The following is a 72,089-nucleotide window of genomic DNA, read 5'->3' as shown; positions in this document are numbered from 1 at the left end:
TGCGTGCACGTAGAAAGGTCTTTCCAGCGAACAGCTGGGGAGTGAGCCCCGACATGTGCTGATGTGGTCACGTGATCACGTGATTGTACATGATGTATGTAATCACATGATTATGCACGAGAGTGCTGCAACGACGGTAAATGTTTGTGTGGTACAGCTTTTGCCGACATAGCATCAAACACATAAAAAACTAAGACGTGTAGTGGAATGACTAATTGCCCTCATTGTCATTTCCAATGACACTTGCAACTCATGTTTCATTTCTCACACTCATGGTGAGTTAGAGCTAGTCATGTCGATGGATCATGAATACTATGCATGGCATAAAATTTTGGGTGAACCGAATCGCTCTTTATTTCAAATTTCGTGGCTACCCCTAATAACATAAACATGTCACTGATGCAAATTGATAGACACACATTTACAACTTTGAATTAAAGGGATAGTGTAGCAGGTTGGAGATGAGGAATGGGCTTTTAACTTTTGTGCAAGATACCAAGAAACCACTTTTGAAATAGTTCAGAGCATATAAGAGAAATTCAAAGTTTATTTGATAAAATTCGGTTTTGGAATGGCTGAGACATGCGAAAACAAAGTAGAACCAAGCGATCGTAATAAAAGGTTGGTCCTACCTTTCATTAAGATCGATCTTTTTGGATATCTCAGACATTTCAAAACCAATTTTCATCAAATAAAAGTTGAATTCCTCTTGGAATATCATGCTCTTTCACATTTGATAAGAGGTTTTTCATATCTTACCAAGAAATGTTAGAAACCTGAAGTTAGGTCTCGACCAAAACTACATGTTCCCTTTAAGCATGCCATGCTAACAGAAATGACTTTCTGTAGTTATGCTGTAATAGGACACCAGCTTCAACGTTTCCTCGTGTTTATCATGTATAGTGATTTCTTCTGTTTTAATGTCAGGCGACCAGTTCTATCCGTCTTACGATGGCTCCCAAAACGGAACGAAGAGCCAACTCCCGTGCCAAGATGGATGGCTGTACGACAAGAGTGAAATCAAGTCATCAATCGTGATGGATGTAAAGTGTAAACCTTGCTATGATCATTCAGATTTCTGTCTGCGGATGGTCACAAACACATGCACCTGTTTTGTACTCACTGTCAAATTTCACGATCAAGTTTTATTTTCTAGAAATATAAATGGGTTCATGAATATGACTATTGTGTCATAGAAAACAAAATCTAGCTTATGCCCCAATTGAATATAGTGAATTTAGCCACAGTAGGCCTAGGCGCCTACTTGGTAATGAAGCCCTTTATGATACCTGCCAATTTCCACTTAATTCTCAAAATTCACTATTGTTATGAAGTTTCATAAAGTTGTTGTACTTTATTTCTTTCCATATTTTTCGGTTCAAACAAAATATGAAATTTGATGATTTTGGTAAAAGTTAGTGGTAAACGTTGCGGTTTGCTCCGTGTTCGTCAAGAAATAACATTTCGTAATGAACTAACATTTAGATTTAGAAATATCACAAAAGACAAGATTTAATTGTGACAATCACAAACGACAGAGTAAGAGAGTGAGAGAGAGAGAGAGAGAGAGAGAGAGCAAACAATTTAAGTGAGGGTATCAGATTTTCTTGTTTATGTTGACCTCAATAAAACCGATTGTAATGATGACTTTGTAAAGTATGTTATGTACATACAAGCAAGGTCTTGAGATCAATAGAGTAAAGTTTAGAGAAGTCATGCTTGTTATCTTTACACCCTCATCCCGCGTGGGGAATTACACTACAATTTGCCATCTATAAGATATATATATATATATATATATATATATATATATATATAATATAGTATACAAATAGTGAATGGTCACGAGTGCAATGGTACGAGATTTCGCACGAGGTGAAAGATAGAGGCGAATAGTGCGAAATCTCGTTCCATTGCACGATTAAAGACCATACACTATTTGTTTTATACAACGTCCAAGTAGATCTTTGTTATTTGGTTGGAGGATTGTTGGGTAGGTCTAAGTAGGCCTAGAAGTAAATATAGCCATACTTACATGTAGCCATACTTACATGTGGATCCACTGCACTTACATGTAGCCATACTTACATGTAGCCATACTTACATGTGGATCCACTGCGATTCTCTGTCTGGCTTGTGCAATCGGTGTAGATACAGGTCACAGCTAGCGCTCGTACACTAGCACTACGTAGGCCTACCCTACGCGCATGCATGTACCGCACACGTGCACTGCGCTAGCTGCATGCGATCCTCAATATGCAACACACAGTACATGCAGTACCGTACAATTTCTCGAACCGTGGAATAGAACGAAAAAATCGAACCAAGTTGCACGCAAAAATAGAACAAAAATTGCACGGCGCGTTGAATGGAGTACTTATTGAATATCACGTCACCAACAATCCTCCAATCAAATTACAAGGATCTACTTGGTTCGATTTTTTCGTTCTATTCCACGGTTCGAGAAATTGTACGGTACTGCATGTACTGTGTGTTGCATATTGAGGATCGCATGCAGCTAGCGCAGTGTACGTGTGCGGTACATGCATGCGCGTATGTGTCTACGTAGTGCTAGTGTACGTGTATATGAGCGCTAGCTGTGACCTGTATCTACACTGATTGCACAAGCCAGAAAGAGAATCGCAGTGGATCCAAATGTAAGTATGTCTATATTTTTCATACATATGTAGACTTCTAGGCCTACTTAGACCTACCCAACAATCCTCCAACCAAATAACAAAGATCTACTTGGACGTTGTATAAAACAAATAGTGTATGGTCTTTACTCGTGCAATGGAACGAGATTTCGCACTCGGTGAAAGATGAGGCGCACTATTCAACTCTTCTTCTTCTTCTTCTTCTTCTTCTTCTTCTGATTAAGTCTGCCTCCTTCAATAGACTGAAGATTCTTGCCTAGTTGAATAGAGCGCCTCTATCTTTCACCTCGTGCGAAATCTCGTACCATTGCACTCGTGACCATTCACTATTTGTATATTATTAGTTATATAAATATATACAACTCTGTATCCAGCTTCAGGGAGACACAGTATGGAAATGTGTACCGGTAATAAAAATTGCCAGCAGTAAAGTATGCATTGAATTGGATAAAATAATAGTTGAAAACGTTAATGAGATAATGAGATAATAAGCATGCAGTGTCCCCCTAAAGCTTGATTCAAAGTTATATTTATAGAGGCCTCGATAAAAGCGGTGCCGGGATACTATATTTATCTTTAGGTGGCCCCATTGGGCAAATAAGATTCAAAATGGATTGTTACTTTTGCTTTTATTTATTCAATACATATCTTTGTCGGGCTACCAAAGTTTCAGACTTAAACATTTCCCGAACGGGCTACCAGACAAAAGAGAAGTTAGTGTGGAACCCTGTTTATACCGACGTTATCTTAACTTAGTTGCAGATGCCAAAGATGAGTAAAATTTAAGATGTTAATGTGGTTTACAGTTCAGACGAAGTTGGCAATAGGTTGAAATCGAAAGTTTATCATCTTAACTACCCCCTGCCTGTAATGTCGAGGTCTAAGAATGCCGTGATATTTTATGGATTTATGACCTAGTGTTCGGAAAATGTTCATCTCTCAATCTTTCATTAATCCTTGATTGCAGTGGGATCTTGTTTGTGATAAGAAGAACTACCCAGACTACGCTCAGTCTGTCTTGTACGGCGGCTACTTGTTTGGATCAATGTTCTTCGGATATCTTGCAGATAGGTATGCAGTTTAGATCACTTAGATGTAAAAATTGCTACTAGTGGCACTGATAAAGTGCAAAATACAATCATGATACAGCTATATATATATATAAAGATGAGTAAACAATATCTCTAACTTCAGTTCAATTTCTTTTTTAATTCAGTTATATTTTATTTCAGTCAAACAAAAAGTGATACAATATCAGGGCCGTGGTACGTTTTTCAAAGTGAGGGGACCGGCTTATTTGGAACAGGGTGGAGCGGACGTTTTGCCGCCACTTCTCTACCAAAAGCCAAAAAACAAAACAAAAACAAAACAAAACAAAATAGAAATAAAAAAAAAACAAAGCGAAAAAAAACCCAGACACACACACAAAGTCAGGACCCAATATTTCCTGAATAAAAAAGTGAGAGCCCCAAAAAGTCAGACCGTATATTTTCTTCAAAAAAGGCCCCCCCCCCCCATTGGCACGGCCCTGTATTATAATAAGCATACATTTCTCAATTCAAATTGTTCAACAACTTGAAAGCGGTACGAGTGATGATAAGTATGATACAAAGTGTATGTACGGATAATCATATAACGAGAAAACAGTACTGACTTTGCAATGACAACAAAGTAAAGATACTTCAACAAACAGGATGGGACAGTTACGGACTTACCATTTAAGTGGGACCTTTTTAGTGCACTAAAAATACATGTCAATGAAATATAGCATAGCATGGCTAAAATATATTTCAAACGGACAATTCCTGGTGAGTTAAAAGTTAGTCTGAAAAGAATGATCAAATTTACAGGCACAACAGTGAAAATTTGATTAAAATCGAGTGAAAAATAGAGGAGCATGAACGTGGATTTATGCATCTATGAATAACAATATCCTTATCTTAATGCTTTTAAAGTAGAAGAATTGAAAAGTTTTTGATTTTCTTTTTACACATGATCAATGGAGATTTAAATTTGATAACGTCGCTACCTAACTCATTTGCACATTTATATCACCTATTTGAGAACTGTTGGGCAAAAACTTCTTTATCTTATTGTGATTTAGACAGAATTTGTCATTGGTTTGGCAGTATATTGTTTGTATCTTTTTATCGTTTGTATCTTTTCACAACAATTATTTTTGATACAGAATTCTGTACCAAAAATAACTGTTGTAAAAAAAAAATATACAAACCCAATAGAAATAGAAAACATTTTTTTTTTCTCGAGCAGATACATTCCGTGCGTGACTCTCGTCTGTTTGTAAGTTTACCAACATGAAGATTTATTCAGTGATATTCTAAGCTTGACAACATCATTTTCAACTCGTTTTTTATATCTTAATATTTTTAATCGATTCAAATATCATTGTTATATTAGAGGCTAATCAAAAGTTGTTTCTGACATGAGAAATAAACCGTCGTGCTTGCTAAAATCCTACACTGATTTTCGTTTAAACTATACCTAGAGGTCTTCTTGGGTATGATAACATAAGTTAAAGGGATCGTATAATTTTGGTTGAGACTTAACTTCAGGTTTTTATCATTTTTTGGTGAGATAGTGAGAAACCTCTTATGAAATATGAAAAAGCATGTAATTCCATGAGGATTTCAACTTTTATTTGATGAAAATTGATTTTGAAATGACTGAGATATCCAAAACAGAGTGATCCTAATAAAGTGTGGGACCCACATTTTATTACGACCGTTTTGTCTTACGTTGTATTTGGATGTGTTAGCTATTCCAAACCCAATTTTCATCAAATAAACTTTGAAATCCTCTTAAAACGATATGCTCTGCACTATTTCATAAATGTGTTTTCTTGATATCTCGCAAAAAAGAAGAAGTTAAAGCCCAATTTTCATCTCCACCATTACTGTACAATCCCTTTATGTACATTATATTTACATACATTTAATGTTTCATGATGAATAAAGTATGCTGATTAGACTGAAATATACAAATGAAGACGTAAAATATACGTAGTTGTGTGAAAAAAAAAATGTTTACCAATTAATTTTGAATACAGAATTGGGCGCCGTCCGTCGTTGTTCATTGCCATCTTTATCCAGGCAACTTTTGGAGTACTCGTTGCCTTTTCTCCAAATTATTGGGTCTACTTGGTCTTCAAATTCGTCCAAGCGGCTGGAAACAGGGCTGTGCTACTAATTGGCTTTATCATAGGTATGCACGAAAAGTTATATACGACGATGCTACCACGCTTTCGGGAATCCCTCCCAGTGAGCGTTTATTAGATAGCAAACACAAAAAACTGTAAGCTCCGCCTCCCCCCCCCCCTCCACCACCTCACTTAGTGGGTTTATCCACAACCAATCTGTGAAGACAACGCATTGCTTTATGTTTTCTAGCTTTTTTTTTTTCAAGAAAAGTTAATCTCTCTCTCAATTCTAAAATGTATCAAGTCCAATTTTATTTCCTTTTTTTTTCTGGTCAACTCCGTTCCCGACAATTTTTATGTTATTACTTAAGTTGAAAAGTCAGACTGAAGAAAAATTTACATGATACGAAACACATCTCCAGTTCTATTTCCGAACGTAAACGTCTACCGTTTGGAAAACTGTGAAGAAGAAAACATATTTTCTAGAGAAACGCCGATCAAAGCATCCACTACCGTTATAAAAAGCTAATAGATGAACAGGCATTCTATAATGTTTCTGAGTACCTTTCTCACCCTCATCCTTTACCTTTACCTTTTTAATAGGAAAATCAATAGATACACTCTATAAACAAAGTCTATGTTGAAGAAAGAACGAAATCAAACCAAATGAAACGTTGTTGTGGGTTGTTGTTTGTTTGATTTTTTTCGTCAAAGTTGTAGAATTCGTAGGACCAAAATGGCGGACGGTGACCGGAATTTCCATCCGAATTTTCTACGCTTTCGGGTTCATGATTCTTGCTCTCCTGGCCTTTTTTCTGCGGTATTGGAAAACACTGCAGATTGTCGTCTCTGCACCTCTCTACACATTCTTTATATTCGTCCCGTAAGTCGAAGATATCCAAGGCATCATTTACAACTTGCAGATGAAACAAATACCCAGGTTTAGTGCTTCAAAATAGTTCTAAAATGTATTATATTAAAGGCATTATTTACTATTTGCAGATGAAACAAATACCCCGGTTTAGTGCTTCAAATAGTTCTAAAATGTATTATATTAAAGGGATCGTATAGTTCTGGTTGAGACCTAATTTCAGGTTTCTAACCATTTTTGGTGAGATAATGAGAAACCTCTTATGAAATATGAAAGAGCATGTAATTCTATGAGGAATTCAACATTTATTTGATGAAAATTGGTTTTGAAATGGCTGAGATATCCAAAAAAGAGCGATTCAAATAAAGTGTGGGACCCACACTTTATTACGGTCGCTTTGTTTTACTTTGTTTTTGGATGTTTCAGTCATTCCAAACCCGATTTTCATCAAATAAACTTTGTATTCCTCTTAAAATGATATGCCCTGTACTATATCATAAGTGTTTTCTTGATATCTCGCAACAGGTTAAAAGCCCTATTCTCATCTCCACCAATACTGTACAATCCCTTTAAAGGCATTATTAACCATTTGCAAATGAAACAAAAACCCAGGTTACGTGCTTCAAAATAGTTCTAAAATGTGAGTTACGGACAAAAACCAACCAATGTAAAAAAAAAAAATGATAATCAGTATAATCAATGTTAAGTATTGTTAAAGGACCAGTTCACCTTTATTAACATAAGGATTGAGATAATGTAGTAATATTAGTAGAACACATCATTGAAAGTTTGAGGAAAATCGGACAATCCGTTCAAAAGTTATGAATTTTTGAAGTTTTTGTGCAGTCACCGATGGATGAGAAGACTACTGCAGTGTATGATGTCACATGCGTACAACAATTGATTTAAGGAAAATATAAATAGAATTTCACAAAATTTCATCTTTTGAAAAAAGTACACATTCCCTTGACTCGTTACTGACATGTTATGGGTAATATTATCCCCATTGCCTTTAGAAAGAGGCAAGTCAAGTGCTCTTTTATTATGCGAAAAAAAGTGAAAATATGTTGAATTTTCTTTACATTTTCTTTATACTGTTGTACTCATATGACATCACAAGCCTTAGTAGTCTCCTCCTATGATCCAGCGGTTCCAACACAAAAGTTTTAAAAATTCATGTCTTTTGCACCGATTGTCCAGTTTTCCTCAAACTTTCACTGATGTGTTAATGAAGGTGAACTTGTCCTTCAAATATACGAAATGTGAACAATAGTTGTAATAACTTTTGTTATTTCTATTCATGCTTCAAAAATAAAAATAGTTCTAAAATGTGAGTTAGGGATAGAAACAACGAATGTAAAAGTGTTAATCAGTATAATCAATGTTAAGTATTGTTAAATATACGAAATGTGAACAATAGTTATAATAACTTTTTTCATTCCTATTTATGCTTCAAAAATAAAAAATAGTTCTAAAATGTGAGTTAGGGATAGAAACAACGAATGTAAAAGTGTTAATCAGTATAATCAATGTTAAGTATTGTTAAATATACGAAATGTGAACAATAGTTATAATAACTTTTTTCATTTCTATTTATGCTTCAAAAATAGAAATACATGTAGTTCTAAAATATGAGTTAGGGAAAGAAACAACCAATGTAAAAGTGTTAATCAGTATAATCAATATGAAGTGTTGTTAAATAAATGGAATGTGAACAATAGTTACAATAAAATTGTTTCTAGAATAAACCGTCTACAGCTATGGTTTATTGAGAAAAATAGTGATATATTCTCCTTACATATTTTCGGCTTTATTGCGAATTTTTTATATGGTAGGATGTTCTGTAATACAACTGATCTACACATATGCATCAATGTGATAACTCGACATTTTAAATCACTAAATCACATTAAATCACTGCTCCCAATGGTAAACGATACCTTTAATCCTAATATGGCAATGTCATTATGAATAATTATGGATGCACAACAGATGGAAACAATGGTAATAAAAAGTTGTAACGGTCATGAATAATAATTGAATTGATAATAATCATTGATCGTCATTTATTTGCATGATATTCGGAAGACTCATTTTTGTAGGTTGTTTCTTTTTTTCATTTTGTATTCAAACGTTATACCTAATGCACTAATATCAGGAAAAAATATCAGGAAATGCTGCATTCCTTAGGTGAAGTAATACAAGACGATTTGGTTATCCAATTGAAGAAACTGTAAAATCCTTACCTCCACATATTCTTCTGTTTCTACAGATGTCTGCATCTTATACTAGTAATCATATTATCTAATTCAGTCGATATCCTCTACCTATACTCGTCTACCCATGCTTGCATGTATGTGTGTGTGTGTGTGTGTGTGTGTGTGTGTGTGTGTGTGCGTACTTATCATTATATCTTTCTATATCTCTACCTATCTTCTATGAAGGTCTGTACATTACATGTCCTTTATGTATATTTGGAACGTTCTTTACTGTAGATTCATCCCTGAATCAGCAAGATGGCTAGTTTCACAGGGAAAGTCAGAAAAGGCGACAAAAGTTATACAGCACGTGGCAAAAATTAACAGGACCAAACTACCAGATCCGGTGTTCACCGAAGCGGAGCTGAAGGAACACGTAATGATGTTGCACAATGGTTGCTATAGTAACCAGAACATAGTAGATTTCCTAGCCGCCTCATACTACCGCAGTATGTTGCACCACTATTGAATAAAATCGTCTTCCTGCTTTTCTTCATCCTTTCTTATATACCTCTTCTCTATTCGTTCTTTTTTCTTCCCCTCCACCTTATTTAGAGTGCTTTGTTGTATCGCTGATAAACAAGATTACTGAGATGACTTGGGGTATTGGCAATGAGTGCAAAAAAAAAAAAAATCATTCATATGTAATTCGTGTATTTTTATGGTTCTATGTTTGAGACAAATTGAACTGAATTGAACTGAGTGCACCTCTGAGTGTGAGTTCCAGAACGCAGCGTGCATTTACACGTGAAAAACAAAACGAGAGAGAGAAAAAAAAACCGACCTGTTCTCGGGCTTTACCCAAATCTTAGTCCACCAGTCAGTGAATGGGTGCTTCCAGCGTCTATTTGTGTGGAACTTCCCAGAGTATAGGTCTTCCACAGACCTTGAGCTTCTCCAGCAGACCAGAGTGCATCACCCTAAAATATCAATCGAATCCCGCTATGAAGAAGTTTTGAGAACCGGCGAAATATGTCGGCATGCTATTAATAATTTTTACATAATAATTGTGTCATGATCAGAGTTCTGCTCTGTTGCTTCAACAGGAGGAGCTTCCTCACGAGAGATAATTTCAGAGTATGCCTTTTTGATATAAAAAGTATCATACACTTTAAGAAAAAGCAACAACAACACAGAAATATGACGAAAGGGTGATAATCTTCAGTATCGAGCAAATGAAATTTTACTTTTACGTAAGAATTTGTCAAGTTAAGGGAATTATAATGAACATATGGTATGGTGATCGATTATAGTACCTATGCAAACTCGGACAAAAAGCAAAACAAAAACGAAAACAGAAATGAAAACAAGCTACGGCGAAGTGCCTTGGTCATCTGACTAATCGTTGTTCTTGTTGTTGCTATTGTTGTTCAGGAGGCCACAAGGGCAGACTCCAAACCGTCCGTCCTGGACTTGTTCCGGACACCGGTCCTGCGCCGCCGGACCATCAACTTCGTCTACAACTGGTCAGTATCATCGCTGACCTCGGTCAGTGCATTGAATAACTGCATGAGATTAGAAATGCATTCATCTATCAAATGTCAATTATTTTTTTCTTTTTTTGTCTCCAAACATGTCTCTGAAATTACAAAGTTTGGATTTCACTTTTGCCACCTACTACGACGTTGTAATTGAATTTTTGCATCAAGTTTTTTTTTTTTTTTTTTCACTGTATCTGATAGACAAATTAACCTATACATCGACGTATGAAATAAGCACCGTGTGAATCACTGATTTCTTTCGTGCGTATTCGCATCGTTGATGTTTTGTTTATATCTTTCATAGTTATCAAAATGAAAGTTACTTAAACTTTTTTTGTTGATTTCTGCAAATGTAAATTGTCTGTGTTAAAGGACAAGTTCATTTTAAGTCATATAGGACCTAGGTGTGAATTGAGTGAATGCAGCAATATTAGAAGAACACAATACACATACACATACAGTGAAATTTTTAGGAAAATCGGACAATCCGTTCAAAAGTTATAAATTTTTAAAGTGCCTGCGCAGTCACTAGCTGCCGGATGAGAAGACTTCTACAGTTTACTGATGTCACGTACAACTATATAAAAGACAATATCGTATTTTTTTCTTTTTTTATAAAGCACACATTTCCTTGACTTGTTATTGACGTATATTAAAGGTAATATTATTCCTCCTGTGTTTTGAAAGAGGCAGGTCATGTGCTCCTTTATTATGCGAGCAAAGTTAAAGATATGTTAAATTTTCTTCATGTTTTCTTTGCATCGTTCTACACATGTGACTGTGTGACATCACAAGCTGTAGTAATCTTTTTTATCCAGCGATAGCAGCACTAGACTGAAACTTCAAAAATGCATAACTTCTGACCGGAAGGTCCGATGTTTCTCAAACTTTCACTGATGTGTTCTATCAATATTGCTGCACTCGCTGAACTTGTCCTTCAATGCCGAGGAGACGAACATGTTCACCCATTTGATGACGAGTTGTTGCTTGTTGCCACTAAAGTGCAGCATGAAAGGTATCTGACGTGTATTGTTCACCTTACCTCAGATTTTGAATAAAAATATAAACAATGAATGTCGATACCATGCAATGTATCAGCGTAGGGGGCAAGGTATGCTAAACCACCATATCCCTTTTGTGTGGTACAAAGCATACAAATCGATAATGCGATGATGTCCTTATGATAACACGGAGGAAGCAAGATATTAAACAGCAATCAGTGTTAGTGAGATAACCCATGTGATAAACAATTTTATCAATTCATAGCCATGTGGTGTGCAGGTCTGAGAAATTTAATGCACATGATGGGAATCGTGAACAAGTAACAAAGTTTGTCTGGGGTGGTAATAATCGAGGAGTAATTCTCACATGTTGCGGAACAGGATGGTAGTGACTATGGTGTACTACGGATTGACGTACGGCAGCAGTGACCTGGGTGTGAATGCTTACATAAGCTTATTTGTTTCTGGCGCGGCGGAAGTTCCCGGCTACGTGTTGGCCATCATCGCTATCAAGATCTTCGGCCGGCGACCCAGTCTGGCTTCCTTCGTCCTTATTGGCGGCACCGCCTGTCTCGTCAATATCTTTATACGTACGTAACTGGGCCTACGCGCAGCTTGCACACGTGTAAGCTTGTTCGTTTGTTTTATTTGTTTGTTTGTTTGTTTTTTGTTTTTTGTTTTTTGGTTGATTTGCTGTACGTTCATGATTCCTTGGAGGTTTATTTTAGTGGTGTCATGGTGGTAATACAATAAGATAACCCATTTGTGTCTATAAAGCACCCCCTGGGATATTTATTATTCTACAAACATATACTGTATTCATCTAAACACATAATGAATCATGATATTTCAAACAAAGCACTTTGAAAAGCAGGCAATGAAATATCGTGACTCAGACCATCATAGCATTATCATAATATATCAATAAAAAAGGGTCTCTAAACACACTTTTTTTGTTATCTCAAGTTAATCGTTTGCAATAATGTGAGACAAACTTGTTCGCACATCCTAACTCTTTCCCACTGTTTTTTTTTCCCTCTTCTTCCTGTTTCATCCCTTCTGCTCCTTCTCCTCCTCCTCCTCCTCCTGATAATCGTTAATAAATTCGTTTTGTTCTCGTCGCTCTTGTTCATTGTTTTCCAGCTCATGGAGTATGGAACGTAGTTGTTGTAATGGTCGGCAAGTGCGCCGTGTCAGGGGCGGTAGGGATTGTATACGTGTACTCTGCAGAATGCTTTCCAACTCCTGTGAGGTAAGACAACGTGATTGCTTTGATCGATTTTGCCTTTGTACTAGCCTTCTTTAACTTCCCGTTTGTACCCTTAGTTACTTTTGTGTGATGCCGACTTACAACTCAATCTCGTAGAAAAAGGAGTATAACTCTATTGTACACAGGGGTACAAGTGCATCCAGTAGATTCGAGTAGACTTACCATCTGATGAAACCACACTTTATGTATACATTGTACTGCCACTTTCTGCGCTCTAGCTACGAACTTACCACTTTTTGAGCAAATTGAACTAAAACGAAAAGGCGTATCGAAATATACAAATAAAACAAAATCAAAACGAACACGATATCTCGCATAACTTTAAATTCAATGCTGTTATTCTTCGATGGGAGCACTGTGATGAAGGGCTTGTCACCCCTCCAAAAGAACATACCGACTTCCAATCCAGGCGCGCCAGAAGCAGTTTTGGATTGGGGGGGCAAATATTGGAGGGGGCTCACGATAGACCATACATATGTTACACAATATACACATACACAATATACACACATATATATACATATATATATATATATATATACATATATATATATATATATATATATATATAGATACATAATATCTATCTATCTATATATATATATATATATATATATATATATATATATATATATAATATATACATATATATGTGTGTGTATATATATACATATATATATATATATATATATATATATATATATATATATATATATGTAAAGTGGCGTACGGTGGGTCGAAACATTGGGGGTGGGCACCTTGTGGAAAAGTAATTTTGACGGTGTGTATGCATGTGCGTGTGTGCGTGCGCAATAATGGGACTACAATACATTACGGAATGTGATACATTCAACAACGCAGTCATTGAGCAACATTGTAAGTTTTCCTTACATGGATTATGGAATGACGGTGTGAAACGACAAATTATATACTGCCAGCAACATCAGGAGAATTGCATAACAATAAAATGTGAGCGAGCGGAGCGAGAGAGCTTGAAAATTTTGACATTTTACAGTCCCAAAACTACCGTTTGTAGCTATATCTTTCGCTCTGGAAATTAACTGGGGGGCATCAGGCGCAACTGCTGGCAATTACTGGCGGCAACATTAGGAGAATGGCATAACCATTCAATGCGAGCGAGCGAAGCGAGCGAGCTTGAAAATTTTGACATTCTACAGTCCCAAAACTGGCGTTTGTAGCTATATCTTTCGCTTTGGAAATTAATGGGGGCGCATCGGGCGCAACTGCTGGCAATCACTGGCTGCAACATTAGGAGAATGGCATAATGATTCAATACGAGCAAGCGAAGCGAGCGAGCTTGAAAATTTTGACATTCTACAGTCCAAAAACTGCCGTTGTAGCTATGTTTTTCGCTTTGGAAATTAAGGGGGAGGCGCACCGGGCTCAACTGCTGTTACTGGCTGCAACGTTAGGAAAATGGCATAACGAATAAATTTGACGATTAATTTTGACATTTTACAGTCCCCAAACTGCCGTTTGTAGCTATATATTTCTTTTTTTTTTCTTTAGCTTTGGAAATTAAGGGGGGCGGCCCAGGCGCAACTGCTGGCAATTACTGGCTGCAACATTAGGAGAATGGCATATAGCGATTGAATGCGAGCGAGCTTGGAAATTTTGACATTTTACAGTCCAAAAACTGACGTTTGTAGCTATGTTTTTTCGCGTTTATTCATTTATATACATATCTATCTTATTTTATCTATTTTTATTTATTTGTTTATTTATTTATTTATTCATTTATTTATTTCATTTCTTTCTTCTTTTTTTTTTTTTTGGGGGGGGGGGCAAAAATGCGTTTTGCCCCCCCCCCCCTGCCCCCCCCCCCACTTCCGGCGCCTATGTTCCAATCTTACTTGGTGCTCGTATTCGAGGACAAGCTGTACCACCCATGCTGTCCCTCCATATCCAAGTTTGTTTGCTCTCTCTCTCTCTCTCTCTCTCTCTCTCCTTTTTTAAACAAAAATGTCTTATAATACTGGAGTAATAACGACGTGTGTTAGGGCAAGCCGTCACTGGAGATGTTGACAACACACATTCGTCACCATCATTGCAATTTATTCGGTTATGATTTGTTTCATCTTCTTCCGGGACAGGAGCGTTGGCATGGGCTTATGTTCCATGATGGCTCGCGTGGGGGCTATCTTGTCCCCCCTGATCCTCATCCTAGGGGATTACTACAGCCCCGCCCCTCAGATTGTCTTTGGTGTCTCCACTGTCATAGCGGGCTTCCTGTCCTTGCTTTTACCCGAGACCAAGGGCAAGGAACTACCGGAGACCATCGAGGAGGGCGAGCTATTCGGAACGTAAGTCGCTGACAACCATCGAGGAATTTTTATGCAAAGTTGTAACCATCAAGTCAAGAGAGAAATTCTGCTGCAGAAATTATCACCTTCTTATCTTTAAATAGGCAACTTTGAACCTCACTGCACAAATCATATTGGGAAAACATTAGATGCAACTGAATATATGCAGAAAATCGCCACAATATCAGTAAATGATTTACAAAAGTTGTTAAGTTTGAGAGAGAGGGGAAAAAACAACACTTTAATCTTCGAGCATGTGTTGCCAATGTAAATCTGAATTATTGACAAATCTAGGAATTAATATCCTTTTAAAAATTCCGCGACTTGAACAAACAACAATAACAATCTTAGATAATGATACTGACGGGTTGTGTTGTACATGAGTAACGTATTGTCTGGCTGCTGTACACTAGTCCTTAGCGTATTGGCCTAATTACAAACATCAATTCCTTGTTATTTTGTGTCATTTCAAGGAGGGAATACGATGAGAAGTTTACAGCTTCCGAATCACGTGACAAAGAGGAAGCGGCAGTGACTGAGATACCAATGGAAGAATTCCACAGCGGAATCGACAACGAAGCCTTCCAGAGCGATCCGCCGAGTCGTGCGTAAACCATGCTGCTTGAAAATTCATCTTCATTGCGTCACGTTCGCTTGGCGACGTCGACAAAGTGGTAGGAGGGGCTTGAAGGTTTATGGGCGTGGCGGAAATTTGAAGAGCTTAGCCCCGCCATCTGTCATGGTAGCAAGCTGGACACAAAAATAATGCATGCCTTCTTGCACGGTTCAATTGTAACCAAGGACTATCGAACTCTTTGCTTATAGTATTGTTATCCATGTGACTGTTGATATTGAAAGAGACTTTTGCGGTGGATCGGTAAGTCGGCCAATCACTGCATTCCTACTAACTGGGCACACTTTCAATTCCGATGTTGTTGTTTTTTTATCATACCCAGCAGTTTTGTATTTTGAAGTTGATTGATTGATTAATTGAATTTATTGCCACTTCATGGGATGGAACACCCTGATCAGCAGAGCTTGTTTCCATAGGGGTCCACAAGTTCATTTTCAATCAGTCACGTAAGTAATAATAAACGTAAAAATATTGTCATTCATATTCTCAAAATATTCGGCAAGATCGAAAAGTTGACATCCAATTCAGCGAGAGACGGTTATAAATGATTGGGCAATTATACCGTTATCAAAGCATTCAAGTTCGTTTCGGAGCATTCAGTGTAACATGCTAACTGTTGAATTAGCACCATAAACATGCATTCTCTGTAATTGTATATGTATCTGTAGGCAGGATAGGTCTTAATATTAAAGTGTTTGTGAAGTATTTTCCATCCGTTGCTGAAGGGTTTTGGTGGGCGTATGCGAATGTCTATTCTATATTCTTTGATTTCGAAAAGGCATGCAATTTACGTAGTGATATTGCATGCCCGTTTAACCTATCATCACAAGGGAGGTTTTGATGGCAGAAAAATGATCTTTAACTGTCATACATCCTTTCTCAATTGATTTTAGTTTCGCAATGAATATGTTACCGCACATACAATGCAATACGAGTACAAGAAGACTAAACACTTTCGATTGTTGCAGTGGAAAAGATGCGTAGATGAAAATGCAAAATATCTTTCCTTAGTTCTCTGGGGCGAAGGGCCTCATATACTTCTCATTTTCATATTTATGTACCTTGTCAAATTATGTTCTGCAAGTATTACAAATATCCTGTACATGTGCAATGTATATAATTTCTTTGTTTATTTGATGGAAGTGAAAATAAAGTTGAATATTGAATATTGAATATACCAGCTAAAACTAAAGAATTCAGCGCCGTTGAATGACAAGATACGTTACCCTCGATTCTCATTTCAATCATGTATGTTTCAGAGTTGGGGAAGTACCACAGATGTATGATATCAATGCGAAATTGAACAACAGATGCCTGATATACACCATTAATTGAGAGCTCGAAAAGGCGCTCTCCGAGACTTTAATCTTTTCGCCGGACATTCGATTTTGAATGGTATGAATGCTTCGTTGTTTGTTTGTTTGTTTGTTTTTACAGAAGTACGGCATTATATCATCAGAACAGCACAATGAATGTACAGCTTTATGCTGCTGACATGCTTTGTATATTTGACTGACAACCCGATATCAAGTTGTATTCAAACTTACAAAAATGACCGCCAAACCCATGCTATAGACATTAAAGTTATTTTGTTGTATTAATGTGGGGGTATCCCTGTTTTTTTGTTTCTACAACTATCGCTAGTATATTTATTGTTATCAATATTATTTCCATTATCTACATTAACAGTAACATTATCTTAGTCACCCGAGGTTGTATGTCTTTCTATATTTTAGGTAAGATTTTGGTAGAACAAAAGTTCAAGGTGAAACTTTGTTATAAAATTGATATGGATGAAATCATTACCAATGGTAATCATTCTACTTACGAAGATGAAACTATAGACCCCCAGGGTCAAAGCGTGGCCTACCAACAAAGCATCATTATAGAAATTGTGTACACTTGTGTCTCTGACAATATATATATATATATATATATATATATATATATATATATATATATATATATATACACACACACACACATATATATATATATATATATATATATATATATATATATATATATATATACACACACATATATATATATATATATATATATATATATATATATATATATATATATTGAGGGTAGTTAAATGCATTATCACAAATATGCTGGCCATATTTCCCTTTTAAATGAATTCACTTATCAGTTCGAAGGCGTTCATATTGCTTGTTTTTCAACAGTCATTATCTTATTACATGGATTGCAAGAGTGATTTTTTTTTCTTGATCTGTCACAAAGAGAACTTCATCACCTTTTTTCAGTGAAATGTGCAAAGGGAAAAGTAGACGCTCACTCAGTGGTTATATATCACCTATGTCCCTTCTGCAATATAAGTTTATGATTGCCTTGTGTGTTCTTCTAGCTCATCTCGTACCCGTTATAAAGAAAATAAAAAGGAGATTTTCACAAACTTCTTTTTTTTTTTGTGGAAAAGTAAATATTCCCCTAGCTCCCCTTGATACTGACATATGTTTAGGATAATACAATTCCCCATGTTTTCTGGAAGAGGTAAGTCGAGTGTTTTTTCATTATGCTAGAAAAATGAAAAAAAATGTTGAATTACTTTAGGCCTACATTTTCTTTATATTGTCTATGCGTGGCAACACAAGCAGACAAAACGTTGTACTCTTCTAATCCAGCAATGGCGGCACCGGAATTTTAAAAACTCATAAATTTTGAAAGGATTGTCCGATTTTCAAACTTCATTGATTTGTTCTACTGATACTGCTGCATTTACTCAAGCAGGAATTTGGGAATCATTCTCATTTGAAAGCAAGTCGTCTTTGTTCGACAGCACTGTCGTTACATGGATTGATCAATATTTGTATTATTGTAAGCACACGGCGCACACACGGACACCAAACACAATGTAAAGTTGGATACAGAAGGGCATGTTAGCATCTCACGGGTTCACAGCTATCTTTGACGGGGTCAGATTTTAAGAGCTTCCTTTAATCTGGTTCACACAGATAGGTTCTAATCAATGCGTGTGTGTGCGCGTTCTTCCATAAATTGCAAAATGATGATCGGTGTTTACTTGACCGGTATTCCTTTGGCTATAAAAGGCGGCTTTGCTATTTTTATCAATTCATCACGGAGAGTTGAAGACAGGTACTAATAAAAGTCACGCCGTACTTGTGATTGTCGTTCCATATAGCTTATGACTGTGTGTCTTCCAATGACATTCAGACCGTGTTGACACGTACGCATCATTGCGTGAATTCTTGATAAATAAAATAATGCTGATGTGTGCTTGAATCGCGTGTAGGTGCGTACAGCCGCTTTGGACAATAATATTTGGTCGAGACTTTCTGTTGCCAAAATGAGATTTTGGCAGATGTAGGTAAATTTCTGTCATCTAAATGTACACATCAATATAAGTCTGTGAATAGAAATCTAGTATTGTTTGAGTGGGTTTTCCATTTATTTTAACATTGTGCGCATTTGTAAAATCATTTCTATTCTCGATAATAGTTATCACGATCGTCACACTCATGTACGTGTATGATATAGAATATAGGGACCACAGAATTGTTTTAATTTGGTTGTTTTTCATAAGGAGAGGACAAAGGGCCGGGGGGGGGGGGGGGCTCAGTGTAACTGTTTTTTGTTTTTTTTTTTTTGTTTTTTTAGTCAAGGGGAAACCCTCCCAAGGAGACGGAACCCCCGGTAATTTTTTTCTTTTTGTTATAACGACTACACGACAAAGGTGCCCGTACGTTAGTGTGTGCGTGTGTTTGCCTTTTCTTTATCCCTTTTTATATACAAAATTCTTTCTTTTTCATTTGTAATATTTCAAAATGTGGAATCTATGTTGCCATAATAAAATTTGTATTATTTTGCAATTAATTAATTTGTATTTTATTGTTCATATGAAAACGAAAGAAAAATAAGATTGAAAAAAAAAAGTGTGTGTATGTGTGTGTATGTGCGTGTGTGTGTGTGTAAGGGTGTGAGTGTGTGGAAGAGCTTGGAGGCCGGAGACTGGGGATGGGGGCTGCCTCCCTTCCCCGCTCGCGATATTTTTTTTTTCCCAGGATGGGAAAGGCATTTATTTGTCTTGGTGACTTGGATAGAGAATAGCTATCAAGTCTTTGACTTTATTACTCTCTCTTATGTTTCAGACCTTTTTTGTCAGTAGACTGCCGTAGACTTTACACACACTAGTGACTTTCCCATCCTGGGAAAAAAAAATATTGCTCCCCGCTCCGGTTCCGCAGCCATTGGAATACGCGCGTACATGTAGCCGAACTAAAGGGATATTAGGTTGGCGAGGAAGAAGAACTCAATAATGAATGACGCTGAAGCTCTTTATCAAGTTGAGTTGGCAGATCCAAGGCAGCTTTTATTTCAGCCAAACATTATCTACACAACCATCGAGACACATTGTGACGTAAAAACTTAATGGATGACAGCACAATACATGAACCACAACGACAACAACAACCATCTTTGTTCCAAAGAATCCCGCCCACGTGATCCCGCTGTGTTTGCTTTAATAATGCGTGGGATTTCGTCACTCGAAATACAGGTGTGTGAATGATTAGCGACTTTACAAGAATTCAACACAAAACACACGAACACCTTGGTCAAACATTTGAATAGCTCACTAAATTTCCATGTTATACAAAACTGTTACAGCTTTTAGAAAAACAAAAACATACAAGTATTAATACATTTTCACCCTACACCTTGGCACGATAAATGAGTTTGATGATGTTTTATCTGAATAAAGAAAAAAAAAACACAGAAAAAGTCAGGTAAAGGTTTAAGATCTCCATGACTGTACAATTCGGGCATTCAGAATGTGATTGCTTTAATAGTAAATGTGCGATTCTCTCTCCCTCTCTCTCTCTCTCGCTTTCTCTCTCTGGTTGTCTATGAGCTACTTTTGTGACCGGCTGTATTGTACAAAGGACAATAAGAAAGCTTTATTGAATATGGTCATATCATGTACCTGGGTAAAATGTGAATTTGGCCGTGAATTCAAAACACATGTACACATGTACAAGAATCTATCGTGTGGCATAGACTGGTTCTACACTACGGCAACACATAAAGTTAAACAAAACAAAACAAAATAGATACTAGTATCCTACTTCAAATTTCACAGAACTCCCAATTTCAAATGATATTTACACAAATACTATTCAGAGAGAATGATTAGGCCATTCGAATGAAATACAAGCTACTGAAAAGCGCAATCATATTTACTACATTCCAAATACACCATACTGTAAATTCACAGTAATACATACAGAAAGAAAACCCTACTCAAAACCATTATATGACCCAGAAAAAAGAAGGAAAAAAAAAAAAGCAGAATCAACATGCTTTTAACGAGTAATACCTCTGATGTGGGATTCACTGAATTTTTGGAATAGCAGATTACTCCTGTCCAAGCTATGTCTTCATATTGCACCATTATCAAAGTCGGCCATAACAGGTTTTGGTGAATGAACAAAGAAAAGAATTGGAGTACGTTTATCAACATGTACGGATAATACTTTGGCAACATTAATTCCGTTTTGGTATCGAACGATATGATAGTTCTTATTCAAACTCAGAGTCATTGTATGAGTTTGGTCTACTTCCATTTGTGTATTGTGTACACGAGTTGCTGTAGCAGTAACTTCCCATGAAGCTTATGGATTGTCTCCTACGTGTTTCCCGCCATCATTTGTAGAGGGTCTAAGTGCAAAGGATGACGTATTTCAAGCACACCACTTTAAAATCAGCCACATGAACCGACTGCCCATAAATGCATGCAGTACATCAATTTGGCCGAATGCAAATCATTTGCTATCGAATGTGGCACCAATGTAATCGTAAAGATGATGGACAATTCCTATACATGCGGAGAAACTGTCATGGGAAAAATTACAAAGGAGTGAGGTAATTTAGGTGTCAGTACTACATCGGCAACAACATGATGTACATCTCCTTGTAGTCATAGTTATGGTAGCATTAAACATTACAGCTGTATCGCTATTCATGGATAATACGTATTATCAACATAAAAAAAGGGGGTGGCACGATACACGTTGGTCTCCCGAGGTGACATGATGACGGTCTAAAAATAATCATTCATTATTCTTCAATAACATGATCACAAGTACACAGAAATTATACAAAACCACTAACAAAACCAATGGTACTACCATATACATATGTATAAATATAAACATGGCAATTTTTAGAGAGTTGTGCACCTCCTACGTGTATTGACTCACTTACAAATTGTTCACCTGTCATTATCGAGCAAATGACTTTGAAATATACACACGGTCTACTAAACATGATATTGATGACATCACATATTATGTCATGATGCAGGCATTTTCTTTTTTTTTTCTAATCCCTTGCTGCCATAGCAACTGATCACAAACATTCACTATGTACATCATATCAACGTGCATTTACACTTTACATATTTCGTTTTGCTTACATGTTTATCTTTCTCAAACAAGTGGATGGAGAGATGTGCATTTTTCTTTTACAAAACACCCCGGCTGGCTTCTGCAAACCACCTAAACTGGAGCCTCAAAGCCTTTTAAGAGCACACACAATTTGATTCAGAGATAATACCACTGGTTTCACTACTCAACATTCAAACACATTTCTCTCTGAACAACTGCTACACACTTACAAACCCAGAGAGAGACTCCAAACAAAGCCCCATTAACACCAAAAACAAAAACAAAAACATCACTACCAATACCATTTTTAAAGTAGAGTATGTCCATACTGTATGTGGTTGGGAGTAACAGATTGTTTCAAAAATGTGCATATGTGGTTGGGAGTAACAGACTGTGAATAAAAAATGTAACATTTGTGACCCGCTACATACAACAAAAGGATCCTAAAGTCGCTGATGGGTGAGCCAAGAAAATCGAGTTTGAAGTCAGATCACCAAAATCTGTCAAAACGTTCGGATTTCTGTTTTTAACATAATTTTGTAGTCTAATGTATCTTCTATCATCTGCCGAAATTTTGAAGCTAAATGGTCACAGGAAAGGCCTGAAAATAGCGTTTTTTTCTAGGCCATGCTCGGCTCACCCGTCAGCGACTTTAGGATCCTTTTGTTGTAGCGGGTCACATTTGGTCAACTTTTCACTTTCAGTACAGACATCATCATCTACAACATGTTGACCTTGTATTGTTGTCTCCATGGGCACATAGCTAACACTCTATCAAGTGACAAGTGTCCTCACATGCTGAATACAGTGCTGTGACCATTAACCCTCAAACTCCCAAGAAGCCAGGGCACGGGGCTAAGGGGGGGGGGGGGGGGGAGGCTAAAGGAGGTACGCATGATCAGAATTGAGTGCGCTGATTTTATCAAAGTGTCGCCTCATCACTCTCTGAAATCCTTTCCATCCTCTTCAAATTGGCAATAATGCTTCTTGTGGCGCTTCTACCATTCAACAACATGGAAAAATATATTTTACATATTTACATCTCCGCATCCGAATGTCATGATACAGAATTTTTTATGTTCGGTCTGCTCATAATACGTAACAATATTGTTTGTTGGTTTTTCTGTGATAAAATTCACAGGCCTAATTTGTCTCACAAAAGTTGTTGCATAAACACCAGTAACAACAACAACAACAACAACAACAACAACAAAATAATAATAAAGTCTGCATAGACTTAAACAAAAACAAATCTGGGGTCCTTTCTTTGTATACAGACAGTCCATGAATGGAAAGAGTTCACAGAAAACAACAACAACAACAATGAAACATCATCAAACATGATCCCTGGGAGGAGTGTTTACACTGTGTAGTCCCACACATAAGACTAGGGACAGACACAAAATTGCTCAGTCTGCCCTGTCTTGCACACAGCATTGGACAAGTTACGCCATAGTGCAGTGACACTGAATATACACACATAAAAATGGTACTGCATATTTCTCAATGGCGGCAGAAGGAGGTACCTACACTTAATGTCATCTAGGAATGATAACCTCAAAGAATGATGAACAGAACTCCACAACACCAGGACATTTGAACGGGTGACTGGTGCAAAACCTTACACCAACATGGATAGATGGAGCAAATGTATGCATGCACAACAGCAACATATATTCCCCACATTGCATCAGTAACACACAAGAAATGGTAGTGACTCTCGCATATGCCACTAACCCAGAATGGAAGGGTATTTCTATGTGGTAATTGGCATTGTTATAGGCACAGAAAAAAAAAGAGACTAAAATAAACAACTTTGCAAGACAGAAGTGACATCACGGAAGAATCAATCCAAAACAGAACGTAGACTTCAACAGGAAGAGAAAAATACTAAAAAAAGTAAATGAAAAAACAAACAAACAAAAAATCAAAACTTTCGAACTACAAGAAAATATCTGAGAGACACACAATACTCACTACAGTTTTGCTGATTTTGGCAAGAGTGTATTTTTTCTTTGCTATCCATGCATTTTGAAATGAAAGCAACCTTGAAAAGAGTGCATGGAAAAGAGTTTATTGCTGCAACGTCAAGGATTTAATATCCTTCTTAAATCTACAGGTCCACACTTTGTGTACTCTTTCTTTTCTGAGAAATAACGAAGAAATGAAGAAGCGCTCTGATCATGAAAGAATAGGCAGAAAATAAAAAACAAACAAACCAATGGAACACAAATGAAATCAAGGAAGAAGTGCTTATCAGTTATTTTGCATTGTGTGGAGGGGACGGCTGCTCTTTTCCCATCTCCAGATACTGTGTGCTCTGCTATCATTTTGCGACAGTCAGTCTATAACTTTGACAAGAGATTTATGGTATGATAAATCATGTTGATTCTTCCCTTCCTTTACTATAAACCCTCAAACCCATCACAGAACCAACAGGTATGCTGTTTCTAGAACACAAATTGTATAAAGACAACAAAATGAAAAAACACCAATAAAGTTCAGTTTCTTTCTTGCACATGAATGAAACAGCAATACCAACTAGTAATCACTTTACTCTCTAAATGATCTCATGATGTAAGAATTCAACTTGCAATCCAGTTAACATTTTCTAAAAAGGCTCTCATTGAGAAAGAATTCACCAGTCTCTAAGATGTGAAAACTTGATCTAATACCCACCTTCCCTTTTTCAACTATTGAATAATTTCTTAATGATGTCAATTCATTTTAGCATGATTTCCAGTAAACAATCCAACCGAATATCAACTACAGTAAAAAGATTATCACATTTATCTGCCATATGGCATTCAGCATTAAATATTGTGCTGCAAAATACTGGCATTCTATATCTGCGTATTTACCAGACAAAAATATGAATGAACATGTCAGCACTGCAAAGACAATTTCTCTCAGGAATATTTCTGCTAGGAACAGCATCTTTTTTCTTTTCTTTTTTTTCACGGTTTATGATATCAAAATATAACATACAAGCACCCATTTGTACAAACAGAAAAGTATCCTGTCGGAGCAGTGGAAATTATATCATATGAAAATGAACAATGCAGCATTATGCACACTGATAGCAGCATGCATATTCTTTCGGAAGGTGATGTTTGACAATCAATACAATGCGAGGTGAAACACAATGGCAGTAAATGCAGTGCCTACTAATCTCAGGAATATTTCTGCTAATAATTCATGTATTACAGAATTCGTGTATTGCAAAGTAATGAATTCACAATAAGATATTGTATAAATGCATTTTATCCACAACAATTTTTTTGGCAACTTGGCACATAAACCTGAAGTATTTAGCCACATCAAACGTACTCCGTGACCTTCAGTACAACTCCGCTACTCACTTGAACAAACATTTCATACCAGGATGGAGAGAACTTCTCTTGTGAATATTCAATTTCAAAATAGGTGTGAGAGCTATTGCTGTGAAAAGCTGTGAGGTAATTCCGGCCACTCCCCATTATCGGGGACAGACCCGGATAAAAACTGGTATGATGATGATGATGATGATGATGAATCACATTATCATCTCCATGGTAACTGGATGAAGATATCAGAACACATACTGATGTGTATGCTGTGGTTTGATGAGCTAAGGTATCCTACATTGTATGCCATTCGCTCTTGTGATTCTGATTATAGCACAATATATATGTGTATCATGCTGTGACCATCAAATGGAAGAACGGAACCGCACGTCTCCACCGCAACAACATTTTTCTTGGCAAAAGATGAGTTGATCTGCTCTTCAACATCATCACAATACTTTGTCTACTGTCTTTTGAGAAAGAAAAAAACAACAACAATCACACCATTGGTGGCAAGCAGCTGTATGAACTACAGTCTCCATTCAGAGCAATACACAAGAAATCAAATAAATCAAAAGAAAACAGAACACACAATGAGTTGTCCAGTATGGAGTAACACAACGCCGCCAATCGCCTCCTGATTTTTCATTTTTTGTTTTCATTTGCAAGCGAGATGTATAATCAGGTGCTTTTGTTTCCGACATGTATCACTTTTCATACAGAGTTTTCAACCCATTATTTGATATTACATGGAAAGGGATTACTGTTTGCTTTATCTCGGGGGAGAAAAAAACCCAAAACTTTGATGAATGCCGTGGAAATTTCTCTGACATGAAAACAGAAAAAAAAAGAAGAAAGCAGCCAATCACTGTCTTATTGGCAAGCAAATTATTCAGTCAGGCAAGACAAGTTACAGCTCTTATCATGGTTACACATTCAGCCTGAAAGCAAAATTCAGGCAGCTACAAACTCTTACACCATTCATTTTTACTGCAAAGCCATGGCCTCCTTTCTGTTGCAGTCAATGTGACCATGATTGACTAAACTTGATACCTAAGGAATACTGCAACCACCACATGGTGCACACATACCCATCGTAACACCTGCACAAATGCACAAAGGCTTACCACTGATTTGAGTATTAAAAGTAGATACCACTTCTTCTATCTCAACGTTTTCATTCTGGCTGAAACTGTTACGGGCTGACAGCCATATTTTGATACATTCCCACATGGATTATCAAAACTCTCCACCAACGCAAACACAAACATACTCTTTACACAAGCATACTATATTCAAATGTGCTCGAGCATTACAAAAACTATTTACAGTTTAAAAAAAACAATCAGACAAGATTCATGTTACTTGAATTTCCACATGAAAATCACATGAACCACTCTGTACAAAAAATGTTACATCGACTGTGCAATTCTTTAATACAAAAATTTACACTGCATTGCTAAAATTTCTGTATCATTAATGCCTGACATCAAATTCACACTGTCAAGACTCAGGAACACAAACAGCACTAACGCTGTTGTTGAAGAACTTGAATGCTTTCCAAGCTGTGTTGTCATCCACAAGCATCACAGAAGATTATGAAATCTTATAGACTCTGCACAGATCTCACATTTTCCGCAAGAGTCCTGCATGTGACAAGAATAACGAGCTTTAAATCTCCGACACTATTAGACATAACAATGGTGTTCTGCACATGCGCACGGCAGCTGTTTCATTATCCAACCCGGGAGGAGGCATTGTCTTAGCATTCACGTCGGAGATCTAAAGCTCACTAATACTTGGAATAATCTTTGAGATGTGAGGGAGAAACATGGGAGGACTCATCTGAATTTGCCACACCAAAGATGATGGTGTTGCCATGACGATGGCACGGATGATGGTGATGGTGAAGATGCCTACGTAGCCGCCTGGGCCGTCATGGACTGGACCAGGGAGATGAAGTGCTCCACCCGGTCCATCTTGCGCTCGGCCTTGACGAGCTCGAACCTGACGGGGCAGTCCATGGTGGCACAGTGCTGCTTGGTGTCTCGGAAACCGCAACAGGAAGAGCACACCTATGAAAGGGGAATTGATAGTGAGATACAAAATGACGATAACAATTCTGACAGTAAAGTATAGATATTAGACAAAAATTACTCAACTGTATTCACCTTAACCCATTGAGGATGTGCTGGTTTTGCTACAACATGCATTTCCCCTAGAGACCTGCCCAAGAATACTCAGTACTAATCGTCAACAGGTTATGGTGATAGCTTTTTCAAATTCATTGTCACTACTTAAAATTCTAAATGCTTGAACATTATGACTATTCATATCATATCTGTCACAGTCTTACACCATCAGTAGCATCATCCTTGTCATACATATTTTTGTGACACTCGTCAAGATGAGAAATATATATACATTAAAAGCAGCCTTATGCCAATCCTTGAATTCATCACTTTCATCGCAAAGTATCATCACATTCCTCCCCCCTCCTCCTCTTCTGCCTCTTCATCACCATTGTCAGCATTGCCATCATCATCATCGTCATCATTGTCATCATCATCTTCACCAAGATGGCAGCAGGGTCACTAAAACCATCCAACTAAGCATCTGTGTCCTCATCATCATGGTAATCATTCTTCTTGCATGCCTCTTCCATTTACTCATCATCAAACTAGTTCCCATCATCACAATCGGGAGGTCATGGGTTCAAACCCCGGCCGCGTCATACCAAAAGACGTTAAAAGATGGGAGTTGCTGCTACCTTGTTTGCCGTTCAACAGTTGAAAAGGTTAGAGCAACGTCGATCTAGCGCTGCTCAGTGGCTGCCGGGCCCACGATCAATTGGGCAAAATGAATTTCCATTCTTGGACAATAAAATTTGGAGTTTATATCCAAAACAATTATTATTAAAAAATTATTAATTATTACATTCATCATTGTTGAAGTAAGCATTAAATGAATCCCTACCATCGTCACCATAGCAACCACCGTCATTATATTCTTTGATAGAGCCACCAGAGGCAATACCAATGTTAACCAACCCACTGCTTTAAACTCCTCCGAGGACAAGAGGACACCACACCCACCTTGTTGATCTGCACCCTGGCCCGGTCCCACTCCTGGACTCTCCTCATCAGTGAGGTCACTGTGGTCTGGGGACTGGCCTTGCAGGACTCACACAGACCGGACTTTGTCAGACGATCACAGCCAGCGCAGTTCAGACTGGAGAAATACTGGGATATGGTTCCCTGACAACATAAAACAAAGATAAAATAAATATGAGCCTTAAAGGGAAGGAACAGTTTTGGTTGAGATGGGGCTTCAGGTATCCAATTTTTTTTTTTTTTGCAATGATTTTTTTGAGATAATGAGAAACCTCTTATGAAATATGGAAGAGCGTATAATTCTAGGAGGAATTCAATGTTAATTTGATAAAAATCAGTTTTGAAATGGCTGAGATATCAAAAACAAAGCGACCCTAATGAAAGGTGTCCCACCTTTTATCAGTATTGTTTTGTTTTACTTTTTTTTAATATCTCAGCCATTTACCGATTTTCATCAAATAGACTTTGAATTCCTCTTAGAATTGTATGCTCTTTAACATTTCATGAAGTGGTTTCTACAAAGTATCTCACAAAAACTTAAAGGCTGCATCCTCACCTCTACAAATACTATACTATCCCTTTGATTAACAAAATTAATTCTATCTTATCCCTTTTATAAAATTCTATATCGATACTTAAATAATCAAAACACAAGGAAAATGAAATCTAAATGAAATTTCTGTCAAAATGAAATCGCTGTCAAATCTTTTAAGTCTGGTAATGCAAGGAATGTGCAAATCACATTCAAGGAACTGTGGTCTCTTCAAATGCAGAGAGCTCCACTGCCTTTGTCAGTGATGGATGAGAACAGGACCACAACATCATGAAATATGTTTATGAAATAACAATGAATGGGTGAAGGAAATTCTGTGTCTCACGCAAGAGGGATGTGGAGGGGTGGAAGCACAACGGGGGGTGTGGCACAGAGAGGGGTGTAGCACAGGGCTTTCTCACCTTCCTGGTATTGCCGGAGGACTTGGCCTTCGTGGGGGCAGTGTTGACGTGCATCACCCTGGGCAGCTCCTGGTACCATCCAAGAGTGTCCACACCCATCATCCCAAACACTCGGTTGAGGGCCGGGACAATCTGCCTTGTGATGTAGTAGGGGGTGTTGAGGTTGTAGGAGGGGTCCCGCAGGTACTCCTGAGGGGTGCGGACCAGCTGGATGAGGGGAAGGCCGGGGCTGCCATGCACCACGACGTAGGGGACACGCTCACTGACACGGGGCTCAGAACGCCGATCCACTGATAGCTTTCGCCTGAATTTGAAAGGGATGAAGAGATGTTGGTTTTAGCAAGCCTGTCCCCTCTCCAAAAGTTTAAATTTCAGGGCAATCAAGCAGTACATCTATTTTTATACATGGAAATGTCACATCAAATTCTGTATTCTTTGTGAATTGTGAATAGACCAGTTCCGTAATGTATTCAGATTTTATGCATGCTTTCTTCACAAAAGTTGCCCTTAACGACAACATAGCTTGCCGGAGGCTTGCCCTACCTATGGCACCAACTAAGTGAATTCCTGCCTATGGAACTGAATGGGAGGGAGCAGGTGAATGAAATGTTTTGTTACTAGGATGTACGAAAAGAAATATCCATAAATGTTCATACATAACAGAAACAATCTATTGTATGAAAACATAAGAGTAAGCAATATTGTGCAAGGTGAACAAATTTAAGCGCCTGTTAATGTTTATAAGCTGCTGAGTGCACATATCTAATTGCGGGAAAATTAAGAAGTTTACAGTAAGTTTTGGCATCACTCACTTGGCTATCTCCAGGGCAGGCACACAGGCACCGGGTCGGTAGTACTGACGGCCCCTATACTCCTTGGCAAACATCAGATCCTGGAGACCGATACGACCCTCGCTCAGCTTCTGGAACTGCTGCTGAACGTATCGCTTGACCTTTGACACGTCCTTGGTCTCAAAGAGGATCTTAAGGGAGCGCTCCAACATCTGTAGAGTGGAGAATGTCACAACCTCCCATTATCTTTTAAATCCTTTTCGTACAGGACAAAAGCTTATCTAGTCTAAGCATATTTGGCCTATCCTTTTCCGTTTGTTCTTTTTTATCCCAAAATGTTCATATCGTCTGTTGAGAATGAGAAGGGCGTTTAAGTTGTCTCGAACACTATGGGTTTTGTGACAACTTAACGCCCTTATCATTCTCAACCGACGATATATACATCACTCGTAACCCCAGGCCTCCACAAGTTTCATGAGACAAGCTATCATGACTAAAAGCAATACATATCCAATAAATTGTCTCCAGAGGAATATCCACTATTATATATTCAGCTCACGAACCCAACAAATCCGTCACCATCCAAACTCATTTGACATGCATATGTCCGAGAGCCTTTCAGAATTCATCTATCAGAAATGTATTTCCTTGAATCACGTATGGACTGAATGGACTAAAAATTTTCTACTAATTTGGCTAGGATCATTTTAATGATTTTACATGATATTCAATATCTTCTGTGAGCGATTCAAGAAAAAAAAAAAGAAAAGAGATAAAACAGTGACATGCATTCAGCAATAGCAAACATCTCAAAACAGCAAGAGAGGGCATTTATCCTGTTACCTTGGCAACTGCTGGGCAGGAGTCTCTCCGGACAGTCTCAATGCCCTTGGCGTCAAAGTCTGGCTCTGCCTGGTCAGGTGACTCGTACTTGTAGCCAACGTACCTCTTCTTGGCCTGGAGTACACATGGTTTGTACACCTTGATACGGATGGAAAAAAGAGCAGGACGGGGGTTAAAGCTTTGTGATGCATCCACGAAGGAAGGGGGAGTCTTTATATCATGTCAATCTAGTAAGAAATCTCCGTCAAGTCACTCTTAACTGACAACAGTGACAGCCAAAGAATTAGGGAAGAATCGAGTCACAGCATTATTTCATCAAACAAGGTTATTAATTCAATGAAAACTAAACTACCTGCAGCAAATTTTGAATCTTAGATTTATATGACTTCTAGCAAATCCTTCTACACGTTGAAAAAAAAAATGGAAAAGGAACAGGGAAGGTCCAGGCATGTGTAAAGAATCTTATGCTGGCATTCATATTCTATCTATATCTTAGGTAAAAACATGGAAACTTTAGTTACCTTCTCCAGTTTGAGCTTCACTGGTTTGGGATTCTCGGCTGTCACTGCAGCAACAATCTCCCGGCCTATCTCAAAGGCTCTTGACTTGGTGACACCTTTCACTAAAACAAACAGGCTGGAAGGAGGACAAGAGTGAAATAAGATGATAAAGTACTGAGCATCAGGATCCTGCACGAATGATTTTAACAGAACAGGCAATTTGTCTTTCCAAGTATCCACAGAATAGCATTCAGTTCTGAGAGAGTGAATTCCATTATATTTCTAACTGTGCTCTGTTCTTATTCATGTTCTTTCTTTTTCGTCATGGGTATTTACCATTTGCTCGCATAAACACAGTGAATCTTGTGCTCATATATTCTATTGTTTTAAAAATATGCCTATGTCACCTTACCCATACCTGTATCAGAAAACACCTTTTTCTCTACTATCAATTGCCTTATTCACCAATCTTTCAGTTTATCAATCATCCACCTAACTATCTATGTATATCTAACTACCTACCTACCTACAGGATACATCATAATAAAGAACTAACCTGTCTGTGTCGCCATAGACCACTCTAGCCCCCCACTTTGGGGTGGTGTTTACCATCTTGATGGCTCTTTCCAGTGTCTCCCGGCCCTTTCTCACCACACTGTCACCAACCTGGGAGGGGAGAGGTTAATAGATCACAAATACACATTAAATCATTCCTTTTTCAATCAGAAGAACATTACATCTCTTTAGCCCGTTGAGGACGGGCTGAATTTGCTACAACACATATTTCCCATACACACTTGCCCACGTATACTTGGGACTCCTCCTCAACGGGTAAAGTGTCAATATTAGTGTAAATTTGCTCTTAGTCAATGACATCAAACTTTTTTGCATCCAGCCCATCAAAATTGGAGACTTGCTACTATATCAGGCTCTGGTCTTTTGGTATGATTGTCTGATGATATTTTCAGAATTCTATTTTTTGTTCAGATGCATGTGTTGATGATAAGCACAAAAAAGAAGAAACGATTACAAGAACAAATTCATAAATCAATGATATTGACAGCATCATCATTCAACCAACAGCATGAAACGATCAGAAGCACAGACCTTAACGGCCCAACACAGCCTCACATCCCAAGACTCACCTCGATGCAGGGCATCCTGCCAGAGAAGTTTGCCGATGTGTAGCCGTAGGTCACATTAGCAATCAGCTTCAGTCCAAGCTGCCTGTTGTCCAACATCCTTTCCAGCACCTGGCAAGACATCACCGGCAGAAACAAACACCACGAGATGATGACATCTTTACCAAATTTGTCAAAGCACCACAATGGACATCAGAGGGGCATTTCATGGAGCATTTTGTCCGACAAAGTTGTCGGACAAATTTGCTCTCAGCCAATCAGATGCAAGGATTTCAGTAGCTTGTAACAGTTTGTTAGAAAAATATCCGAACAAAACGCTTCATGAAATGCCCCCAGAGGTCTACTCCCTTTACTATATGGCCACAGATTTCCACTCTCATAGGCGTGTGAATAGATTACTCAGTATACATTGTGGGTGATAAGATTTATCTATTGAAGGATTGTTTTCTAAAATATATGAAGAGGATTATGTTATCAGAAGGGGCATTATTTGTATCAAAAACATTTCAAGTAAAATACTACCATATAAGCACATTGTTGGGAGATAGGTAGAGAGAAAAGAGAAAGCGAGTGTGTGTCTATGTGTGGTTTTGGGTCTTTTTGTGTTTTTTTGTTTTGGTATGTACATATGCATGGAGGTAGAACAAGTGGAATCAATCAAAACACTGGGTAAAGATAAGCAGACTATTGTGGGTTCAATTGTGGGTTTATGATATCACCTCCGGACCAGACAAAGATTGTGATAAAACAACAGTAATGACGATACGAAAGAAATGAAACAAAAAGCAGCATAAACAGCAAAACAATAGAAAAGACACACATGTTTGAATCAATTGTACATGAGAAAGGACAGAATGCCATCCAAAATGAGGATAAAATAAGGAAAGAGTGAGATAAGGTTAAAAGGAGACGTAGAGGATGGCTGGTTACCTTGTCTCCCTTGTGATCTTTGAGAGCTTTCTTCACCATGATGCGAGTGTTCAAAATCTGATCCAACATCCTGTAAAATCATGCGAGCACACACAAGGAATGACACAAAACAAGCAGACTGTTACTTCAACATATTATTATAATATTATAAATTGATGTTAGTTGGATTAAAAATTAAACAGTTTATGTCAAAATCATATTAAATCCATTTGAGACAAAATGGAGAAAAAGAATGATTTTTTACTTCTCATATATTTGCAAATTCTCTAATGCAGAGTTAAAGAGATGGCATAGTTTTGGGTTGAGATGGGGCTACAGGTTTCCAACTTTTTGTGAGATAAGGAGAAACCTCTTATGAAAAAGCACACAATTCTAAGAGGAGTTCAAAGTTTATTTGGTTTTGAAATGGCGGAGATGTCCAAAAACAAAGAGGTCCTTAAAAAGGCGGGACTCTCCTTTTATTATGACCACTTTGTTTAACTTTGTTTTTTGATATCTTAGCCATTTCAAAACCGATTTTCATCAAATAAACTTTGAATTTCAATTAGAATTGTATGCTCTTTCGTATATCATAAGTGGTTTCTTATTATTTCACAGTCAAAATCTGAATCCTGTTCTCAACCAAAACTATACCATCCCTTTTAAAGGCAGCACAAAATACATCTACATCATAGGATCACAAAACGACTTTTCGAAAGAGATCTAGATTCCTTAACTTTTTTTTAAATATTGATTTGAATTTTCGTATTTTGTACATAATCTAATTTTGAAAATGAATATGGATTCATCACAGTCTGGAAAGTAAAAATAAAAATAGATTCATCACATTTTGGACATAAACTCTTTTCTTTTAATGCCCTTAAATTTTCATGTTCTAATTTGAAATTCATTCAACAGGAATAAAATCAATGTGTGCATGGTGACAAAGCATAGCTCTGTGGGGGAAGAGAAAAGTGAAAAATGATGAAAAGTGGATTATCACATTTGGAAATGAGCACTTCAGTTACTCAGCTAAAAGGTCCAGATTACCTTTGGGAGCAGTGATTTAAAAACTTTTGATGCATATGTGTAGGTCAATTGTATCACAAAACATCCTACCATATAAAATTTTTGCAATAAAGCCTAAAATATAAGGAGATATTACTATTTTTCTCAACAAACCATAACTGTAGACAGTTAAGTCTGGAAACATTTTTATTATAACTATTGATCACATTTTGTATATTTTACAATAATTTAAATAGCATTGACCATACTGGTTCAATTTTTTACATTGGTTGTTTCAATCCCTAACTTACATTCTAGAACTATTTTGAAGCACTAATGCTGGGTTTTTGTTTCATCTGCAAATGGTACATTATGCCTTTAACATGATGTCAACTAAAAAAAGAAAAAAAAAAAAAGGATCAAAATCTTCTCCATCTTTGCGAGTCACTTATCCTGGCTCCTCTCACCTTGGCAGGACTCCATGCCTGACGCTGTGCTTGACAAAGACGATACCGTTGGGGGAGATGTGGAGACCGTCGGAGGCGAGAAGATGCTCCAGCTGCTTGGGAGGAGAGGAGAGGCTGGTGCAGCCCAGGGTGTACTCCCCTCCCCTGAGTGGGTTAAGAGTCACAGAGATGAGGAAAATTATTCAAGTTGCAGGGTTAATGTGTAATTATATCATATATCATATCATATTACATCATACTATATTTTATCATAATTGGATTAGATTTCTGCACTTCAAAAATTAAACAGAACATTAAATGGAATCCATCCAAGTATTATACAATGTACACTGGAAAACAAAACGTATACAAATCACACAACATGCATAAGCACAGTGATAGATATACTGTAAACAATCATATTCATTATCAATCAATTAAATACCACGCAATTAATGCACAAATATCCACCATCCAACCCCAGCCTACCAAAGATCACTTTCTCAAAATGCTAGTGACTTTGTACACAAAGCAGGTGGCCCATGGTATCACAGATGAGGTTAAAGCCCTTCACTGCCAACTCACTGGGCTATGTGCTCCACCCGTCCTAGGCAGGTCGAGAAGCAGTAGTTGTAGGCGATCATCATGGACGGGTAGAGGGACTGGAAGTCGAGCACGATGACGGGATCCTCGTAGAAGCGCGACTCAGGCTCCATGACCAGGGGGATGCACTCGGGGGCCTTGGACCGCGAGCGCTGGTGGACGCTGGGTGAGACGGCGATGTAGTTGGCGCACTTGGCTTGCCGCAGCATCATCGACTCAACTCGGTACTGTCGCAGAGAGAGACAGCCAGAACAAAAACCTCATGGCAAATGAAACTACTACAGTGTCAATAGGCAAACTGTCCAGGGAAAGTAGTCTATTTCAAAGTTCTTTGTTGAAAGAAGCAAAAAAGAACATCAACAACAAAGAAAAGAATCTATCAGAGTGGCATTTCATGAAGAGTTCTGCCCAACAAATTTGTCTGACAAATCTGCTCTCAGCCAAACAGGTGCAAGGATTTCAGTAGCATATAACAATTTGACAGAAAGTATATCTGACAAAACACTCAATGAAATGCCCCCAGTTCTGTTTACGTACAAAAGTGAAGTAAACTGGCTTTAATACTTAGAGCATTTCTGAAAAGGAAATTTGGGATAAATTTGTCATTGTGTACAAATTTGCAATATTCATAACAAACTGGACCTCATGGTAAGGGGGAAACGTTATATATACTTCACAAGGTTTTACATGTTTGCTTTCAAAATACAACAATTAGAGCTTTACATTTGGCAGATGGTAAAAGACTGCAGAAGTTTGCCACACAGGGCACAAACTGGACCTTAGGTCTGGTGAAAACTTTGGACATACCTGAGAACCCCTGGAGAGTACTGAATAGAATTCGATTCCAAAGAGCCTGGCCAGCTCACTGGTCCTTCCGATCAGGTCAAGCTGTTGAATCAGTCTCATGTTCCCCCGGACCCTAGTTGCATAGTACTCAATTGTTCTCCACCTGTTGTTGGGTGGAGATGCATTTCACACAGACCAAAGTTTAAGCTTTTACACTGGTTTTGGTTATGGGACAGTGTTGTGAGAAGAAATTATCTCAGTTTTGTTCTGAGATGCACATTAACTTGACTGTTATATAAGTTTGGATTGTGTTCATCAGCACAAAGCAACGGCACTGACAAAATTTGTCATATAACATTAATCATTCCTTTTCTAATGTACATACATGTAGCATTAACACATATGGAAGACGTATATACAAGGTACTGTATCAGCTGAAGGTTGAACATCGAACATGTGGATAGGGGCAGGTTTCAGTATTGTTTTTATTTCAAACAAGAAATGAAAAGTGAAAACAAAAAGCATAACAGATCATGATGTCCACAGCACTGCAAACACACAAGAAAATTGTAGCAGATACCTGTAGCAAGCCGTGATGTGGTCGAACCAGTCCGTCAGGGTGCGGAATGTGTAGAGGGGAAGTCTTTGGTGCAGTACGTGGTAGGCCACATTCTCAAATGTGTAGATGTTGAGATTCACCTGTAAGTGGTGTAGAAATGCTTGAGAGCATTACTCAAAAAGAAAGGGAAAAAAAATGACAGAGGCACACACAAACAAGAACACATTTCTGGCATAAGACACCCTAAAACAAGAAAACGTTAAAGATTCACCTACAGTATTGCAGAGATGCTTGACTATTACTTGAAACAAAAACACAGTACACATACACATCATATTTAAATTCATAACTGTGTACAATGTAGTTCCAGTAGTTCCCATCTAGTACAACCAACCGTTGGGAAACCAATCCCCTGCACCTGTTCATTGAACGAATCTCTGGTCTTTCTACTGCATAGCTGCAAACATTAACCCTTTCCTTATGAGAACTGGATATTCCCTAAGACTTTGTACAGAGCTTACTGGGTTCCAGCAGAAAAGGGGTTAATAAGTTGATCAATTCCTCTCCACATCAATTCACTCAACTTTGACCCATGTCATCCTTTGTGTTTAATTTCCTGTTTCTCTCTCCCTGACTGATAAAGATTCTCAGTAAAACCAAAGAACTGCCCCAGTGAATCCTACTGTCACAATCGACCTAGTCTGACCAAAAAATCCTTGCTCCTTGTAAGTACAGTGAATGAACAAATCTTACTGTATGTCATGATCCTGACCATCATCATCATCATCACCGACACTGCCATCATCATCGCCCCCATCATCATCATCATCATCACCATGTTCCTCATTATCACCATTATCATCATCACCACCATCATCATCAGCAGCAGCAGCATCATTATCATCATCACCACCATCATCATCGTCATCACCATCATCATCAAGACTATCATCAGCAGCAGCAACAGCAGCATCATTGTCATTATCATCATCATCATCACCACCATCATCATCATCGTCATCACCATCATCATCAAGACTATCATCAGCAGCAGCAACAGCAGCATCATTGTCATTATCATCATCATCATCATCGTCATCACATCATCATCGTCATCATCACCACATCATCATCGTCATCATCACCACATCATCATCGTCATCATCACCACATCATCATCGTCATCATCGTCATCATCATCACCACATCATCATCGTCATCATCATCAAGATTATCATCAGTAGCAGCAGCATCATTGTCATTATCATTATCATCATCATCATCATCACCATATCATCATCGTCATCGTCATCATCACCATCATTACCATCATCATCATCATCATCACTATCAACATCATGATTCATCTGCTTTGAACAGAGAAGCGTCCATGCTCTGAATGGCTACCTCGTGTCTGATAATCCTCCACAGGTTCAGGACAATCCTCCCAGCGATAGTTATCTCAGACATGTGATCGGCACCGTACGCATCCTTGTCAGCAGAAAAATGGCTCTCCCTGGGATCATCTGCAATGAGAACCAAAGAAATTTGTGAGTTCGCATGATCAAAATGAAAAGTTTGCTATCTCTCGTTAGGTGTAGTACTTCCGAGTACCAAGACCATCCTTCATCAGCACAAGGCTGTTGTAGATGGTGGTGCAATGGCCCTTGGAGAGAACAGGGGTTGGGTGCAGTTGAGATTGATGGATTCTAGTCCTTTCCATTGTGTTGTCCACATAACTTACCAGGTAATCTTAGGTAAACACATCCCCCCAAGCCTGTGAAATTCCCATAGACTTTCCACATGACCCACCCAGTTACCATGACCAATGGGTTAATCATCACATGGAAGGTTTATAGAATGGAAACACAGCATCAAACGAAGACTGGCTTTAAGACCTTACAGACAATTGATCCCACTCTTGAACTTATGGCTGATTTAAATTCATAATTGATAATAATAACAGTTGATACATTGTATTTTCATAGCTCCTCTTCCACTAGATACAAAGCGCTATAAGATGTCATCCCTGGTCGCTATAGGAGATGAAATATATACCAGGCAGTGACAGCACAAGTCCAGTGCATGCATAGGGATTAATCAGTAATTCAAGTTCTAATGCAACATCACAACAATTGGACCAATCTGGATGGAACAAGCAGATGAATTGCTTTGCCGAGACTGTGCTTGCAATTACTGATATGAAACTCCTGTGTTTCAGGTGTAAATCAGAAAATAGTGGCATCAGTTTGGGGGTGGACAGGACACTCTCATTGCAATCTCTGAGGTGAAGAAAGCAGTGATGTCATACCTGGTAATCTTGATATCTGCTGACAGAGCTGGACCTCCAGGAAAGCAGCTCGCTGGAAGAGGTAACCCCAGGACAGCTGCTGGATTTCAAATCCTGCCAAAATGTCAGGATCATGCCTACAAAAAAAGAAAAAAGAAAAGATCAAAATCCTCCACAAAAGAAACAGCATAAACATTGCTCCATACTCTTTCTCTCCAACTCAGTTCCTCTTCTTGATTCATTATCTCTTTAATAAACACTGCTGGGTCATTGGAGGAGACTTACAGCCATCGGTCCTGTGCGTAGAAGAGTCAGACCCCATATATACGTAAATGAACTCACTGCACTTCTCTTCTAAATAGTAGGGAGAAGCTCCGGTGAAGCAGTCACACACACACACACACACACAAAGATTGATATACTCAGGTTGTGAGGTATACAGATTTACACAGTATCTATACATCAATCAACTTTTTGCTGCTTTGACACTTCACAAAAAAAAAAAGAAATAATTATAGCAATGGAGAAAAAATTGCACATGAAGTTAAGTATGGAACAACAGACACATTTCAAAACAGTAAAAGCAATTTCAAGACTTTGTAAAAAGTGGTTCACTTTCGCATCTACCTTGTAATCAAATTCTGAAGGGAGATTCAAATTAAACTGTGTCTGATTTTGCCTGACTGATCAGGATATCCATTTTACCAATGTACTTCTCTTGTAAATAGTAGGGAGAAGCTTTCAGCATTCATATTTTGTTGCAACTAACCTTCTGACTAGCTTGACAAACTCCTCAAACATGGTCTTCTCATCTTGAACGTAGGTGACTTCCATCCCGCTGACCCCTGACCTTGCCAGCCAGTCCCGCTGGGTCACGATGGTCGAGTCCGTCGGGTTTCCCGCCGCCGCTGCGTTTGGTTGGTTGACCTTTGACCCCGGTCTGGATAGATCCACCATAATCATGCCAACGTGGTGGCGTCCCTGTCCCTTTCCATCTTCCCCGGCTCCTTGGTCTCCGTTTTGGTCACCCCCTTGATGGTTGCCGTGGTGATGACCCTTGGCCGGGCTGTGGGGGCTCCCACCACTGGGGTCATCCTTGTGGATGCAGTAGAAGATGGCACGGATGGGATCAAAGTCTGGGTCTGGGTGGTAGTCCCTCCTGGTGCGGGTGTGGATCTCAAGACTCATGGTGGTCACGTGTTGTACCTTATGGAAGATTTAGGAAACAAAAAAAAAAAAAGGGTGTGGTCCTGGTGGTTAATCAAGTCTATGTTAAAACAGATACTGGCTACTAAAACGCTGTTGAAATACAACTCAACCTGTACTATTTAAAGACAAACAATGATATTCAAGCAATATACACATAAATGTGACACTTCATCACTGGAATGTACAGGTGTATGCTGAACATGCTTTCATTATCACATGCATTTCATTGTAGCATTACTTTTGACCATTTTCAGTGCCAAAGTCAGAGTGTCCCCGAACTTGCAGCTGACAAATTAATTCCAATTAGAATATTCACACTGCCAAAAGACTACATGAGTAACATGACGCAAATCTCTCGTTTGAAGAGGCTACACCCCAGTAAATAATGCCAGTGTATACCTTGGCAATCAATGACTTAAAAACCAAAGATATAAAACACCTGTTTCTTGACCCTGGCCTAATCTAAGCATCAGTCATCGCCACAGCGCCACAGGGGAGGGGGGGGGGGGGGGGGGGGGGCACCGCGAGAGGAGGAGATTGTTTTGGTTTTGGCATGGGCTATGTAGCTCCATGGTGCGTGTGTGTGTACGTGTATGTGTGTGAGTGTAGACATTCAGCGTATGCAGACAGAGCATGCCTGTACTGCAGTGACCGGAACTATTTTCATTCCATTTTGTCTCTCCCCTTCTCCCTCCCCCATCTCTCTCCCTCTCTCTCTCTCTCTCCCTCCCTCTCTTTCTCAGACAGCAGGCTGATTGAAACCAGGGAGGTAGTCTCACCTCCCTGTTGTAACTCACTGCCAAATAGCCGTACACGAACCTCAGTCTGGTTGTGTTTCAGGAAATAAAATTTGAACAAATTGAGGTACTTTTTATTGAAATCAAGGTATTTAGTGGCAAAGAAGTTCTTTCACAAATTTTGTAGTTGTGTTGATTTTGGGCCTTTTTGTATATAATATCGATAGCTTTTATATCTCTTAGCATGATTGTCACAGAATCCTCATACTTTTTAAACTGTACATCAACATAAAAACTATTGCCGATCGCAATGATTATCATATCAATGCGCGAGTAAGGGCATACTGAGTATTGCGCATGTAGAGATGCATGCAGCTAGCTGGTGGTCGATTGTGTGCGTGTGTGTACGCATACATTACACATTGTCAGCACCGGCAAACTGGCAATGCTCTCCTTCTTATTCCTGTATTTTCGTTATTTACGGGTCAATTTTTTTCGTTCGAAATGTAAAATGGATGACCATAGAATTTCTCAATAGAATATAAAATTGAAAACTTTAAAAATGATAGAGAAAATTGAGTTCACTTTGAATGGTCTGCCACAGGCAGATATCCTTATCATGCTCTTACGTAATACGACAGCTGCTGGAGTCATCAAACCCTGGCTTGGCCTCCAGGTTTGTCACGCCGAGCAGAAAGTTTATTTGCAATGGACAAGTACTTCGACTCCCAACTCTCAAACGACAAATATACGCACCCCACTTTGGAAAAACCCAGCTGGGGTCTCGCCTCAAACGAGGGATTGACGGCATGACATGTTATTTCCTTTATACACGTAGGCATTTAAAGAGAATAGAAAAAAAAAAAAAAAAACTTGATGCAAGTCAGTCATGCCATCACACTCATTGGTGTGTTGCTTTTTTTTTATCAATGAGACGAAAGAGAAGTGCTGAAGTTCATGGTCATCATATCACTTTAAAATCAAATCAAATCAGTGCGATTTTCATAATACCATACATTATGGTCAGACATGGACATGTTCAAGGAGATATGGCAGAGCATACTCAGTTCCACACATATCATCTAGTGCTGGTCTACTGGAGCAATGCTACCATGGTGCCAACTACTCTACCTTGGATATCTTCTACTCACCACATGAAGGGCCTTTGCATCTTGGACGTTGCCTTGGCTGACCTTGAAGCCGTACACGTTCTTTGGTGTTGGTCCCACTATCTGAGAGGTGAGTGACTTCCTCTTCTGAAGAGGGGTGATGGGTGAAGACTGAGGGAGATGAAAATATGGGAGCCACATAAATGAACTTGAGCAACTTTTGATATGAATTTCAACATAAAATTGTGTTCCCTGCATGCTTCTTTAAATAGGCAATTCAAGATTGTGCCCACAGCACTTCTTTCTTTTTTTTTTGCAATCATATGATTGAAACTCTAATAATGCTGAAATGAACCCAGTGCTTACATGTTTCTACTTTCATTTGGAGCACAAATCATTTTCATTCTGTCAAAGAATCACATGAAACAGTGTAGCATGATTAAAAGAAGGTAAGGAGAGTACATCCCACAGGCAAGATTTATTGAAAACTCAAAACTTCACGTATTATACTACACAACTGTAGGATGGTAACCCGAGCTTTACACAAACTGTACAAATATCGTTGGACTGTTATAGTATGGACTATGAATAGTTTTTATTACCTGTGCTGGAGTGTTGGGAAGGTTAGGATTTCTCTTCAGTGTTGCCACATCCGAAAAAGGTCCAGGTTTCTGCGAAGCTATTGGGGTCACGCCTGGCTGAGGGGCTGCCAGTGGGGAACTGGTCAGTGGACGAAGTGGTGTGCTGGACAATGGAGGGGTGCTGCCATCCCCTGGTCTCTCTGCCAGCCTGCTGGACTTTGGTGTGCTCCCGCTCACGCTCGCCTGAAGGGGAGTGGCCATCAGAGCGGTCAAGTGATGGCCAGTTGTTGGTGTGGAGGGATTGCCACTGGGGTCACTATGTACAGCAGCTGTTGGCTCTGTGCAATTCACCTGTCCTGCTGTTGGTTGACTGTTTCCATCACTGCTATGAGGCGATGCAGTGCCCTGGCTATTGCCCTGCACTGGGCCCTTGAGGGCAGGTGGCTGTAGCTGTTGAGTTGCTTGGATGGACTGCTGATTGTGAGTGGGAACAGGATGCTGCTGTGCTTGATATGAGGGCTGATGGGCAGGATTTAGCACACGCTGAATTGGCGATGCCAACTCCTGCTGGCACTGCAAGACCCGCTGGTCACTGTGTGGCAGCGGTTGCAGCACATTGCTGCCACCAGCTCTACCTACCTGGGCAGTTCCACAGATCCCTTTCTCCCCAGCATACCTCAGATTACTGTTTGTATTTGATTGGCTGGGAGTGGCAGGGTATGGGCTGGTAGGAACGCCCAGTGAGTTCCCATTGTGATGAGATGGCAAAAGTGGCATGCTTCGCCCTGGCGACTGGTGAGGTGGTTGTACAATGTGTTGATCAGGTTGCTGAGGTTGCTGGTATGGTGGCAAGGATGACCCTTCATGACCAAAGTGGTGCCTCTGCCCACACTGCTGCTTTTCATTCATCCAGCTGGTCACTGCCTCCCTTGGAGGGGGATATCTGGACGGCATCCACACAGCATCCCTGTTATACCCCTGGTGCACAGTGGAATAACCCTGAGAGGTGGGGGTATCCCCCTGTGACTGGACGACTGTTTGCCAGTGGGACAGGCCCATGTTGCCACAAGGGGTTTCAGCATGCTGCAAGGTGGACGGGAGCATGCTCTGCACATGGGTTTGACTGGGTCCCTCCCTGAGGTGAAAGAAAGGAAAGCTCTTCATTATTCTCCTGCACAGGTATAATGGTGCCACAGACAGTACTGAACATTACATACTACAGTATATTCTCTTGAGGTTTAGAATACACATCATGGACTGACTCGGCATCCTTTTGGATCAAGATATCTTATTGTAAAGGATGTTTTGCAGAAAACTGAGAACAGACTATGCATCAAAACCACACAAAACAAAAAACCCCAAACAAACATAAAAACAGGTACATATAGGCCTAATTGTATGGATCACGCAGCTGCTCTTAATATAAAACTTCAATATAAGGGAATTTAATTTCTAAATCCTGAGACTATGCCTGGGAACAGAGTCATGTTTTCCTAGCTGCCATCCCAGAGAACATCACACACACTGAGTATTGTACTTGTAGAAGCACTTTTGATTTAATGCAAAATTTGTTGAAATATAAAATATCAAACAAGTACTTCATACTTTGTCCATAACACATGATACTAGGAATGCATCTTTCTGGTTATACCTTTGCCTTCCAGCATGATCCTGTGGATTTCCCCAGTATGCACACTGATGATGAACTTCTGGAAGGCCATACTCCTGGAGACTGCTCCGCACCATGGAATCGGTAGGTGGCATGGCAACTGGTCTCCAAATCTTTGGTTTCACTGCTGGGGTGGTGGTGCCACTGTCAGGGTACGGGTGTGGTGCCTGTGGATAGGACACCCTGTAGGGGGGCTGCCCAGATGGCGAAGGGTGCTCATGGTTGGATGGGTGGTGCTGATTTGGAGTTGACGGGTGGTGCTGATTTGGGGTTGATGGGTGATGCTGATTCGGGGTGGAAGGGTGGTGATGGTTTGGCGAGGGGTACGGGGGTTGAGGGGAGGGGTACGGTGGAGGATATCCCTGACGCTGGTTGCTTCCTGGGGACGGATATGGAAGATGGTTGGCAGACTGGTTGTACCCCTGGCTTTGATCAACTAGTCTCTCCCCTCCATAGACCGATGACTGATTAAAGGAATGGTTAGACATTTCATACATGCTTTGGCTGGTCTGCAGATTGCTGTGGTAGTACAGTGACTCATTCTGTCTGCTGGTTCCAGCTGGCATGACAGATTCTTTAACAGGGTCATTCTGGTAAGGTGGTGTTGAGTGGTTCATGCTGTACTGGACCTGAGGTGGACTGCAGTCACTGCTGTGCTCAGAATCTGTCTCTGGTATACAAGTCGGCTCCTGGGCTCCCTGAGATCCTGCATCTTGCCTCTGGCTAGGGTACTGGCTGGAAGATGTGCCAGAGTTGCTGCTATCTGTTCTCTGGTACTGAGGAGAGTGTGAGTTGTAGGAGGATGGTGCTGACATCTGCACATCAGAGAAGTAAGACTGGGCCTTTTGCCCTGGAGTCATTTGGGGCGAGTTGCTGCTTTCATCCGGAGAATTTGTGTAAGAGTGAGATTTGACTTGTGAGTGCGAACCATAGGAGGAAGATCTTGACATTTGTACCTCAGATAAGTATGCTTGGTTCCCCTGTCCTGGAGTAATTCCAGGTGAGCTATTACTGTCAACCTGGGAACTTGTGTTTGAGTGAGATGTCCCCTGAGGAACTGCATTCTGCGCCACGAGAGGACCATTGTCAGGAACTGGGGGTATCCCTGCTTGATTTAGCTGGTGCTGACCAGGTTGATGCAACTCATTACTGGGGACAGGATGAGGAGGAAGGTCCGCACCAGTGTGTGTGTCACTTTGACTCCAATCATGAGCAATCTTTGGCTGCTCCCTATGCTGCCCTTGCAAGTTTGGCTCCTGGTTTTCCTTATCGCACCTCTCAATGACGTGGCCATGATTTCCAGGGACCTGATCTGATTTATCCAGTTTGGCAAACTCATTGGATATTGCATCAAGATCTGAGTTTCCGTGCAAGTGGTCATCGATTCCAGAGACATCCTCGGGAAAGTGCTCCAACGTGAACTCTTCATGCCTCGACTTTGGTTCTTGCTGATTGGCCTTGCCATCAGAGGTCACCTGAAGCATCTTCTCATACACGCTGAAGTCTGATATTTGTCCCAGATTTCTCTCAATGATGTCCATTTCATTATCTGAAATAGGGCCAGGGGCAGCAGTCTCCTCCTTCTTGGTGGAATCAGTGGCCCCTTCTTCCATCATTTCTCCCTTCACCTCTTCTTCAATATCCTCTTCAGCAATAGTCTCAACAGCTAGCTTGTCTTCTTCTTCCCTCTTGTCATCCTCCTCCTGCTCTTGTTCCTCCTCCTCCTCCTCTTCTGCATCAGAAATTTTGCCCAGTGGGGACCAACATCTTGGAGGAGAGCTTATCTGTTCTGGACGTTGAGGAGAGTAGCAGGCTAGTCTCCACATCACATCTCTTGACTCGTCCTTGCCGGGCTCACAGATTTCAATAATGGGGTTCTGTGCCGTTTCTTCAATAGGGGCTTTAATTGGGGGAACGTAGTTCCAAGTTTTGTTGTCTGGACCTCCACCATATACATCTACAATTTTGGTTCTCCTCTTTTGTTGTAAATCGAATCTTCTGAAAGGTTGCAACGCCCCCTTGTATCTGGCTTCCTTTGCCGTCATGCGAGATTTAAGTTGTTCTTTTCGTGGAGATACCCTCTGAACTCCTCTTAATCCTGGGGGTGTGTCATCCATGCGTGCCCTCTTGGCACCCGTCTGATCATTCTCCTCACTGAGCTTCCTCTTCACCTGCCGATCAAGGTCTCGGTACAGGGCGTTCCTGATGACCTCGCCCCAGCTCTCTTCATCCAGACACAACTTTCTGAGAACAAGCTGAGGATTCAGCTCCTTGCACAGCTTGAGCTTAACCAGATTGGATGCATTGAGCTTCACATAAGGCATCGAGACAGGATCAAACTGCAGGGGAGCTGGCTTCTTTCCCTTCTTGGGCTTAATCTCAGCTTTGTCCTCAGTTTTACCCTTCTTGTTCATGACTGCTTTGCTCACTTTATCCTTCTGGCTAGTTTTTTCGTTGCTACGTGCTTGTTGCCTAGCTTTCTTTTCCAACCCTTTTTCATGTTTAACTTTTGACTTGCTCCACTTCTCACTCCCATGTGCAACTGCTCCTTTCTGCTTCCTGGTCCCATCAGAGGTCTCTCCTTTCGCTTTGTTAGATCTCTTTGTTGAAACACTTTTCACTTTGGCTCTGTCAGGGAATTCTGCTTCAAGCCACTGAGGAATATTCTTGCGAGCTTTGGACTTGCTTACGGATTGGGCACTTTTTTTCTTTCCGTGTTTGAACTCTGAGAGTTCCCCAGCTGCTTTGTCAGGGCAAGGACTAACTTGGTGATCAGGAATATGCACATTTTTGAGAGGGCTCCTGGCCAACTTTGATGAGCTCAGTATGTCCTTTGTGGGCTCTGACTTTGTCAAATCCTTTGGACTCCTAGAGCCCATGTGCCCTCTACCCAGTGTACAGTTGGCAGGAGGAACCGCATCGAAAACAAAAGATTGCTCCATGATGAGGGTGGGGTCGTGACTTGACTTGCAATCTTTAGACGAGCGCTTGGTATTTGTTCGGACTCTTGTGGTTTTCCTGGGTTTCGGACTAGTTTTGTTTGGCACTGACAAGCTTCTTCTCACTGAAACTTTGGCAGGGGATGTATTGGACTCTGCTGAGCCACTGGGAACAGTGCTCATAGTTCTTACACGGGTCTTGGGGCTCTTTGACACGCTGACTGATGCAATTGCTGAAATGTCTATGGGAGAAAGGATCACTTTGGGCTTTGGTTTGACAGACTCTGCATACTGAAATCTAGGGGCCATCTTAAATCCTATTGCATCATTGTAAACAGCTATGGGTCCCTCCATGGGCTTGTGAGGGCTGCGAATAATGTTGTCTGACACAAACGGCCTTCCACGATCCCTGGGTTCTGATCCCCTCGGGCTTTTCTTTCCACTCCTGCCACGGCCAGCAAAATGAGGCGAAGTTTGTGATTCCAGCTGTTTCTCCGTGGGATCAGTTCCTTCCTTTTGCTCCCCATGTTGGCAGTAGCTTCTCCTCAATCTTTTACCTTGTGACATTTTCCTTGCAGCTTTTCCAGATGCTGGTCTCTTCTTAACATTTGACTGACCACATTTTGACCCTCTCCTTGAGGACACAGGAGATTGGATGACCTTGAAGTCATCATCAGATGGTTTTCTTGCACTCAATGCCCTTGCTACAGGTGATACAGCTGCGAATGAACTCTGTCTTGCAAACTTCACTGACTTGTCTGAAGCTGAAGGCTGTCCTTGTGGTGATATGTTAGATGCTGTCAGAGACTTGCTCCTCCGAACTCTTCCTGGACTATCCGTAACATTTGCGCCTTTCGAAGGAGTGCTCTCATCCCTTTGACTACTTCGTCTCCTGGGTTTGCTGATACCACCCTCAACTGACCTGGCACTGTTCCTCCTTGACCTCGCCTTACTTGGAGAATCACTTTGCTCTTGAACATCACAGTTTTGGTTTGCTGAATTGTGCCTAAACAAATCTCTCTTCACATTTTCCGGTGACGACTTGCCACCGTCCATAGAGGCCGTCATTGATGAAGCAGTTGCTGCCAGAGGTAGACGCTTTTTGGGTTTTATTGCCTCGGCATACTGAAAGCTGGGAGCTATATTGTACTCAATAGCATTAGCATATCTCTCTAATGGGCCTGTGAGTTCTTTGTGGGGGCTTCTGGCCATCTTTTCTGTGAAAAATGGCTTGTCTACATGCTTTTGTAAGGTTCGAGGACTTTTAATTCCTCCCATTCCCTTTCCTACAGGAATCGTAGTCTGAAGAGTTGGAGCCCGTTTTGAGGATTTTGCCATCTTCCTCCTCTTTCCCTTCAAACTAGGAGACTGCTTCCCCCTGCCCTTGGGAGACCTTGAGTTAACACTGTTTGATCGCCTGGGCCTCCTCGCAGACCCTCCAAGGTTGGTTGACACACCCCTATGACTACCATTCATCATGGTCTTCGGACTTCTTGCAGTACTGGTCTGCCTGCTGCCTTTGGTCCTGGTTGCCGATTGTTTGGGCACTGCCCCATTGCAAGGTCCCTCTGCCAAGACCTCGATGGCATCTCCAAGCTCTCTCAAGGGACCATCCACATGCTTGAGGGGAGTCCTGGCAATCTTGTCGGAGGCTAGTGGTCTGGTGTGAACGAAGCCATTCTGTGCCCTCCTGGGACTCTTCTCACCAAGCCTTCCTCTGCCAACCAGCGACTTTGTCTGACACTTCTTTCCATCTGAAAAGATAAGCATGAAACATATTTGTCAGCAGGACTTGGGACAGATGAACGATATACAAATTTCCTTGACATGCCACACGAGGTACGATATAAGTCACAGTTTGCAGTACAGAGCATTCCTGTTATGACAAAGTTCTTGGGAACAGCGATTTTCATTGGGGATATAAAAATATTGGTGTAGCCAAACAGTAAAACACGTAAGGATATATAAATGGTTACTTTGGAGCCTGAACTTTTACTTCATTGCACCAAGACTTTTGTTAAACCGAGTCCGATATAATCGGAGTGCATTTTAGCAATTTGATTGATATTAATTTGATGGATTACTGCTCCTCCATCCTGTTTAAAGAATACATGCCAACTTGAAATTCTGAAGAAAAAAAAAATCAAGAACATATGGAAAGAAAAATATCTGCACAGTACTCACAGATGGAATAAAATATAAAAATTTCAAATTTGCCTGACTTTTCTATCTCTTTACTCAGACCATTCAAAAGTCTGTGCACAAAATGATGTTGTATTTTTGTTAAGTTCAATATGCAAGACTGTCTTCAAGTAAGTGAATGAGCAAAAATAGATTCAGACAGATATTTTTCAGGTCCTTGGATCAATAGTAAACACGGAACATCTAGGAATTGATGTCGATTTTAAATGTGATAAATAGAATTTGGTTTTTCATCAGAACAGATTCAGAAGTACACATTTCCCTTAAATGAATAGGACAACCAACTAATTCTCAGTTCTTTTTCTGCAACAAAAATACCCACACATCACAACCATCAAAAGTAAAAGTGAAAATTTAATAAGGATTGAAGATCAAGTAATGCAGGATAAGACTGCATTATTGTGATGACAAAAAGCAGACAAAACAAAAGAAGGTAAAACACTATTAAAAAGAGTGATACAGGTGTTCTGTCTGATGAACATAATCTGTAGCAAAAAGAGATTGTTGAAAATTGGTTGCAGAAACATGAAAAAAAGGGGCATCGTTTGCAGACTTGCCTTCCTTTGGTGGTACATCGGAGCTTCCATCCAGCTGGGGCAAGTAATCTTCTTCCTCCGTGGACTTCTGAGATCTTCCAGCACCGACATCCTCAATGTCTCCAATTAACCTTTCTAGCCTGTGAGCACAGAAAAAGAAACATACAGAATATCATGCAAAGGTTTCACCAACCCACATAATTTCATTTTACCTCAGTCATTACTGACACATCATCAGAACTCTTCTCCCTGGCACAGTCAGATGATAATTACATCGAGCCATCTGATCACATTCTTTGAGGAAGAAATTAAATTGAGGAAGCTACAAAAATTATTCATGCATACATGAAAACCCTGAAACTCAAGATACGCAAATCTAGGTATGTGTTGCTAAGTAATGTTGCCTTCATTGTCTTCTCTGCGCATCACGCAGTCTGTAGTAATGCCAGGGTGCGTGCATATGTGCTTGTTATTATGACATCACAAAAGAAGTTTGCTAAAGCTGTCGAACTGTGATCGGACCACTGACTACAGTGGATCAGACTTCTTCGGACTCAGGGAAGTGGGCCAAAGTGTAAGCGCTAAAGAGGAGTCGATAGCGTAGGTCTCTATAGGAAACTTGCGCCGTGCGCCCGCGTACGCATTTGACTAAAACAAGGGGACCATGCACCTTTAAGGTTAGGGTTAGGTTTGGAGTTAAAGTTTGGGTTAGGGTTAGCATTAGGTTCAGGATTAGAGTAAGGGTCAGGGGAAGGGTGTTGGGAAATTGTCCAGGGGTTCATTGGCCTCGAAACTAATGACACCCCTACGGAAGAAATGGGTGTGGTTGTGAATATGCAAAGACTGCCTCCAATTAGAAGGATTAGAGAAGTAATATGACAAATACCACAGAGGCAAAAAATTTGGTGGTAGTACCCATACAGTGGCATCTCTGCACTTCCAACTTACTGAACATCCTCTCCGGCTTGCGTCTCCCCATTCCCCATCCTCCCATCCTCATTGTCGCTACCGGCAACAGCATCATCCTCATCCTCCTCATCCTCCCACTCAGCGTCCACACCCAGCCACGCCTGTGACATCTCCTTCTCCTCTTCAGCCTCCAGCTCGGGGCTGTCTTCTTCTTCCGAGTCGGAGATTTCTGTGACAAAATGAAAACAAATATGATAATAATTGTGTACACTGATCTTGGGATCCATTTGTGTACACCATTACTGCAATGTCCCACAAGCTGGTCACACCACATCAAGCTATCTATCGTGCATTCACAACACGTGGTGGACAACGCAATCATGGCGGATCATACTGCCAAGTCGATTCAGTGCATACGTGTATTTTATCAAAATTAGAATTTCTTGAAGAAAGCCTTTTCAGGTAACCAAGTGCAGTAATTCACCTTAGTTTGACAAATCAAGTTTACAAAAGCATACAAGCATATCATTCCTTCCCCTTCCCCTTTTACTTCACTCACAGTGGTAATATGTGACCCGCTACAACAAAAGGATCCGAAAGTTGGACATTATTCCCTTACTCTTCTACTCTAATTTCATATAAAGCACAACTCATAGAAGTACTCGGTTGCGGAGATATTGATGATTTTATTAGTGCATGTTACTTTGATTAAGGTTTGAACTCTCTGCCAGGGATAGTTCATCTGCAGTTCTCACTATTCTTCGCATTGTTTGGTGGAGATTATTCAAATTGGATCTGATTTGTTAATCTCTTAGGCTCCTATTAAAATTCAGATCTCCCACAGAAGACAACATCTTATTTCTACCATATGTAATGTACTGCAATATTGTATGGGGCAACTGTAGCAAAACCAAATTGAACACAATTTTTCTTCTCCAGAAAAAGGCTCTTCGTATATGCACACATTCAAATTTTTTGGCTCACACTGATCCCATATTTTATCGCCTAAAAACTCTAAAGGCCCATGATATACATTTATACCTAACTGCCATATTTATGTATAAACACATTCAAAATTTATTACCATTTTTCCATAACGCCCTAGTAACCAATGACCATATTCACCCATACCCTACCCGTCGTTCCCATGATTTTCATTCAAGTAATCCAAAGCTTTTACTTGCTCAAAAGTCGATTAGACATCACGGTCCGGATACATGGAACACTCATCCTGAGGAGTTGAAACAGTGTGCCTCCTTGTTTTCATTCAAAGCAAACTTAAAGAAGCATATTTTACTGCAGTATACTTCTAATACGAGTTAAGCACGAATAATTTATATGACTCATGTTGGTCTCTCGATAGCAACATCGTATGTCGTTCACTCTCCCAGCAAACCAATTTTATTATTCTAAATTCCAGCCTATCTGCCCCTGTGCACTTTCAAGCACCTGCACGCACATTCACCACCATCACACATCAGAGTTTATTTTCCCTGCTATCTTCGCAGCAGAATTTGTATTGTTACGAATTTAATACGTCCCTGCCTTTTCCTCGGGCTGGCCATCTTTTCAAGCAATGCTTACAATGGCGGCCCTCTGCATTATCGCTTTTTAAATGTAATATCGTTATTGTAATCCCTGCTGCATAGACATGCATACTGTAATATTATATCATTAATTTCCTTTTATATCGTTGTTTATGCAAGTCAAACGACTCTGTTTCAAATATACTTTGTATGTTTCCCATGTTCATGATTATGTAATTTATGTATATATTGATTTGCAGAAAATAAAGTATCTATCAAACAAACAAAAAAACAACAACTCCGTAGCTTTACGTAGACAAAAGGAACCAAGAGAAAAAATACATATATTTATAGAGGCGACCCCCATTATAACAAAGTCCTTGGGACCGGCAGTTTTCTTTATTTACACCAAAAAATTTGTTGTTGCCGAAAAAATATAAAGTATTCAAAGATATATAGAAAATAATTTTGGGTACTGAATTTTTACTTCATTGTAATAAGAATTTGTTACAACCGCGTTCACTGAAATGGCAGCGCACTTGCATTTACATGCATTTACAATGGTATCAGTGCAATTTCATGATGTCTCGACTATGACATCTTTCAGCAGGCTGAGTGTATCTGCTCAAAATAAGCATCCAAATACAGTGTGCCATATTCCGATCTCAAAAGATTGATGACTCATGTATTTATCCCCTAGTCCCTTTTTTCTTATTAATGCTGTCTGTACTCACCAATTCCTGACGGTCCAGGGCGTTCTCTCAAGGACTGCATGGTCCTCCTGCCCGAAAGAGCCAAGTCCACATCGTCGTCCTCGTCGTGGACGAGATCGACGAGGAGGTTTGCCAGCTCCTCATCCTGAGTGTCTGCAGCATTATACAGAGGACATGGCAGAAGGTGTGTAAATGGCTTTAGCATTCAAATTCATGAAATTCTTCCGTCGAGATGTTCTATTGCAACTGATTGACAAATAGCCCTCATCGATGTAGGGTAATTTGTCAATCAGTTGCAATGGCTTTAGCATACTGCAAATGTGGAATATGTAGATTATACTCAATAAAAATGTAGTCAAGTTCCTAGCTTCTTTTCAACACCTTAAATTTGGTTAAATACAGCAAACAGCATTTCACTGTCGATGCACTTACAAATGTACTTCAGTTGTTTGAATTTACATAAAATTTTATCACTGCATGGCATGGATTTTCTTGTTGTTGTTGTAGTAGCAGTAGTGATCCATCCAAATCATTTTCTTTTTTTAAAGTAGATCATGCCACTCTAATAAATTGTCTCCTTATTCCTGAGAAAAAACAGGATAGAACTGTTGAATAGAAGTCACACTTATGAGGTACAACTCTCTTTTTCTAGCTTGTCATTGTTGATGTACAAGATTTCTTTGATTTTAGAGATTAAAGGTGACACCACACGCCAGACTTATGTATCTGCTGTTTTAACTATTTAGTTGTACCTTGGGACTGTGACTGGGACAACCTCTGGGACGCCTCCAGAATTGACTGCACAAGCTCTTCATTGATGACTGGTGAAACATCCCCACTAAAGACCTGCCTCTGTGATGGTTCGCTGTCTGCTGAATGTGAGGAAAGGGAAGAAAATGGTAACCACTCTGTACTTCCATCGGAACAGATGGTAAGGCAAATCCTGTACCACGTACAAGTGAACAAATCTGACTTTGCATTTTCAGCAGTACTCAATTAAATGAACATTATTTGGAGATGGACAACCAGTCACAATCGTTAAGGTTTAATCCATCTTTATCATGCTCATGCAACACAAACTGCCGGCCGGAAAGGGGCGGAGGTCATACAACAATTTACATAAGATACTTCTCAAACACTGCCTGTCAGCATAACACACTGGTGGTATATCAAATCCAACTCTCTTCGATCTCTGTACCTCACACTTTGACATGAAAAATTGACACTACTGAGTACTGAGGTACCTTCAGTAAATAGAAAACTTATAATAGAAATGAATAGAATGTGAGAAGTACAAATAACAGAAATAAAAATAAACACTTGGCAACAAAAAACAAGAATATCTAAGGACACGGTTGATACAATGTTAGCGGCTTTAGAACATAAATGACTTGGAGAACTGGAAATAGGAGGATGCAAGGAGGACAAATGAATAACAACTGCATAAAGCAAACATGAAAAAAAAAATGATGACACAAACGAATGCGTCATTCATGTTGATGAAAATCAAGGAAGGCAGACAAGTTGAAGAGATGTAATAATCCTGCAATAATCCCCTTTATGCTAATATATATATCAGTAGTTTTCGTTTTGTCTTGTTTTGATTTTGTTTTGTTTTGTTTTGTTCGTTTTTGTATTGTGCCATAATTGTTACCTTTTACTAGGGAGAAGCCTTGACAGGTCAATGGCCTTTGCTTCTTCCTCCACACTCTGTATTGCATATGATTGACATGTTGTCCTGTATTGTTCGTTCTTTTTTACCAGTTGTGCAAGTTGTGGAAATAAATGAAATAAAATGAAAGATGTGAAGGAGATTCAAGAGTTTTACCTGGATTTTCAGACATGTGGATCTCTAGCTCATTGGCTGGTGTACAGGGCACATTTTGTGATTGGGATGGAGGTCCCACCTCTTCACTGCTCTCGGTCTCCATGGCAACCTCATCACTGTCCATGATCTGGCTCTCCCTACACAGTCAATATTACAAAGAAAATCAAAGATATGCAAACATCTACTTGAGCTTAGTTCTGGGAGTAAGCACTATGATAGAAGAGTTTAAAGGGTGTGTACAGTTCTGGTCGAGGTAAGGATTTAGCTTTTAACGTTTTGCGAGATACTCAGAAACCACTCTATGAGATGTCAAAGAGCATGCAGTTCTAAAGGGTATCAAAAGTTTATTCGATGAAAATCAGTTTTGAAATGGCTGAGATATCCAAAAACAAGGTGAAACAAAGAGATCCTAATAAAGTGGTGGCATGTCGCCTTTTATTATTAGCACTTTTTTGGATATCTCAGCCATTTGAAAACCAATTTTGATCAAATAAACGTTGAATCCTTCTTAAAATTACATGCTCTTTCATATTTCATAAGAGGCTTTTCATTATCTCACTTAGGAATGTTCAAAACATGAATCCCCACCTCAACCAGTACTGTACAGTCCCCTTTAACCCGTTGAGAACGAGCTGATTTTGCCATAACACACGTTTCCCATAGACAACTGCTTAAGTATACTCAGAACTAGTCTTCAACGGGTTAACTTGCTATGTATTTTAAGCTCTTTCATCGGCGTTCCATAATCCATCTAAACTTGACCAAGTTGTAAAGTTAGCAGGCTCATTGCGGTGCAGCAATGTGCCTCAGTCCAATGTAACGGCCATGGTGACACAATAAGAAATAGGGGGATTGGGTACATGTAGTCTTCAGTCATTGACAATTAGTTTCCACACTCATATGTGACCGTGCATCACAAAATGAACAAAAAGTCGCACCCCTTGATTTTACATGAGGACTAAAAAGAGGTGAAAAGGATCAACCAGGTCAATATTGTTTGTTTGTTTTTTTATATTTTCTAAAAGAACCACCCTTCTTCTACATAATTTGTAAGTTTGGGATCATAAAATGAATGGGAAAGTGCATTTTCAGAAGTTCTTGTACAACATTTATTTTTTTCTTTTTAAAGTAGTGTGATCACGTATGTCTTAGAGGCCCCTTTTCATTTCTTGATAACCCTTTGCACACTCTTTACTTTCAAGTCTGATACCTTTTGAAGGGATGATGCTACTGCTTTGAAAGTTGGCATTAATCATGTACAGAATGTGTTGATAAAGCATGTTTAATTTTAGCCTAATCTGATTATATCTTAATTGTTGTTGCTCGGGTGGTTTACACCCTGTTTTTTGTCCCACTCATTGTACAGCCAGCACGGTTTGGTAAAGATTAAGCACTTGAATAGACCATGTACTTCAGAGCCTCTTTTCTCGGTTCACACTTTTCCAGATTTTTTAGATAGGCTAGGAGAGTCCATTTCAATCGAGCTATACATAATTTTAAAGCTTAGAGTGTGCTCTTTCAGAATCTGCCCATAACTAAAAATCCATGACTGGCGACTTTTTGTTGGTTTTGTGATGCAGGGTCACATATGTGCATGCCGGTTGGCTAACAAAGCACAGTAAAGGGATAACTGGGCTAGATTGCTACCCATTGACTGAATTTATGATGCACTCACATTTCCTGAAGTTCTTGAAGCTGCTTGTCAACAATTTCTCGCAACCTGGCGTTCCAGTTCTCTTCAGCATTCAACAGGGACATCTCTCCGCGATCTGAAGATATGGAAACCAAGATTATGGCTCATTGCTACATTGGCACACAGATGAAACATTATGAATAGTACTCCTGACGATGGGTGGGGAAACATCACTTTATGTCTGGCTGATTAATCAAAAAATCTGTACATTCCTAAATCCAGTATCCCTCATCGAAACAAATGATTATGCAAATGTAACATGCAAATTGCAAACATTTTCATTCGTTTGGAATTGGGACAACATAGAAGAAGAAATTCAATGTACTTTGGTATCATCATCAGTAATTGCAATCTTATTATGAGTATTTTCAGTTAATTTTTTTTTTTCACAAGACACTATTGATTAGATAAAAACATTACAAATATTCAATATCTGTAAATGTTTAATACACTGGAAATCCAAGTTTATAGAGATACATACAAAATGTCAAGTTTCCTGCTCTTAGATTTGTAGACTTCAGTGAAATGTCCCATGCAAAATCTGATTTTCTCAAAGCAAAGGAGAAACACTGATCAAAAAGTTCAGTCATACCAGGAGAGGAGGGTGGTAGCAGCTGGTCCATCTGATTGAGTTGCTCTCGTCGCTGTCTTTCATCCTCCCAGATGCCCACCAGGCCTGGGTTCGTCTCCGCATTATCTGACAAATGGATGAGAAGCATACATTGAAATCAGATGCAGTTCTGAAAGTACAGGCGTGCAGACATTGCTTTGGGCTTTGCGTTTTTCTTCTTGTAGTTGGGGGCTTCTTCCTGATGACAGTGGCTATTTCAATTCTATAGATTTCACACTCCCAATGACATCATCTCCATCAGTGCACCCTTTGGTGGCTCAATGTAACTGGCTTGTTTTGATTCTCTGTTCCATACCCCCCATCCTCTTACTCTATGACTACCACTGGTAATACTAACACTTCTACTATCACCACCACAACTCCAACCACTACTGCTACATGGCGTACTACTAAGTACTAATATTATCACTACTACACTTTTACTACTACTACTATGCCCATTACTACTACTACAGTACTACTGCTATTATTATTATTACTGCTACTACTACAACTTATACTTCTACTACTACTACTACTACTACTACTACTACTACTACTACTACTACTACTACTACTACTACTACTACAACTTCTACTACAACTACTAATACTACTATCACTACTACTACGCTACTGCTACAACTACTACGTTACGTATTACACTTTTACAACCACCACTTCTACGTACTTCCACTAGTACTATTTCTTCTACGAATACCGCTACTGACAAAATTACTACTACTACTTCTACTATTTCTTCTTCTGCTACTACTACGACGTCTACTACTACTACTGTAACTGCAACTACCTTGCAAGTCCATCCTGTTGAGGATGTCTGCTGCCACCGCATCCACCTCCAGCTCACAGGTACTCTGTCTGGTCACATCCTCTCCCAGCAACTGGGAGGCAGGGATGGCCTCAGCATCCCAGTACTGGGTGCAGACACTCATGCTGCCACTGCTGTGCCTCCGCCGCAGGGGTGTCGGGTGGTCCGGCGGGCTGTTGATTTGGAAGCCTGGCGGGTAGGATCATTTGCAAACAATAACAATATAAAACATTTGAAATCATTCGAGTAATGACATCTCCACTCAAACACATGAATACCAAACTACAGACAGTTTTACAATTTTGCAATATGCAGTACTAGTATATTCACTCACCATACAAGTCTGTACATTAAGAAACAAGCTCTAATTCATGGCCTTTCAGTTTCTCCACAATACTTGCACAGAGTTGGTCTGTTTAAATTTATGGTTTACAATGTCTGAAGATGCTGAGAAACATTCTTTTTGGATGTTAGTATTCAAGCAAACCATACTGGGCACATGCCTTTTTATTATTTTAATTCACTACATAACAAGTCAATTGAAATTAAGAACAACACTTATTCTCTGCAATAGGACCTTTGGGTTATCAGTATTTATGAAATTCAACTGAATTCTTCTGAAGGAAAAATATACAGAATTGTCCCGGCAGGAATGGAGGAAAAACACTGTCAGCATTACAAAAGTGTAACAAGAAAACAGAAAGAGCAGAGATAAAGTGTTCAAGAGGTGTTGGAGGGGGCACCAGGAGGAACAGAAAGCAGAGTGGATTTGGAGGGGCGAAATTACCGGTGACAGGAATCAGAGAGATAATTAGAAAGTAGACCCACCGTTACATTTTCCAGGGGGCATGTGAGATTAGATGATGAGAAATGGCCCAGTATGATGGGAAGATGATTGTGGGAATTGAGAGAATGGAAGAAATTGGAGGGCATCTGATGAGGAGATGGATGAATGAAGGATGAGGGAAAGATTCTGGAGTGTACTATGCACAGAGCAGAAGGTGGACAGTAATGAGAAGATGAAAATCCCTGGTGAGTATTCATGAATTACTGATGATAATGATGATGATGATGATGACAATGATGGTGGTGGTGGTGGTGATGGTGATAATAATGCTGCTGCTGATGATCGTGTTATATGAGGGTGCTAATCGTGATGATGAAGGTAATGATGAGATGATGATGATGATAATGATGATGAGATGATGATGACGATGATGACGATGACGACGATGATGATGACGATGACGATAATGACGATGATGACAATGTGGATGATGGTGATGATGATGATGATGATGATGATGGTGATGGTGATAATGCTGCTGCTGATAGTGTTATATGAAGGTGCTAATGGTGGTGGTGATGATGATGATGATGATGGTGGTGGTGGTGGTGGTGGTGGTGGTGGTGATGGCGTTTTATGAGGAGAGCATTTCCATGGTTACCTGTGGATGATCCTGGTGACGACATCTTCTCATCTGAAGAATTGGATGCTTCTGACTTTCTGAACTTGACTGCAGCCAGGTTGAGCATGTTCATTCCATAGAGGTTGTAGTCAATCAGGAACTGCACATTTTTGAGCATGGTAAAATATTACGATAATAAAGAATGAAAACTGTATCACAGAAAAGAATATATCAATTTTAAGCAAAGAGAAGTCATGAACAGTGTGCTTAATGTACTGATATGCCACCATGAAGAAAGGGTGTTACAGCTGTTAGCTTATTCATATACTTGGTAGTACAGGATTCAGGTTTCAAGAAGATTAAAACATACTGTAAGAGAAAATGACACAATAACATGTGCTGAGAGACTGAGTAACCTACATGCTGTTTGTATCTGTATGGACAAAATGATTAATTATCAGTCAATTGCGGCAACTACATTTAAATGAGGTAAATTTTAAGTTTGTGGTAGAATGAGACTCTCTGGTTTCCCTACAAAATGGATAATATCGATGTACAGCATTGATGTAATGTACATCATACCCACCTGAAGGTTGAATGGAACATGTGACTCGTGCGGCTGGAAAATCTTGTTCATGACAGCACCATTTTGGAGGAGCTCCACAGCTCTTTTGAAGAAGATAAACACGAAGAAATAAACATAAAGTCATCAAATATCTCATCATTTAAAAAAAAAAATTAAGTTTCACACATTTTTAGAGCAGGTATGAGAAACGTCACATTGTTCAAGATCAGAACTGCACAATCTGCCTCCATGAGGAAGCAATTAAGGACATAAAATGTGTATAAACAGTGCTGCAGTGAAGTGGATTACGCACCATCAACATCCTCTGCGCTTGCTGGCCAAAATATTGCTTGTAAAAAAAGTGTTCCTCATAAAAGAACAAATGAATAACAAGATGATACACACTCAGAGAGAAAAGAGAAAACACCCACACACATTGTACATCTGTCAAACATGGAATTCCATGAGTACTATAATATTGAGGCACACCTAAACTCAAGTCCTTTCACACACAGAACATGATTCATTTTCCATTTACTATACAGAAATCTTCTTAGAACCCAAAACATTTTGGTAGATTGGGTTAATCTTAAATACTTCAGTGTTACAGGTTAAATTCCAATTACACTTGACGATTTGTGCAATGTCTCACCTCTTCCGAACAGCAGGATTGTAGAAGTAGATTTTGAGAAATTGCCTTTCAGACTTGTGGTATCCATACAGAGGTCTGTGGACAGAAAAAGGAGAGGAACATATTGTAATATGTCATATTCACATCATACTAGACAAGAAAAGAAGTGGACATCCCTTTCCAAAAGTATCATTCAAGAGTAAAAGCTATACTAGTCACTCTGTTAAATCAAAACAAATGCAGGGGGTGCTGAAACAAGTCATTTTGCTGCAACGTCAAAACATGAAAATGAAAAAACCTTCAGGCACTGACATTTTAACAATGTACAATAAAGTGCTCCTTCCTCTTAACCCGTTGAGGACGGGCTGATTTTGCTACACCACACATTTCCCATAGACACCTGCCAGAGTATACTCGGGACTCGTCTTCAACGGGTTAACCTTCAATGAGCAGCACTCCAAAGAGTAATACTCACAAGCCGGAGACGAGAGAGATCTTGAAGACATGGTGGACAGTGGATGCAGCTTTGCCCTGGGCCACCTGTAAGGCAGTGTCCAGGCTGGTGGCCATCTGGTGCATGTAGTGGTCAGCTGGTTGAGTGCCATCGTAGGGAATGTAGATGTAAGGAAACACGCCATGTACGTGCAGACAAGTCTTTTGGCCTTTTTTGGGGAAAAAAAGCAATGACAAGAACAACATCAACAAGATGCAAAAGACATCACCAGGGTTGATTGATATAGATTTAAGGTAAGATGGTTTGACTTACATGTAGATAACATTTAATGTGCCAAGGGACAACATATCAATGATAGTCGACAGCCATAGCACCTCTCTGTTGATGTGCCCAGTTTTATTCAAACAACACTTGGTTGCTTGGTTGAATTCTCATTAAATCATGTATTGCACTTAGGCTACACTCTAATGTACACACTGTATGCTCATTTAACATATAATTAGCAGAGTTGTTGCTCATCTCTTTCATATCTTACCCAACGGTGTTGACCCAAAGACGCGAATCACTGGTACTTGATGGACATCGGCTCCTCTAAAGTCTGACACCTTGACATCCAAATCATCGATGGGAGTGGACTGATAGTGGTTGACTGTAACTACCCGCACAGAAAACATCTTCCTGCTTGATTCGCGATTCTCTCCTATGTGTGTGTGAAAACAGCAAATTATGTGTTCATCGTTGTCCTTATAAATTGCACATTGTACAGTACGATATGTGTTGTATATATGCCACATTGACACATATTTATAACATCATTACTAACATGAACTAACATAAACAAACCTCATTATCTCATGTTCTGGTATGAAATTAAGACATTGCTTTAATAGAATAGTACGGGCTGTTTTACTACAATGCTGCATTTTACCTCAGCAATACATTAACATTTGACATGGAAGACAGAGTTGACTTTATCATTAGGTTAGTATACTGTATAAAGACAAACTTGTGATTTAATACTGCTGCATCAAATAGTACTGATAGTCAATGAGGTCTATCGTATTCAGGTAACATACAGCAGCTGTACATTGCAACATGATTCTAGGGTGGAAATTCAAATAACACAAATGTTATCTAGAAAATGCTTGCAAGAAAAGGTACACTTGCCTTGACTTGACATCACTCAAACAGTACACATATCAAATTGAAGTATTATGTAATCATTAAGGTATTAGTTTCTTTGTTGTTGGGTGAAGACTTTATGCATTACCATTTATCTATTTCCACTCTTTGCAATAGTTGAGAACAATAATCTGTAGAAGTACCGTTATTATTCCAGAATGCAATGATTATTAAATACAGGTAAGACATATACAATTGCAAATTCTTTTTTTTTTCTTTTTGCATTCTTCTTCAGCTAAGAGAGTCACAGCCTTGCATAGATTTCACATGCAAGCTATCCTAGAATAGAATATAAATTTATAAATTTTACAAACAGACTTGTGTAGTACAGGCTCCATAGGAAAATTATTTCATCGACTACTGACAAAATACATGTACATTGGCTAAACCTAAACATCTCTAGAATCAGACTGGTTGTGTGGAAGATTTTTTTTTATTATTTTTTTTTTTTACTGGCATCTGATAGGACACTAAACACTTCACATTGTTTGTGACACACACACCCTTTCATCTGCAAGAATCTTCAGGAGTGAAGGAGGCATATTAAGAAGAAAAAAATATTAAAGATTATGCTATTCAATCAAATCTGGTGTGATTAAATTGCAATATTGTAAATAACTTAAAACTTAACACATTTCTTTTTTCATTTGTCCACCTGATAAATACAAAACCAAATTCTATAAAGGCGTATTATATTGTCATATAAATATACTGCTTAAACAGATCCTTGTCATTTGGTTGGTTGTTTGACATTGACCATTTAGCCCATTTCTCTATGACATCATCATCTGTGCAATTGTGGCTCCATTTACCATGCAATCTTGGATCCATACAATTTGCTCCATTGCACGCACGCTGAGAGCCCGGCACACTACGCGTGTAAAATGTTTGTGTTTGCATGCAGTGTGTGTACAAGGTGTATGCGACAGCGCGTTAGTGTAAAGCGCTCAGAGCAGTGAGCACTCTTTTGATCTCAGATTCTCTTTTTGTTTCTAAATTAATAAAACATCAAATGACAAGGACATATTTTAGGGATTAAATTTATATAAAACAAATAAATGTTTTTCATTCGCACAATGGACAGAATATTTCATTCGGTGAAAGATGAAATCTTTGATCCATTCAACTCGGCTGCGCCTCCCTGAATGGATCATTTCATCTTTCACCTCATGATGGACATGAATTATTCTGTTCATTGCGCTCATAGGACATAGTAAAAAATTATATATTTTTCTATCACAAACCACTACAAGAAGAAATTCATTTTACATGCGTATCAGGAAACCATGGAATAGTTTACCCAGAAATTTAATACTAATGCACCCAGTGTCTTCAGTTTTGAAATTGGTTTGAATAAATTCTGGGACAATGAACCTATAAGATTTAAGTTTGACGCCACGCCACCTGGTCATGACCCAACTCATTGTAAGGACTGAACCTGGATCTGAATACAGAGGCTCAGCCTGCGTTCAGAATCTTCCATACATGTAGGTATCCATATAGACAGTTGCGTTGTAGGTATAGGCCTAAACATTATTTGTAGATTCTAGGACGCCCTTTATTACCTGTTTACTATTTTCTGTGAATGTGCTCCTACACTTACGATTGCATTTTGAAATTAGTATTGATATCACAAGTACAAATACCACTGTTGTTGACATCGCACATAGCGCATCGCGTCAAAATTCAATATTTGAGCAGACGCGTCTAAATTTAAAAGGATTCTGGAATCTAGATCTACGACATATAGTAAGGGTACTAGGTCTCGCGCAGGGACGTAATGATCGCGCATAGCGTAACTGCGTATAGCAAGCAATATTACGCGTAGGACTAAGCGCAAAATTTGCCGATACGCCCATGGAATAAAAATACCTGACAACCGCTAAACATGAGAAGAAAGCAGGTAAGAAATTTTGATTTCAAACAAATTTTGCACCAAATTTCCAATTTTTTGGAACAAATTTTTCACTAAATTTCCAATTTTTTACCTTATAATTTACCTACCTTAGCTTAAAATCTTTTTTTAAGGATGTTGTAGCCTAGACGTGTCGTCTCGCTTGTCTCGTTCGTATGATCGTAGCCGATAGAATTCGTAATTTGTTCGATCGATCATTGATAATATTCTACGAAAGCCAAAGCACGCTACAGCCACAGAGAGGGGCAGACACTTTCACGCATGAAACTACATAGGGCAGCTGCGCGATCTTTACATACCCCGAGAAGGTGAACGCATAAAAAAAAGTCCGACATACAAACGGCGACAGCGCACTACTCCGTCATCGTATCATCAGGAGATTCTGGGAGGTGATTTTTCTGCATTTTCGCGATATTCATTGAGAAATTCAGGTACGATTATGGAATAACTTCTTTTATAAGAGCATTTCAAATTTTCGTGCGCGATATCTAGACCCCTCAACCATACATACATGTAGGGCCTAATGATAAAACAATGTGACTTCATACAGCATTACAGGCCACAGAAACAAGCATTACAAATTAGCAACGCGTATTGGTGTAAAATGGTCAACGATAGTCTGCTCAGCACCAGTTTGCTTTTAACTTCTCTCACTAGACCCTACGTCTTTTACTAATTTGTTAGGGATCATCAGCGATTGTATTTCGTTGTCGAGACAGCACTCATTTTTTCTAACGCGTATTAGCACGTATGGGACTGGCCACGAAAAATAGTCTGCATTTTTAATTACCTTGATACTCCAGATCATATTACATACGTTAATGCATATTTACCTTAGTTAAGAGCCCAAGATGATCTCAAAACTACCAAGTTGGCTTATCCATTGGAGGTTTGCCGTAAAACATTCACATTTTGGATGCTCGGGCATGTCAAAACAGGCCAAATTCCAAAACAAACTCTCCGGCTGGGTTCATTGTGAGTCATACACACTACTGGCGAAATGTCGACGATAGATGGCGGGCATCAATATGATCTAAATCCATCGTGCAATATGCAATGAGCTCAGTCCGCATACACACGTCCAGCTGTTGTGTTGAATGACCGTATGCGAATTTTCACTACCAATCTCAGACAAAGACCGTATCAGCCACCCCAATTTACCTTTTATGGGCAAAGAAGAATTTGTAGAGGGTATGTGAATTCCGACTCGTAAGGTCGGAATATGTCTGATTCTCGGGAATCAGAGCAATGTGTTTTGATTATTTATATAGCTTCTCTATTGCCGTTTCACCGCATTTATTTAAATCATCATTATCAATGTGAAAAAGATTGGATAGTATACAGTAGTACATTACAGCCGCTGATTGGGGCGAGAGATCTCGCTGCCATTGTTTCTGTTTTTTTCTTTGTCTTTGCCTTCTGTAACAGCTGATACCCCAGAGTCCAACAAAGGGACGGACCATCTTTAGCTTGGTGACGTCACATTTCCGCCAATTAGTATTTGGTTAAATTGGAGGGGAAGCTTATTCGGCGCGACGTGTGTGCACCTAACTAAATTGAATTCAAACAAAGCGGATGCTGAAATGCCTGTCATAAACATAATATACAAATAGTTCGTTTAACGCATAATGCTATACCTAGCTGATGTTTATCAGGCCTTTTCGCCTACATGCATGTATCAAAATAAAAGTAAGCCATACTAATTCTATTCAAAAGAATAGGCCTACTTCAATTATAATCTCATTCTATTTAACATCCTTTCATTTTTCCTTTCATGAAATGCGATTTCACTTCATTTCATTTCATTTTACGTTGTTTCATTTCACTTCTTCACCTTTGATTCTTCACTAAGTTCTTAAACATCCTTTTGGTCACTTCATTGATTTTTTCTCATCATTAGTTTTTTTATGTTAATTCATTGTTATAACAGCTATCTATCCAACACATAATAAGCACGAAGCATATTGAGTACACAAAAGCAAATCACACAGACACAACGCTCTGATATTTGGTTTTACATGCTGTGCACTTCTCAGGGAATTGAGACCCCTTGTGATAAATATCAAATGAATGTTAACACATTTTAAAATGGCTTTACTTGGTGCTCTTTTGAGATATCCCATAGAAATGTTAATATTATTACTGTCCCCAGCTCTTTCACTATATGCCCTATAGCAAGATTACTTTAACTATTGCCATATGCAGACGAAACAAAAACCCAGCTTTAGTGCTTCAAAAATCTTGATAGATCTAATGTGAGTGAGGGATAGAAACATACAATGTAAAAAAGTTAATCTGTATAATCAATGTTAAGTATTGTTTAAAGGGAAGGTAAACCCAAAGAGCAATGTGGATTGAGTGAAAGCAGCAATATTAGTAGAACGCATCAGAGAAAGTTTGAAGAAAATCGGACAATCGATGCAAAAGTTATGAATTTTTAAAGTTTTGGTGTTGGAACCGCTGGATGAGGAGACTACTAGAGGTTATGACGTATGAGTGGACAACAATACAAAGAAAATATAAAGGAAATTCAACAAAAATTCACTTTTCTAGAATTATGAAAGAGCAATGGACCAACCTCTTTCAGAAAGCAGGGGGAATAATTGTTACCCCTAACATGTCAATATCAAGTTGATGGAATTTGTAATTTTCATGAAAAATGAATTTTTGTAGGATTTTCTTTATATTTTCTTGGTATTGTTGTCCACTCATACGTCATAACCTCTAGTAGTCTCCTCGTCCAACGGTTCCAACACCAAAACTTCAAAAATTCATAACTTTTGCATCGATTGTCCGATTTTCTTCAAACTTTCACTGATGTGTTCTACTAATGTTGCTGCTTTCATTCAATCCACATTGCTCTTGGGGTTTATCTTCACTTTAATGTTAAGAATGTGCACAATAGCTAGGCCCTTTTGTGTCTAGACTTACTATCCGTCTATACAGTTATGGCTTAGTGAGAAAAATAGTGATATCTCCTTAGGCTATATTTTAGGCTTTATTGCAAAATGTTTATATGGTAGGATTTTTTGTGATACAACTGACATACACATTGACAAATTGCCCTACATCGACGTAAATAAGCACTGAATTGATCAGTTGTGTTTTTTTTTTTCAATTCAGTGCTTATTTACGTCAATGTAGGGAAATTCATCAATCAGTTGCAATGAAAAAATCACGACAGAAGAATTTCATGAATTTGAATGACATACACATATGCATCAAATGTGATGACTCGAACATTTTTTTAAATCACCGTTCCCAATGGTAAACAGTACCTTTAATTCTTTCTCTTCCATTTCTTCTTTTTACTCCTTTATTGATTCACATTATAATCATTTACTAGATCGACCTATAGTATTATTCTGGGATGTCCTCTTTCTTAATTCTTCTCCTCGCCTCCTCCTCCTCCACCGCCTCCTCCTCCTCCTCCTCCTCCTTCTTCTTCTTCTTCCTTTTCTTCTTCTTCTTCTTCTTCTTCTTCTTCTTCTTCTTCTTCTTCTTCTTCTTCTTCTTCTTCTTCTTCTAAGACGCGAGTCGCACACCCTTGTCTATATAGAATATATTATTTTAGAGATAAGTGCAAACTTACAAGTTGACATTGCCCTCTGAAGAGCAGTGGCAACACTGAAGAGGGCTACCCTGGATAAAGACCATATTTTTATCGTTTATACTTTTAATCGACTGTCACCTCATCATTCGTTTAATGTAAGGAGGGGGGTAGATACCCGTTTTGTTCCTTGAGCATCAACTTTTTATGCTTCCAGTGTCACTCAGGCCTCTCAACCCCTCGTTAGTGTAATCACTGATGTTGATGCAGATTATACAGTAATGTTTCTTATATTCTTATATATTTATAATATAAATATATAAGACAGAACTCATTTCAACATGTAAACATAAGAAAAAGTTTTCCCTTGCAGAGCTTGGTTAAACACCCCCCCCCCCCCCGCCCACATGTACCAATTTAAGCAGGGAGTTAAGCCATTGTAACCCTGCCTTACACACGTTAAGCCCAGTACCAGTGTCATTATCAACTTTATTGTGTTGTTAAGTGGCCACGTGCATGTATCTTTTGTATCTTTTGTTTGCTTGCTTGAGTGCACCAAAGCCGTATGTCTTAAGCCTGCCGCACACTATAATACGACTCACGACTTTACGACTGACAGACTTTGGATCTGAAATAAACATGTGTGTTTATTCTGAGGCTATTATGATTTATTTTGGAGCCAAAATCTGTCAGTCGTAAGGTCGTGAGTCGTATAGTGTGCGGCGGGATTTACACTGTACCTTAACAAGAATCTGATTTAGCTGCTGACGATCGAGGCTTCGGCCGAAACAGACTGTCCAGCTAAGTCACTAGTAAAGCAACGTTCATATTTCGTTTTTCCACAATGAAATATTATATAAACGTAAATCTCACTTTCTTCAGTGACAGAAACAATGCATGTAAAGTTGTACAGAGAAAACAACAATAATTAAAAACTTACAGTAGCGATACATTTCATTTCATTTCATTTCATTTCATTTCATTTATTTCCACAACTTGCACAACTGGTTAAAAAAAAAGAATGAACAATACAGGACAACATGTCAATCATAATATGCAATACAGGGTGTGGAGGAAGAAGCAAAGGCCATTGACCTGTCAAGGCTTCTCCCTAGTAAACAGCAACAATTATGACACACACACACACACAAAAAAAAAACGTCTTCCCTCCTACTATATTGTACTACATGGGCTCCTATATAGTTGAGCACTGTCAGCCATATTGCAGTTCACACTCTTCTTACGTATATATATATATATATATATATATATATATATATATATATATATATATATATATATATATATATAATATATGTAGATATATTCTTATACCCCCACAAAGTTGGCAGCACATCAATTTAATTCAATTCGTATTGTCAATATCTCATGAATTCTTTCAAATACAATGATTAATAGATCATCAAAACCACAAGTAGCAGTAGCAGCAGGTGTCTCATATCTACCTATCATTTTTTGTTGTTGTTGATAATTCGAATTTCGTTCAATTTAATGTCACAGAAACCGAAACGTTCACAGAAACAAAAACAAAACATTACAAAGACAAACTGCATTATACACAAACATTGTACAAAATAACGTCAATCTTACACAATATAAGGACAATATGTAGTAACACCAACATTGTGCAAACTAATGCCAAACTTACATTGTAACTCTTTTAACGAAGGAAACGAAACCAGCTTTTTGTTTGTTTTTTTTAACACATATTCTCGCAAAAAGCCCGCAAAACAGGAACATAATAGATAATTTGCTCAAAAAACATAAACGGGGCATATTTCATTGCTTTTCGAAAGAAAAAAAAAGTTAGAAAAAAGAGGCCATTTGCGAGAAAAAGACACACACACACACACACACACATCAGAACTAGAACGGCAAAAACCTATGAATGTCTATGAACAAGCCCATGCAATACAACTCGCGTAGGACCTACATAAGGCCAAGATAATCGGTAGCCCACTTTGATTTTGATTTGATTTGATTTGATTTGATTTATTCTCTGTATGCTATTTTCTTTACGTATAAGTACATTATTTCTCTGCAATTTCATTAACTTTGTACAAAATACCAATAACATGACTGTTTTTCAACAATTATCGTCAAATTTGTGATTATACAGATGTATATCTGTATAATCACAAACGCTATACATCTTACTTTGCAATCAGAATGATTGCCAAAAATAAGCACAAAGCTTGACTGTTTGACAGCCGGCAATTTAAAACAGAGATCTAAAAACCCACGGCCCCTGAAATACAATAGTGCAGCTGAGGTGACCGCTCCCTGAATAAATTAATTATACAGTTAGTATAACCTGAAGCTTTGCGTTAAGATCATTTGCATACTTGCGAGTGTACACAAGTACTTACAGTTCGGTGAAGATTGTCAATAATTATACAATGTACAGTGACCTCCGTTTATTCAAGACTCGGATAGGCAGTAGGCCTTACGTCTTGCTAGTAGCTGATTAAAGCATTATAGGTTTGCACGAGTAATGAAGCTTGGTCAACGTGGTTGCAACAAATCAATCTGAAACAATGTCGTTTAACCTTTTAACGTTTTGAAGTTAATTTGACGTCAGAATGTGGTACCAGTGACACTCGAAGGTCTCAACCTCAGGGTAGTGATTTAGTTAAGGGGTCTTGAGTGTTTCTGTATTGTTCCTGTTTTTTTTTTTCTCTGTTTAGTTTTGTTTCCTGTTAGTGTGTTTTGTTTTGCAGTCTACTCAGCATCACATGCATTTCGCTGGCAGAACCAAGGAGGTATATTGGCAGAACCCACCTGTTTTATCTTATTTTTTCTTTTGTTCTTCTGTAGTAGCCATGTTTGTCACTGTAGCGTATTCGACATAAAGATTGCGTCGTTGGGTCTTCTTTTTTCCCGTAATTTCATAATCGCCCAGCAGCATAATTATGTCTCCTCATAGTCGGAGAAAAAGTGCATACATTTGACCTCGTAACGTTGTTGTTTATAGTTATAAGCGAATTGTTTGTGCAGTCTTCGTCGAACATGTAATTTCATGTCGACGACGCAAGGATGTAGAATAATGAGAGGAAGCAAATGGAAGGATATTTATATTGTGTATATATACAATATTATATCATACATAATTATACTCATATATTGCATAGGGATGAGTATGATGCAGGTCTTCTTGATGATGCATGTGCACCATAAACAGGGGCGGGTCCAGGAATTCCGTAAAGGGGGGGGGGGAGGTTTACAAACTTGAAGGGGGCGTGCCCCCTCTTTTTCTTTTTATTTCTTTTATTGTAACAAAAAATAATAATAATAAAGAGGGGGGCTGGTGCGCCCCCGACTGGATCCGCCACTGCTATAGAAATGAGAATGTCTTTAACCGCGTTTAGAGTACCCCTGTCTAGGAGGACCTCTGGAGGACATGCTAGATGAAAACTAGCAATTTTTTTTATACAAACTCAGTGGGTGGCAAGAGATACCCCCGTTTAGAGTCCCCCTGTTGTCTAGAGTGAGGTCCATATACATTTCTATGGAAACCAGTGGAAGGGCAATTCTTTCCACCACAAACAGTGCTGGTCACTGGATGTGTGTGCTGTGCTCACGCTAGTTTGTTTTTCAGACCGTCTTCTTGCGCTAATTTCCTTAATTCAGAATATTAACGCCTTCTAACAACAAAAGAAGTAGCAGGTTTAGCTGACGGGCCTTAGCCTTTGGCAAAAGCAGCGACTTCGTGGGCGGAGACGAAATCCGCGCGGAGGACGCGTTTCGTAAAAGGAGCTAGTATAGTTGACACGCCGTGTTTGTGCCGAGACCCGTTTAGAGTCCCCTCGTCTGGCGTGAACACAGCACAACCTCTAGAGGTTGTGCTAGACTCGTGCTAGGCTGTCTAGCGCGACATTCACCCCAGACTCACGCCAGACTCACTCCAGACTCGTGCTA

General features: G+C 39.2%; 2 protein-coding genes across 2 annotated transcripts in view; one reads left to right on the top strand and one right to left on the bottom strand.

Moving 5' to 3' along the window:
- LOC140242413 (organic cation transporter protein-like) overlaps window positions 1-15,631 on the top strand; it is a 17,881-nt gene extending 2,250 nt beyond the window's left edge. The window contains exons 3-12 of the mRNA XM_072322149.1: window positions 928-1,043; window positions 3,625-3,728; window positions 5,725-5,879; window positions 6,529-6,697; window positions 9,181-9,319; window positions 10,318-10,409; window positions 11,807-12,015; window positions 12,569-12,677; window positions 14,810-15,019; window positions 15,493-15,631. Of these exons, the coding sequence (XP_072178250.1) occupies window positions 928-1,043; window positions 3,625-3,728; window positions 5,725-5,879; window positions 6,529-6,697; window positions 9,181-9,319; window positions 10,318-10,409; window positions 11,807-12,015; window positions 12,569-12,677; window positions 14,810-15,019; window positions 15,493-15,631 (1,442 nt within the window). The remainder of the gene's footprint in view (window positions 1-927; window positions 1,044-3,624; window positions 3,729-5,724; window positions 5,880-6,528; window positions 6,698-9,180; window positions 9,320-10,317; window positions 10,410-11,806; window positions 12,016-12,568; window positions 12,678-14,809; window positions 15,020-15,492) is intronic.
- Window positions 15,632-27,326: 11,695 nt separating this feature from the next.
- Window positions 27,327-65,574, bottom strand: LOC140242412 (DNA polymerase zeta catalytic subunit-like). The gene is made up of 36 exons (XM_072322148.1): window positions 65,434-65,574; window positions 62,039-62,203; window positions 61,525-61,711; window positions 61,071-61,145; window positions 60,440-60,521; window positions 59,893-60,013; window positions 58,427-58,633; window positions 57,598-57,702; window positions 56,988-57,081; window positions 55,313-55,449; window positions 54,237-54,353; window positions 53,506-53,637; window positions 51,346-51,474; window positions 50,707-50,712; window positions 50,350-50,471; window positions 46,288-49,344; window positions 44,946-46,236; window positions 44,642-44,882; window positions 43,012-44,125; window positions 42,452-42,580; window positions 40,124-40,560; window positions 39,376-39,491; window positions 38,472-38,590; window positions 37,086-37,204; window positions 36,527-36,668; window positions 35,702-35,946; window positions 35,138-35,281; window positions 33,684-33,753; window positions 32,757-32,864; window positions 32,168-32,277; window positions 31,633-31,747; window positions 31,112-31,249; window positions 30,290-30,480; window positions 29,478-29,781; window positions 28,506-28,667; window positions 27,327-27,485 (listed from the first exon to the last, which is right to left on the bottom strand). The coding sequence occupies exons 2-36, from the start codon at window positions 62,175-62,177 to the stop codon at window positions 27,327-27,329; spliced, it is 10,164 nt and encodes a 3,387-aa protein (XP_072178249.1). The 5' UTR covers window positions 62,178-62,203; window positions 65,434-65,574.
- Between the last annotated feature and the right edge of the window lie 6,515 nt (window positions 65,575-72,089).

The sequence above is a fragment of the Diadema setosum genome, chromosome 19 (genome assembly GCF_964275005.1).
Source record: "Diadema setosum chromosome 19, eeDiaSeto1, whole genome shotgun sequence".
Classification (NCBI taxonomy): Eukaryota; Metazoa; Echinodermata; class Echinoidea; order Diadematoida; family Diadematidae; genus Diadema; species Diadema setosum.
This window is presented reverse-complemented; position numbering and strand designations above follow the sequence as displayed.

What these genes read in the sequence shown, in the direction of transcription:
- LOC140242412 (XM_072322148.1), bottom strand. Translation starts at nt 62,177, where the DNA reads ATGTTTTCTGTGCGGGTAGTTACAGTCAACCACTATCAGTCCACTCCC. An exon ending in AATCCTGCTGTTCGGAAGAG is followed by an intron (nt 60,522 to 61,070) that starts GTGAGACATTGC and finishes CTTCTTCAAAAG; the next exon opens with AGCTGTGGAGCTCCTCCAAA. An exon ending in GCAGGATGCCCTGCATCGAG is followed by an intron (nt 32,278 to 32,756) that starts GTGAGTCTTGGG and finishes CTCCCCTCCCAG; the next exon opens with GTTGGTGACAGTGTGGTGAG.